Genomic DNA, 72,089 nt, shown 5'->3' on the forward strand with positions numbered 1-72,089 from the left:
CTCCACCATAATGCTAGCCTAATATCACCTAAGCCAGTCTTGAGATCACAAAACCAAACCAAGGTTCGATGCATCAAAATTCCTTCACCATCCTTGGAGGAATTTTCTTGTCTCCACCTACCTGCTGAGGGGTTCCTGAGAAAACCATCTCCACCCCCAACGCTTGGTAATCTTCTTGAGACCACCTCACCCGGAACTAAAACCTTCTGATAATACAAATATTAAAATTAATGAATCACATCACACCATGGATATCCATGAAATATCAAGGAAAGGTTGAAACCACTATTAAACTAGGTAAAACCCATGCCAATGACAACAAATGAACAAATACGTGTACCATGAATTCACATCTCAGTTAGGAAATCTCACACGCAACCTGTTGCCTAAAAAATCCTCTTGCTAAAGTTGTTGATCTAACCTTGCTTTCCCTTGCCCTCTGCTTGTCCTTTTCCTTGCTTGGCTTTCATTTCATTGCTTGCTTTCTTCTCTCTCTGACCCAAACCAAAACTGAAAAAAAGAAATGAATTATTTCTTTGATGCCTCTTTATCGTTGATTTTCCTTTAATTTTCTTCTAATTTCCTCGACATGAAAATTTGTGTCTCTTCATCTCCCTTTTCTCCTATTTTTCTTTATTTTCATAGTTAAACACCAATTAATTCCTCTTTGTATTTTCCAATACCTTTGCCAATGTTTTTGGAAAATTCCTTAGCCATAATAAACTAGAAGTGATGTCCACTATAGTTCTTTCCCAATATTCAGTTTGGAATACGTGTCCCATGACCTTAGTCTTATTCTTTTTGTCCTTAGTATCCATTATTATATGAAACTTGAACTCGCGGCTATTACAAAGATACATACTAAGGTAAATGAAATAGTTGATTAACATTAGCATAAATAAAATGACATACATTGAAAATATATAAAGAGTAGTCTTAAAACATTCAAAATATATGCATGAACTGTGTCGAATCTGAGAGCTTTGAATTATGAAGCTAAAGTTTCAGGATACACCATTATAACGATGCAACACTTGTTCCAATAGTGGAACATTAAGTCACTACTTTCTTATGAAAATATTGTTCTTCTTTCTTATGCCTAGCTTGACAAGGCAAGGTGAAACTTCCTTTGCTTGAGCTATGAGGGTCTACATATAAAACATGAGTTGACCGTTCACCTCCCTTGTGACCCTTGAGCTCCCCTCATGACTCTTGATCTTCCATATGACTTTTCAAACTCCTAAGAGGCCCTTATACTTGTACATGACTTTTCACCTTTGGGTGACCTTTGGAATTTTCTCTTCCAAAAGGCTTGAAGATATCGAGTTTGTTATCTGATCTCGATCGTCCACATTTTGTTGCTATCTAGTGTCCCTTCATCTTCTTTCCCATTGATTATCTTGTTTTTGCATCTTCATAAGCGTATTATTACAATGTATCTTTGTCATTATTATTTATCATCATCTTGTCATGCCAAGATACAGTACCTACAGATGAAATTCACTCATGAGAAGACTACATCAGTCCAAAAATATCCTAGTCTAGTTGTCTTCTTGTAAATCACTAATCAGGAATGAGATTGAGTATTGGGCAAAGGAAAGGGCTCAAAGATTGAGTAGTGCATAGTTCTAGGAGGAAAGAGTGAGAGACTAATGATTGTGGCTACACAATGCACAGTTGTTGGAGGCCTGAGAAGAAATACTGCACAATTGGGGGAGATAATGAGACAGTGAAGCAGGCTTGCCCACTGTATCTACACAATGTGTAGTTTGAGAGAGAGATTGAGCCACTATATTATGAAATTCTTAAGCTCAGAAAGATACACAGAGAAACTGCTGACTGAAACTACACAGTGCGTAGAAAGAGGATTACTGGGAGGCAATATTGTGTAGCTCTGGGGACTAGGAGGTAGTTCTTGAGCACTTTGATTGCAGAGTGCATAGTCCTTGGAGACAATGACTATGCATTGACTAGTTCTAGGAGGCAGGGATGTTGACTAAGGCTTGAAACTACACCATGTGCAGTTCAAGGAGGCTAAGTGAAGCAAGGTTTCTCGAGCAAGGGACTCTTCGGAATTTGACTAAGTGTGGGATTAGTGAGAATAAGGTGGAACCAAGATAAGACTTGAACATGATAACGAACTCAGATTGATGAAACAAAAATGAACAGTTAATACCAAAAATCAACATGAAACCATTCATACGATAAATAAACAACACTTACCCAAAAGTGCAACACTTAAGATACACATTGAGATATATGTGATGACACCAACAAAATAGTGCATAAAAATTTGGTAATGTGTCTAGAACGTGTCTCTATAATAGATAGAACAAATTAGTATCAAATTGACATCTTAAAAGTGCATCATCACTCTGTTTTACAATGTGAAACACTTCCCTTACCAAAGACGACACTTAGGTTTTCTTCACAAAGCAACTAGAAAACTTAGAGAATATGCATGGAATGCATCTTTCCACTAGAAATGATAGCTCACCTGGTTAAAGTAGGCTCCATAGTTTAGATATAGGCCAAACTTTAGGTTTTGTAGAATCAACAACAATTGGCAAGGCTAATTTGTAGGTGACTTAGCCAACACATTGAATCACCGAATAAGGCCCATAAAATTTTGGAGCTAATTTAAAAAATCCCTTTTCTTTGAGAGATGTTTTCTTATAAGGCTAGAGTTGAAGAAACACTAGGTCACCCACTTGAAAATACCTTTCAAAGTGATGTTGGTTATGTTGTAACATTCTTGTTTTTGATAAGTCACTTATTAGATGAAAAAATAAAAATGCCACAGAAAAATGATAAGTTAGGATATGGACCAAAAACAAAATAGAAAATAAAAATGTTAGGAGTGATTATTATTTTAGGTCCATATCAAATAAAATGATAGGGTAGTTTCTCTAAAAAGGAAGGCAAAATGAAAATGTTAGATAAGAAATAAAACAAAAATATTTGATTTGGGAATAAAATTAAGGTTGCTAGCTCAAAATGCACCTTTAAAAATGTTGTTTAGATTAATCAACACTTAAATTATTTAATAAGGATTTAATTATTGTAATAATATTTGATGACCTTGCAAAATAAGTCATATCATATACTTTTTTCATATCAGCGGAAATGAAAAAAGTCATATTGGGCATCGATAATCACCGGACACTTTTCAGCAGAGATCATTCACTTTGCCCAGATCAATGGCGGTGGAAGATTTTCGGCCCCCCTTCGGTCGTTTCCCGTTAACGCGGGGGGTGGGGTGTCCGGAAAGTAGTTTTAATGGCTTCCCCTTTTTGTGATGTGGTGACCCCACAGTGTTTTGGACCCCCAAGGCTTGAAACCATAAATCATCATGCCTGCCACCCCCCCTTGAAATCCGTTCGTGGTTTTACTCCATCAAACCATTGACTTCTTCCCGCGCCATATAAATCCATTATCTTCCATCCATTCACGAACCTCCACGTCACTAATCTATTTTCTCTCACCCATTCACCACCCGCCACGTTATAATGTCGTTGCCCATACGCTCCAAAGCCATTGCTATGCCTAATTAACCATTTAATCACCCGTTAAACATTAATTCGCATCCCTCTACAAATTAATTTCCTACAGCTAGATTTAAACAATCAATTAAGCCCAATTGCACCTATAAATACCCCATGGCTCCAATCTTTGCCACTTTTCGCTTCCATTCATATACCAAAAGTGTTATTTGTCACTCTGTGTGTATTTTCACCACTGTCATCCATCTTTTCATTAAAACAGTTTCTGAATTTCCCCTACAGCAGGATGGCTCCTAAAGAAAAAATACAGAAGACTACTGAAGAAAGGAATCCCTCCACAATATAGCTTGATTTGGATCATATGCCCCTTGTAGACTCCCTTTTCAAGATCAATGACTATGAATGTGAATTTGATTTTTATGAATTGCATTCATGGTTAAAACTGAAATATGTTGATAAAGAGGACCCCATTCGCTTTTGGGAGACACTTTTTCCATTATATTATTTTCCCAAGACTCATCACTTCGCTGATTTTTTTACTTGGTGTCAAGGCAGGTATGATCCTGTGCAAAGAACAGTGATGACTCAGGATGGAAAAATCTTGATCACCATTACTGCTCAGAGCATAAATCAAATGTTAATGATACCTCCATCTGACTCCCTTAGCCATTTTTCACCAACAACTCTCATCGACCTTTACAATAAACTCACTTTCCCATAGAGAGCCCTTATCTTTGAACTTTTCCTACCAGAAGATGTTGAATTACCTAAGAGCAATCCACCATATTCATCTCCCATGTTCCCTGAGGCCATTAGGCATACTATCTCTCTGCTATCATACCTCATAGTCTATGAAAATTACCAATGTTGATGAATCCATCCTTGGATTATTTTCCCTTTTTAGCAAATAATATCAACCTACTTTCATGTATAATTATAGCCACTTTCTAGCTGATAATATACATGAACAGTTTATGAATTTGACAACTCAAGGAGTTTTCATGTACAGTTCAGTCATAATCCATTTATTTTTGTTTCAACAAGGAGACCTATTTCCCATTCAACTTAACAGACAACATGAGCAAGGAGTGAATCAATTAGTCATTCATTGGACAAAGTTACTAAGAGCAGGATCATCCAAATTTACATTCTCTCAGTTTATTGATTCTTTTGTACATCCAATTCTCTAATTACTGAACAGCGAGGCAGAGCCCAGAATTGGAGAAGAGATTAAGAAAACATTACACCTATTAGATCCATTCATAAGTGTGTTCCATCATTTCTGAATGACCCAATTCAAACAGGGGTGTAGAGTAGAGCTTTCAGCACTAAACAAAAAATATGAGGATCCAAGAACTAACTGCACAATGCACATAAGCCACGAACTTCCTTCGAAATTGGTTTTCACAGTGTGCCTGGACCGATGTTTGAAAAGTCAACAATACTAAACAAAAATAGTAGTGAATTAGAAAATAAAGTCGTAGTCTAATGAGATTGTTTTTCCCCTAGTTATGGAAATTCCAGCCCTATTTTGAAAATATTTGCAGAGATTTTTGTAAATTTAAGTAAAAGCTATTAAATTTCATAATTTTAGGTGCCCAAATGTTTTTGATGGTGGTAAATCTATTTCCACTATAAAAAACATGATTAAACACTTCATCTACAATTTTTTTTTATTTTATTTTTCCTTGGCCATTGGAGTAATTCCTTAAACGACTCCGAAAATAAAAGGATAAACAATTGTATGTAGCAAGCTGAATAAAGAAGTACACCTTTAGTGTAATAAAAAAAATTCCATTCCAAATTTGATATTTTCTTTTAGAAAATGTCATATAATAGGTTTGTTAGTAAATTAGGTAAATAAAGTTTTCATTTTGGTTGGTATTATTAATTTTTTTGACTATAATAAAATATTTTAGAATATTTATAGTATTTGTAATTGAATATATTTATAAAGTGGTTATGCTTTTTTATCTTTAAAAAATATAATTTTAAATAATGTTATATAAATAGTTTTATGGTTTTTTTGGGCATATAGTATTGATAAGTCATGGTATTGTAACAAAACCCAAATGCTACCTCCTATCTCATGTAAAACAATGTTTTCTATTTGATTCCAATACAAAATGTACACAATATGACATAATCCTTTGACTTTATCCATTACCAGAATGAGCTATTAGCTATTTGATCTAGATTCAAAGTTCACACAAAATAAACTACATATATTAGTAGAGCTAACCACTGCAAGATAGAAAAATAGACATGGTTTTCAATCCATATGTATGTTCAACTCATATATTAATTATTTTTTCATTAATAATAATAATGGAGTGAAATTATTTTACTCGAAAAATTTAGAGTGAAGATAGCAAGAAGAGCTTCAGACAATTTAGCTCTTCTAATATCAACATTCGAAAAGAGTCCCGATGATGGATCCTTGTTGGGTTTTGAAATGTTGATGGAATATGGGTATTACTGTGGGTTCTCTGGTTACTAACTCAGGAAATAAAAACCACAGATGTCTAAAATCCAGAATCATTTCCCTGTACGGAGGGGATACATGGAGTGAAATTATTTTACTCGAAGAGTGAATATAGCAAGAAGAGCTTCAGATAATTTAGCTCTTCTAATATCAACATTCAAAAATAGTCCTGATGATGGATTCCTGTTGGGATTTGAAACGTTGATGGAATATGGGTATTACTATGGATTCTCTAGTTACTAACTCAGAAAATAAAAACCATAGATGTCTAAAATCCAGAATAATTATACAAATATAAAATAAATGTATTATTTAGTTAATTATTTTTATTATTTAGAACATATGTTAATAAAAACTAGTCACTACAACCTAAACACTACACTCTATTCTAAATGTTTGTATGCAATTTATAGGTATATTATAGATTTGATTTGTTTCTCTTTATTTTGTTTTCCTTTTTGAGAAATATGTTTGAGCATTGATAGTTTTTATTTTAAATTATGAAAATATTTTTCCCGAGGAAAAATCATAATTTTCCATTAATTTGAAAAATTGCATGCAGTAGATGCCCATGGCATATGCATATCTCTTGGCCAAACTCTTCAAGTAGTAATAAAAAATAGGGTATGGTCGAGACCATTCAAAAACAGATAGTGCAGTACATATATTACCATGTAGGGTATACTTGATAAGTCTAGTAACAAAAATAAATATATATGCATAAATATCGGCGATATCGAAGCTATAATCTGCTGATAATAAACAAAATAAACTAGGGCCTGTCTGCCATAGGATATGCCCTATCAATTTAGGGTCGATGATAATATTGATATTTCTCTTCACCATATTATTCCTCTATCAACCACAAGCCTCTAGGATGTGCCTTAGATTCCTTGGATAATTTGTCAACAATCGAGTTATGTTCCAAGTAAATATGTTGACATGTAACAGAGTTAAATTGTGCTTTGAAGACTTGTATTTCATCCAATATGTTTTTGAGTGAAAGTGCATGACATGTATTAGTGTTATTGAACCAATTTATGATGATTTTGGAATCACCAAAAATCTATAATTTATTGCATGAATGAGCCAATGCAAAATGCAAAAGATTCCTGAGGGTGATCAGTTCAACATAATTGTTGGTTCCCTCTCCCAACCCCATTTGAATTTTGTAATGATGGCGATCAGTTAGATGGAGTAAAATTCCACCTCAACATCCCTATGCTTGGGCTGCACCATCGAAATAAGCCCATGGAATAGTGTAATCAATCGATTCAGGGGATATTATCTGAGTTGTAGTAGAGTGATCCTCTTTTGGAATCTCATGATAGGCAACAATGATTTTTGCAGTTGCATGAGGCCATATAGCCTCTTTTCCCTTGAATATAATCCCATTTCTTATCATCCAAATTGACCAACAGACGAGGAGAGGTAGACAGTGAGATTTTGTGTCATTGGTCACAGATCTCCAGTGATCCCAAGCTTTAGATACCATTTGACCCTGCCATCTAATAGGTATGGTGAGCATATTTAAGACTTGTATCCACAATTGAGCATTCATCGAGCAGTGTAAGAACAAATGATCGTTGGTTTCCTCATCCTGTTTACATAGCACACACTAATTCGGGCCGTAGTAGGAACAATGCATAATATTATCTCTTGTTGGGGTCTTGTTTCGGAGCACATTCTAGATTAATAATTTTGTTCTCGGCAGTGCTTTAAGTTTCCAGAGCTTTCCCCACCAGTCTAGGAGTGCTAATGGTCTATGCGTAGAGTGCATGATGGGATAACCATATTTTGGGGAGTATAATCCATGATCAGTCGGTGTTCAGATGAGATAAATGATGCCTTCTTTGATACACACATGGGATTCAGTCAGGGCATTGAAATACCCTTCCTAGTGTTGTTGCCAATGTTTGGGCATATCTAATTGCAGTGCTGATAACCAAGCTTGTTCAAATATGGATCTGTTCTCCAAATCTACCACATGTGCAATTACTTTGATATTCCACTTATTGTGAAACAAGATGAGGTCAGGGGGTAAACGATACATATTCCCACCTCCCGTCCAGGGTTCCATGCCTATACAGACCAAAGTACCATCATTGATTTGCCAAGCTAGCCTAACTCTGATAGTAGGCAAGGTGTGTGAAATTGCTCTCCAGACCATTGATATCCCCGTTCAAGGCCAGGAGGGTAGTCGAATCTAGTCCATGAGATGATGTGGCTACATATACTGATGATAAGGGACTTCAGTCCAAAGGTTTTTTGATGTGAGCATGATCCATCCCATCTTGGTAGCAAGAGCATATGCAAAGATAGATAAGTCCTTTAGTCCCCATCCACCCCATTTCTTGGGTAGAGTAATGTGCTTCCAACCCACCCAAGAAAATAGTTTGCCCTCGTTATACCCGTTGCAAAGGAATCTACAACAAATCTTCTGTATTTGGGAAAGGATTCCCTTAGGAATTCAAGCGAGCATCATCCAGTAGACATGTGTGGCCTCAAAAACAAATTCTATGAGGACTAATCAACCAGCTTTGGATAGGAATCTGTGGTTCCAATTTTGTAAACATTTTTCAATTTTAACCACAAGCGAGATCCAATCAACTATCCTGTAGCAATGAGGTTTTATCTAGAAACCCAGATACTTAAGGCCCTCATCAAGTTGGTGGCTCTCAAAAGGAAATTTCTATTGAGTGTACCTTACTTCTTGAGGAGATGCATTAGAGAGAGTAATGGTAGAGTTTGAGTGGTTTGCTTCCATACCAGTAGTCGAGGCAAAGAGAGTGAGTATTTCATAGAAGGTAGAGGTGTCCCTGATGCTTCCATTGACAAAGATGAGCACATCATCTATGAATAGCAGATAAGTGAGGAAGCATTGGTCATAAATTTTGAGCCCTTGTAGCCACCCATCCCATTTGGCAGATGCAATGAGTCTGTTGAGCCCTTCCATGATAATCAAAAGGAGGAGCAGAGAGAGTGGGAAACCTTGACGAAGTCCTCTCTCAATATGAAAGAAATGCGATGTAGAGCCATTTATGTTTACATTGAAGGTGGCTGATGTGATGCAACACATAATCCAATCGATGAAAGGGGGAGGGAAACCCAGGTGTGTAAGGATCATCTTAATGTATATCCAACTCACTCGATTAAAAGCTTTAGTAAGGTCAATCTTGAGGATGGCCCTTTTTAGTTTTTTAGTTTTCAGGGAGTGAAGGGCTTCTTGTGCAGAGCCAATAGCTTTTTGGATTTGTCTATCCTAGAGGAAAGTGAATTGCTCAGGGGAAATGTGACATGATAGGATGGGCTTGAGACGATTGGCTATAATCTTGGCAATGATCTTATAAAGGCAGTTACAGAGAAAAATAGGATGAAATTCATTAAAGGATGAAGGAGAGTCAGATTTGGGGATCAAAGAAACGAAGGTAGTATTGATGGCATCATACATATGCCCAATAGTATTGCATTCCTCCACCACTCTGAGCAGGTCCCGTCCAATGATCTCATAAAAGGCAAGGTATAATTCAATAGTCCAGCCATCTGATGCTGGACTTTTATATTTTTTTAACAATTTCAAAGTACTTTCCAGTTCCACCTGAGAGATAGGGGAATTGAGCTCCTTGGCCTCTACCAGGTCCACAAATCTAGGGAAGTGACCTATAATTTAAGCAATTTTAGTGAGAGAGGCACCAGGAGGGGGCTTGTAAAGATTTCAGAAGTGAGAATTTCCAACATGGGATAGCTGGTTATAAGATGTTACCAAACCCCCATCCTCCATGGGAATATTCCAAATAGTATTGTTGACTTTTCTTCCCTTAGCAAAATTTTGAAAGAAGTTTGTGTTCTTATCTCCTGCTTTTAACCAAACAACCCAACTCTGGAGGTGCCAAGTTTCTTCTCTCTCCCTCAGGATCTTTGACCTCTGTTCTTCCAAATTAATGAGGTGGGATTTTACCTCTACCAAAGTGAAACCCCGACCCTGTTCATCCAGTAGAGTTGGGAAAGTCTATTAGTTCTGAGGGTCTGTTCGTCCCGATCTCTTTTTTCTTTAGCCCAAACAATGGAAAGTCTCTTAATCTCAATGAGATTGGCATGGAAGCCTTCTGCCAAGGATTTACCTGAGGATGTCAGGTTTGTTAACTAGAACTAAGAGACCAACTGAATATATGAGGGGTCTGATAGCTAGGTAGAGTTAAATTTATAAGGAGCCCTTGGTTTCTGAGAGTGTCTAGTGATATCCAAGAAAATGGGGGAGTGGTCCAATAAACCTCCTGAACCAACCCATTGTTTGTACAAGGATAGTCTATGCAACAGGGTGTCCTTGATGAGGAAGCGATCCAGACACTTGGCCGGGTAGCCTCCCTAATTCTGTGATTTTGCCAGGTGGGTAGTGGCTTTACCATAGGGATGTCCATCAAATTATGTTGCGTAAGAAGTTTCTCCATAGCATCTGAAAGAGAATCCACTTGAGCATTTGTCCCCCATGATTCCCCAAATCCAGTGGAGAAGTTTAGGTCGCCACCCAGAATGATGTTATCAGAATTTGTGATGGAAAGATTAAGGATATGGTTCGAGAAAGCCTCTCTATTTGGACAAGCACCATATAACATTGACAATTCAGAGATCCATGCCTGAGTCCGACGAGAAAAATATCCATACAAATGAATCCAAAACCACCCTAGGAGGCCTTGAGGTGAATGGAGTGGGGGTTAAAACCTAGGGTCAGTCCACCTGATCAACCCATGACATCAAGTGACTAGAAGGTCCATCCCAGTTTTAGGGATCGGAGCACGCGAGAAATATGATCAGCCAACCCTAATTTTTCTTGTAGGAAAATAATGTCTACAGTCTCAGATTCAAAAAATCGTCTGAGGACTAGTTTTTTGGGAGAGCTATCACAGTCCCAACAATTAAAAGAGAGCCACTTCATGGGGAAGATTTTGGAAAGGTGTTCAGAGCTCTAAGTACCCGATCAAGAGATGATTGTCTTCCTGAAGCCACTTCAGCCCTGACTAATAGGATGGCCTTTGATAAATGGGATTTACGCCCTTTAGTGGATTTTGGGATGCATGGAGGAGGGATCAGTCCCAACCCGGAGGAATCAGAGTAGGAAGATGAAAGGGGGAAATGGGGGCGGAGATTGTAAGGTTGCGGGGGACCAGGGAAGGATGGAGAAGAATCAACAGTAGTGGATTGATCCGCCAGAGGGAAGGAGGGAGGAGTAGTCGAGAGGACTGGAAGGTGTGTGACGAGGGGCCAGGAGATGGAGGAAGAAGCAAAATCCTAAACCGATGCAGCTATACTATGCAAATGAAATGCAGAACAAGAAGGAGAAGATGCAAATACAAAGTTAAGGTGAGGAGGAGTACACGAGGTTCTAGAAGCCTTAGCAGCAGCCCTTGACCAGGTCATCGATGGGGAGGGTGGATGACGAGTGTTATAGACATTTTTGGGCACTGCAACCCCAATCATATATGTCCATAAACCAAGGGCTTCTGAGTCCCTAAAAGTGTTGTTTCATGCCCTAAAGGAACAAGGTCAGTTGATTACATCATCTCCTAGAAGTTCTCCATAGAAAACTGCTCAGAACTGGTCAAAACTAGACCATACAGATTGCTCAGTGCTAAGGGTGTGATGCATCTCACCTACCCAGTGTAAAAGGTGTGATGCATACTGGAAAGCCCTTCTGTAGGGTGCGATGGGCGAGAATGGACAAATGGCAGAGACAGTTTGTGAGGTGGATGATCATGGAATCTTCCAGAAACTTCTCCTGTGACACTTGCCTCTCTAAATTTGCCCAGGGATGAGTAAGAGACCATCAATCTCCAAGTGGAAGCAAGAACTATCAGAGAGAAGACACTAATAAAAATCCCAGAAGATGACTCACCTCCCTGCAATCATCTATATATGGATCCCTCATCCCAGAGATCCAAAGTCTGGAATTTTGTATCTGGTAAGGAAGTGTTGTTGGTTTCCTGGTGGAATATCATAGTGTTGGGTGATCTAAGCTTTTCATGAGGTGAAGAAGGGCTTTCATGCTGGGAGGATGACGCTGGGTCAGATCAATGGATTGTAATCCTCTCTTCTAATCTTTACATCAATAAAGCTATTCAAGTTTTCCTCCACATTCTCGTATGTCTGATAGTATATGCATTTGTGTGGTCAATATATATGGTCCTATATTGTTTATGATTGTAGATCTCTGCACTTTGAAGGTATTATGCTGATTTGACTTTACAGGTACTCTTTGAAGTTGAGTGGTCAACGGAGAAGCGGCAAAGACTTGTCGGTGAGGAGAAGGAACAAGCAAAGAACCGAGCAAAAGATCGAGGTTGGTATTCTTTGATCCTCTCCTATCTACTTCTCATAAAGGAAAATGAAAGTAAATTTAATCTGTTTGTTTCTAAGATAGCTACCCGTCTTAGTGTGACTAGAAGCGCTGCATAGACACTAGATTTCCCGATCACAAAATGGCGACTCCACTGGGGAGCGAATAACTTGTTTGCTTGTTTATACTTGTTTGCTTTATAAACTTACAGAAAAAGCCTGAAGTTAACCTAGCTAGCCTTCGAACTACATTTTCTATGCAAGTGCAAAGTAAATCAATGCTGCTTCAGTCTATCTCTGGGTTTTGTTTATAGACTGAACAATCGATTTTTAAACATCCTAATTGCCCTAGTGGTGGCTCTAGTAACCTCATTGGATCAGCTCCTGTGATTTCTATTTACTAACTATCATTAGCTCGGCCTAAATCCCTGAACTAAGATGAAAACTGTGACCAAGAACCAAGTTGAAGTCTCATCCCTGTACCATCTCACTTTGATGCATCACACCTCCCATGTGCTGTAGGTGCGCTGCATGGTACTTTCCCTGTGTTGCAGGTGCGCTGATCAGATAAGACCTCTTCTACTTCCAGATTTTGGTTTCTTTGTTCACTCTCTTCAGCTTTATTTAGGAGTTTTGCTGTCTGTGATTAGTATACCACTGTGGAAACTCCCTTCCTTTGCATGATTCCACCTCCATAGTACAAATAATTATGAATGTTTTTATGTATTGTGCGCCATTTACAGTTCTCTTTTACAAAAAGTAGTGTAATCAAACTGTCGTCTTTTGATTTGGAAGTGTCACAAGTGTCGTTTTCAGTCAAAGAAAAGAATCCTATCGTTCTTTATGGTCGATTATACAGTTACTCTTGTATTGGATTTGAATTAGTAGTTTTTCAAGTGTCGAAAGCAGTTTTCAATTCAAAGTTGCAAAGTGTCATCATTATCTTCCTTTCGTTTTTGAAGAGAAATTTGTTAGTACTGTCGCTTTGAAAAGATAATTCAGATTTTTACTTAGCATTCTTTATGTCATTCACACATTAAGAAAGCGGAAAACAAATACATGCATCTGCATTTGCATTTAGACTGCTTGTTGGTTTGATTTAGGACAGTGCATCTAGTGTGTGCTCTTTTCTCTATGTTGAAAGAATATCATCTCTCTTTCTTTAGTAGCTAGGATTTTCATTGTAAAAAGAATATTAAACGATTGTTTATCATCTTAGATTGCATTTTAGGAATTGTATATCTACATCATGCGGTAAACCTGAAAGGAAAATTTCTTAAGAAAGATCAACTGTAAAATAAATTCAATGAACATAAAAACGCTTTGGAACCTAACGCACAACATTTAGAAGTCTAGGCTAGAGACGTATTACGGCGTCATAAAGCCTGATAACTATCGATTTCATTGTTGGTTGGGTGAGTCCTCCTCTTTGAGACGACAAGTGCCAGTATAGACTTGTGCTCCCACATACCATCAAGTATATATTGGGAGACCAAAATAGGCTATATCCTTTATCCATAGGAATTCGTGTCTACCGCCCTATCGATCGCAATGCACTTAACACAGCATTCAGGAAGATTGACTATCGTACCGTAAAAAGTATTCTGCAGTTTTGCGATTGGTTTGGTAATCCCTCTGTCTAGATTTCAAGAGTAGTCTCTTTTGTTCCTTTTCAGACTCCTTAAAGGAAAAGGTCCATCTAAGCACTTGTCACTTCAGGCTCATTAAAAATCGAAGGCGACTAGAGTCATCTTTTGTTTTTTCTCAACTCTTAAAAATTCAAAAATCAAGTTGTGTTAAAGCATCTAAAATTTATTTTAATCCGAATAATGTCACTGTTCCCTCGTTGGTCTTAGGTTGAGAAAATGGAGTCCACCAACCAAGGATTTCCCCTTGGAGGAAATCCTGGTCCTTTCTCCTCTTGGGGAGATGTTGGTGCACCTCATATGGCCACATTGTCACTTCCAGGATTGACGATTGGCTTGCCAATATGGCTCTTCTCGACCTCCATCATTCAGAATACCATGATTCCTGAATAATCAAGTCAGCAACTAGACGATACTAGAGTTACCCCTCAACCTTCTACTTCGTCTGTTTCTCCCTCTCCTCCTTCCTCTTCGCTTGATGAAGCTAGTAAAGAAAAAAATCAAGTAACTAAGAAGGAGAAGAAGGGGAAGGAGAAGAAGGAGCCAAAGGCAAAAAGGGGTAACCATGCATCATCTAGTGAAAATCCACACACGACACCGTCCAGACCTAAATCTCCATGTGTCATTTGCAAAGGGGACCACTATCATCGAGATTGTCCTTGTATCCCCCGGATCTTAAGGGACTAGTCTCCTCGTTTGCACAATCCGGTGTCATCAACCTCTGACGATCATGTTGAAAGCACACCATCAACTAGTGAAAATGAAGTCTCTGGACAGAAAGGAAGATGTAAATTTCCTTGCAAACTGTGCGAAGGCAATCATGTCGTCCACCGTTGTCCCTTCCTAGACGAAGCTAAAAGAGTCTTGGATAACCGTCCTGCTTCACCGCTGCGGCTTCCTCCTGGATACAAGAAACTCTTGCCGAGTCCATCGCTAGTTGAAAATCCGACTGACACAACTTTGTGGTCGGTCGAAGCATCTATCATTGAATATAAACCCGCTGAATCCATACCAGACGAAATTCAAAAGGTTGAGGCGGCAGTCGACCCGGTCTTGTCTTCGGAAGGTCCATCTTCAGATGATATAATCATCGAAGAGAATGAGAACGACACCGTTCAAATTCTTTTCGTAAACATAGACTCTGATGAACATGGGGGCAATCTACCCGTTCCTTTACTACAGGAAGGAAGTTCATCAGAGTCATACCCGGCCATTTATTCGGTCCCACCTCTGAGCAACCTAGTCGTTTCCTTCGATTGGAATCTACTAGGCAAACCCCGTTTACCGGCTAGTGTACCATTCTGAATCATTGTTCAAACCTACAAAATGGTCATGGTCGGTACCTTCATAGATGAGGGTGCTTCTATGAGTATCCTTTCCTCAAATTCTTGGAAAGCGCTTGGTTCACCATCACTTTTGCCTGAGATGTGGAATCTAACAAGCTTTGATAAAGGAACCAGTCGACCATTAGGGATCCTTCAAAGTTTGCCTATAAATTTGAGAGAAAACCATTTATATGAATTTAATGGTAGTCCAATGACCTTTAGATTATAATCTGCTCCTTGGGCACGACTATATTTATAGCATGGGAGCCATTGTCTCCTCACTCTTTCGAGTAATGTGTTTTCTGCATGAAGGCCGAGTGGTCCAGCTCGTAGACCAACTTTTGTTCCTCTGCTCACACATAGCTAATAGTCAAATTCCATCCCTAAATGGTATTTTTATGCAAGGAATGTCTCATCAATCTCCAGTCCATCCACCTGAAGAACGTGAGTAATTCGGGGGTCAGGACTGAAACCCAGGGGGCATGCACCCTGGTCTGCTTCGGCAGGAAAACTCTGGGTATAGAGTAGGTTTCCGCAAAGGAATGTGACTGGTCCAACGCCCATCCATATAGGAAGAGGGTATTAGACTGGAATAAGATACCTCCGTCAGAAGGTAGGCCTTTCCTGATAGAACAAATGTTTTGTCTGCAAATTGAAGGGTAACCTGGAAACTCTACTTCACTATACCTGGGGGCATGCAAACCTTTTTGCGTGCAAGTGAAGAACGACCATTTATTTTCTTAGTTTGTAGATTCTCAAACCCTTTAAACTCGTAGGATTGGTCGTTCCTAATTTGCATAATGAAAGGATACGGAGCAAAGCTTCGAAAGGTGCAAGCTCCATAAAAATGGAATCTACCGATGAGATGTCCTTATCATACGACTGGCACGAGCAGTTTTTATGTGAAGTTCAAGCTCATTAAAAATTAAACCTAAGAAATGAGCAAATGTTTCCCCCCAGAGTTTAAGCTCATTAAAAAATGAACCAATTTCCAGTAAATAACCATTGTGAATGCATTATCATCAGCTCTTGAGCCTTGGTCATGTTCTCATCATCACCTCCACTTTGTTTTAGCCGATCATTCGCTTCCATTTGATTGTTTACCCCTTTTTAGGAACAACTGCGAAGAGTGATTCTGTTAGCCATCCTTGTGATACTATAGTGATTGGAAAATTCCAAACCTTACCTGGAATCAATTGCAATCTGAAATTATCACTCGTTCCTCAAAAAATGAATCTTCTTTAAGCTCTTTTCGTCTGACTCGTAAAATATGAAACGATTGCTGAGAAGTTGACCTCTCCAGCTCATTAAAGCTACCGGGAGTGCTATCCCTCCTCTAGATTTTAATCTTTTTGGACCTGAGGAATTATTACACAAAAAGATCGAGCGCTTGTCTTGTTCAGCTCATTAAAACTATCGAAAATTCATCCCTTTCGTATTATTTTATACTTTTTCGGACTTAAGGGATTACATGACGAAAAAGGATCACTAGAGTTTCCTTTCCGTCCCTTTCCAGACTCTCTAAAATTGAAAAGGACCGAGTTGTCTTTGTCGTTAAACTCGTTAAAACCAATAGCAACGAACTTGTCCATGCAGACAAGAATGAGTTTCATTGTCGCTAGGCTCGTTAAAACATAGCGATGGGTTTGCCCGAAGGGCAAATTATAGAACAAGCACATGTTATCCTCCTCAAGCTTGATAAAAATAAATAGGTACTGGTCAGCAATGACTGGGGAAAATTTGGGAAGAAAACTTGAAGAAACTTTATTGGTAGCGAGTCACTCTTGAACATGACACTTTCACTCCATCACCATGATTGAGTTGGGTTGGGTTATTCCATTCACTGGTCATATTACCATTGGTCCACCATACCATCCATCTTTGGGGTTAACGCTACTAATCCATTTCAGTGTCACTGATATGTTCAAGAGAAGTCGATCAGAGAATTCACCAACCCATCTTGTGTCTCATCGACTGCAATACCTTTATGCTTCATTCTTTCATGACCGCCACCCTGAACCCTGTATCATCAGATCGTTTTCACATCCAGAAGTCATTTTCTCCATTCCGTGTCATAGATGTGGGATTCATTAAGACCCTCCTACGATGGGTCACTTCTTGTCGAGATCAGCTCAATATCCAAGAAGTCGACCTAGGAACAACCCTTTCAGTACTTTGAAGCTTACATGCCTCAATGGCAAGTTTCTCACTTTCGGCGATAGGTTTACTTCAATGGCCTTCGACCGAGAGATTTTGCGTGGTGTTCGACGCCAAGTCCCATTTTCACACCACGCAAATTGTACTATCGTACCTTGAGGGTCATCATCATTATCAGTGATTCCTCTCGCACTTGTTAATAACTTACATCATTGGCTGGTAATCAAATGATGTCTTTCCATGTTCGACTCCAGAACATTTTTCACATGGATCGACTTGTACTTTGGGAGAAGATTGGACAAGTTTGAAGACCCCAGATCTAGTTTCATCCATCCGGGCTGTGATATATTCAGGAAAATAAAGACATCAAATGTACATCATTGCTGCACAGATGATCATCCGAATCAAAGGATGATGGCTCTATCAGAATCATTAGTCTACCACACAGACGGTTGTCTGTCCTATGTACATGGAAATGAATTTATAAAGCTAAGCATGGGAATGCCCACCTCAGCTAGATCATGAAAATATTATGAAGATAATGTATTGCATTGTATCTTATTACAGGTCGCCTTCCAGTTCGAAAAACCTCGGATCCTAATTAAAGAATTTCACCCTACTTCAAAAGATTAACGACCTCATGCTTTAGGGGGCAAATGTTATAGACATTTTTGGGAACTGCAACCCCAATCATATATGTCCATAAACCAAGGGCTTCTAAGTCTCTAAAAGTGTTGTTTCATGCCCTAAGGGAACAAGGTCAGATGATTACATCATCTCCCAGAAGTTCTCCACAGAAAACTTCTCAAAACTGGTCAAAACTAGACCATACAGGTTTCTCAATGCTAAGGGTGTGATGCATCTCACCTGCCCAGTGTAAAAGGTGCGATGCATACTGGAAAGCCCTTCTGTAGGGTGCGATGGGTGAGAATGGACAAATGGCAGAGACAGTTTGCGAGGTGGATGATCATGGAATCTTCCAGAAACTTCTCTTGTGACACTTGCCTCTCTAAATTCACTCGGGGATGAGTAAGAGATCATCAATCTCCAAGTGGAATCAAGAACTATCAGAGACAAGACAATAATCAAAGTCCCAGAAGCTGACTCACCTCCCTGCAATCATCTATATATGGATCCCTCATCCCAGAGATCCAGAGGCTAGAATTTTGTATCTGGTAAGGAAGTGTTGTTGGTTTCCTGGTGGAATATCATAGTGTTGGGTGATCTAAGCTTTTCATGAGGTGACTAAGGGCTTTCATGCTGGGAGGATGATGCTGGGTTAGATCAATGGGTTGTAATCCTCTCTTCTAATCTTTACATCAATAAAGCTATTCAAGTTTTCCTCCACATTCTCGTATGTCTGATAGTATATGCATTTGTGTGGTCAATATATATATGGTCCTATATTGTTTATGATTGTAGATCTCTGCACTTTGAAGGTATTATACTGCTTTGAATTTACAGGTACTCTTTGAAGCAGAGTGGTCAAGGGAGAAGTGGCAAAGAACAGTCGGTGAGGAGAAGGAATGAGCAAAGAACCGAGCGAAAGATCGAGGTTGGTATTCTTTGATCCTCTCCTATCTACTTCTCATAAAGGAAAACGAATGTAGCTTTAATCTATTTGTTTCTAAGATAGCTACCAGTCTTAGTGGGACTAGCAGCTCTGCATAGACACTAGATTTCCCGATAACAAGGAACACTTGAAGTAGGTAGATGAGATGCGGCTCCCTTCCTAGTCATCAGTGTGGAAGCCGAAGGAGTCTGCCCTAGTGCAGCTACAAGTGCCCTAACTACCTAACCCTATGATTCCTTAATAGAATCTGAGTCCTTATGAACCAAGGGGAATTCCTTGAATAGGTTCCCTACCTTGTGACACCTTCGACATCTAAATGGTACACCTTAATAGTCAAGGATTTGGATCCTAGTGAAATTCTTCCATTGCAAGGTGATTTTTTCTTGTAAACCCTTTCTTGTGTCAAGGTGGACCAAAATGCGTGCCAAAGACTGGTTGCCTGATTTGATATAAGTCTTGTCGTAGTCCAAGTAGGTTCCAAGCGCATTTCCAATATGAACAAAAACGTCCTCGGACTAGTACTGCAGAGGGACCCTAGGCAACCTAACCCATAATGGTCCTACACCAATATGTTCTCTATTAGGGTCAAAAAGCGGGCTCCAATGCTTAAGCATGACTAGAGCCATCTCAATGTGCCAGTATTTGGCAAGTGCCTATTTGGTATAATCCTCCTACAAAAAATGGAGCGCAAACCATCCTCGAGCCAGAGTTTGCACCTCCAAAAGGTCCTTGAAGATATTGCCCCAAATCTCCTTGACTCAAAGTCTAAGCCACTTAGGTGTATAGGCTCAGCCTAAAATCCTACCCTCCAGTACTTTACGAGCCGTGTTGACAACTTCACCCATGTTCAACCCTTCCCCAAATTTGAGGGTCAGTTCCTTACCAGAGGCATTCACACACTTGATTTTTCTCTTACCCAATCTAGGCATAGTCGAATGGTCCTGCAAAGGGTCTAGAGTGCCCTGTTTCTCCTGCTGATGATGTTGCATAGTGTGCCAAAATTTAATGACCGGGGTCTCAAAGCAGCTGGATGGGGTAGAGGAGGTGGTTGACACCGCTGCAGAGGTGTAAGGTGTGATTAGATCAGACAGGGTGTGCCCAAGCTCAAAGATGTTACCAGCCATGGAGGGGAGACCGAAAATCAGCGGGTGTGATAGTTCCCTAGAAAGCAAGGGTTCAAAAGGAGGGGAGGATGAGAGGCATGCAATAAGGAGGTGGAGGGTCACTAGAAAGAGCAGAGGGCAGTTAAGCTCCGGGGAATCAATGGAGAGGGTGGCAAAGGGGAGGCCAGATGATGATGGCCCAGGGAGAGTAATGACAGAAGGAGAAATGGAAAGGAGTGGTTCAGATGGATCCAGGAGATCAGCAGAAGAAAAATTCGGTGTAGGTTTAGGGCTTCACCAAGTAGGGACATAGGGGTTAGGGTCGGCAGAATATTCCACCTCTAACTTCATGTCCAACATATTGTAGCAGTCCTAATGAGAGTGAAGGACAATGGTGACAACAATGAGCATGGAGGGTAGCTATCAGTTAACGAAGAGTGATAACGTGCTCATGTAGAGGTCAAATGGTTACCTGCAAATCGGAATTCCTATCTGTAACCCCTGCTCAGAGCGACCACTTGTGTTAGGGTTTCCATCCTCACCCAATTATGAAAATATTTGTAATAAATAAGACAAATTTATACTATAAAGAACTTAAGATATTCTATAAACAATAAGCTTACTTATAAAATGTAGATTTGATATGTTATGATATTCATAATAAGTACAAATTAAATATTGAAAATCTTCTTTGCTTATAAAAAAAATATATATCAAGTAAAATTTATGAGATAAAAATATTTTAAAAATAACAATTATATATATGGTCTTAAACCCCAATGTATTATTGAAATATAAAATTTTTATAACTACTATATAAATCTAAAAATTATATTTATTTATTATTGCCATTATTTTAAAATGTTAATAAATACTTTCTCGATGGGGTGATAAATCGTAATGCCCTAGGAATTGTGGAGGGGTTCATAAATCCACAAGTCTTTTTGACAGTTAGTTGAGCCAATAGGCTCATTCTATAGCCCAATGTGAAGGCGATGTGTAATTATGTGTGTGTTCACTTCAAGTTGACATGTTCCTTAAAATAAAAATAAAATATTCTCTAAATAGAAAAGAAATTTCGCCTACAATAAAAAAGAAAAAATAATATGCTATTCATTTTTAATTAGTTGTCTCAAAAATACAATTTCGACAATGAAGAAATACACGTTTTTTGTGCTCTAAAATAAGTTTGCACTTGAATAAATTTCATCCCTCTCGTCTCATGTTAGATCGATTCGTGCTTAATGTGGATCTATGTTGGTATATTAATATGAGGCAATTGGGTTGCGTGCATGCCTTTAAGCTCAAAGCCATTGAGGAGTGTCAATTGATGGTTCTTAGGCATGTCATGTTTCTCATTGGAATTTTGTACCAGTGTAGAGGTTGTTGGCATGCCCATCGATGATTGAAGGATTTGTGCATAATGGAAGGGAGGCTACATGGTAGGCTAGTGATGTGAGAGGGAACCTTGTAAGTTATTTTGCCATCAAATCCATAGAGAGCAAGAACACTACTTTGAGGTTATCTAGAAATTTGACATTGAGTTGCACATTGGGTAATTCATCAAGGAGAGGAGAAACTACATCCGTGTAGGCAATGCAGTAGTATAATAATATTTTGTAATTAAATCATGCGGGTGAACATCCATGGGAAATTTATTCAATATACATGTAAATCTTTCATTAAAATATTTTATTTTTCTTTCTCCACAATTTAATATTTCCAAGTTCTTTTAACAAAATGGCAGGAGTTTTATCATTAGAAAGTTTCTCTAAGAATAAGTGTTTAAAATCCCTTGAGTTATGGATTGAATTAGGAGGAAGGTTATGGTATCCAATCGAAGCTCTACCATATAGAGTATATGGAAACAATCTACATGGAAAATCATCAAATAATACTTCTAACATCTGAAGATGTAAGTAAAAATCATCAATGTGGTCCTCGACCTTGAATTTCTTATTAGGATCATACTTTGAGAGTAGCTTTTTTGAGCCTTTAGGGATGCGATGAATATTTTCATAAAGAGAAAGTGGCCCTCAAGTCATACAATCCAATTGTTTGTTGACCATGCCTTCTCCTTCTTCCTGATCTTCACTCTCTGATTTTGAAGAGTCTTCTCGTTCACTATTTTAGTTCTCACTGTAATTAGAATGTTGTTCTCTCAACTGTTCTTTGTAAAAAAATGGAAAATCCTCCTCGTCTCCATCAAAATTCTCCTCAATAGGTGGAACGTCCCTTTTTGATGTGTTATTTCAGTAGAATAGACTAACTCTTCAAGGGTTGTAACAACCAAATCTTCCAGTGAAGAAACCAATACGCCACTGCTAGTTGTTTCTTTCTTTATTGGCATATGACAAAGAATAACAATGACATGAAGCAAACCCAAAGCTCTTACAAATTGAAAAATATTAGGTTAGATTATCTAGAGTTAATCATAAGTGACCTCAAAATCTCATCTTAGACCGAGAATAAAGGAATCTCCTATTTGAGGAGTGTGAAATGGAGTTGAACTCAAAGCATTACTTCCTTGCGTGGAAGATTGTTTGTTAGTATGTGGTGAATTTTCAGCCATAAAATGGATATCATCCTTCTAGGGTTAGAAAGTATTGATGGTTTAGATTCCGCGAACAACAAGGGGGACTCCCTGATATCAAATCCAAATTAGACCTCATTCCATGCGGAGTAGAAGCCCCAACCAGAAAGTATGGATAATTGCCATTATCTTAAAGATTTTCCTTGGATGAAATTAAATGACACAAGAGAAACACATGCAGTTCCGAGATAAGCAAATATGTTAGCCCTGTGATATATTCAATTGTAAAGTATATGATGGTTCTTTCATGAAATGGAAAATAAAGTGAGTCTTTGAAAGAAAAGTAATAGTAATATCCTATCAAATACACATACATAAATATAACATAATCGTTAGTAACCTAGCGAAATAGTTCACCCATATTCTACAATCATGAAAGCATAAACAACACACATTCAACAAGATTGTAACCACCTCCTCCCATAAGTACCCACTTTCACAAGCCTTCTAGGGTAAGCATGAGATGAGTGTTAATAGGACATGATCCCACATCTGAGTTCTAGTGTTGGAAGTGGGGTCTACAACTGAAACCTTTCTTACCTTCATCAAGGACTACAAATAACTCAAGATCCAAATAGGCACCCTAGGTGATCAATACCTTAGCTAAAACCATTTTTCTATAACCTAGACCTATGACTGCACACTTGCACTGCATCCATGTAGTTACTAAGCTATCATCGCACTCACAATCTTTCCTCCATTTGGATATGGCCCAAAAGCTCCAGTTTTGTGCCTGCGATTATGGGATATCTAGAGCACTGCCCAAAAATTCTTGTAACTTCCTAGAAGAATAATTAAGACGCTAATAATGCTAATGCCCATAAAAGTTTGGAACTATTTCAAAAATCCCCTTTCTTTGAGAGATGTTTTCTTATAAGGCTATAGTTGAAGAAACACTAGGTCACCCACTTGAAAATTCCTTTTAGAGTGATGTTATTCAACCTATTTCCTCATCTCATTTTTAGATTGATGGATATTATCCTTCAAAAGAGCAAGAGTGGCAATGTGATTTTAAAGCAGTTAATCAACTACCTACACTTTGGAAGACCTTGGTAGATAAGAAGTTGGTGAAGGTGAGAGTTGGCCATACACCACCTCATAGAGTGTTAGCTTGGTTGCTTTATGATAATTAGTATTATACCACCATTCTTCTAAAGGTATCCACAACACCCATTTATGTATTTTGTCTAAGGAAAATCAGCTCGGGTAGGTGTTCAAACATTTGTTGATTGCTTCAGATTTACCATCCACCTTGCAATGATATGCTCTATTCATTTGGAGTTGTGTTCCATGTAGCTTGAATAGTTCTTGCCAAAATTTTCCAGCAGCCGTGGGATCTCGATTTGACACAATAGAAGTAGGCATGTCATGCAGTTTGAAAATTTGATCCATGAATACTTGAACCACCAAGGTTGGAAATAATGTGTGTAGTAGAGCACAACAATGGGTGTATTTGGTGAGGAAATCAAATACCACTACGATAACTTACTTGTTTCTTGATTTAAGGAGACCTATAATGAAGTCCATGGAGACATTTGCCCATATAAAATTAGGTAGCTGAGAGGGTTATAAAGTTCCTAGTGTCTTGATTGTTTCCACTTTGTTGCACTAGTGGACATCACTTTCAACTACAAATGTATGAATTTCTTGTTTCTTTGAACCAGAATGAATTGTAATGGGTGATGAGTGAAACTCCGCTAATATATTCTGTTTGAGTGTGGAGTGAGGGGAGATACCCCACAATCCTTATATCGAAGAATATATTCCTACCAAGTAAAACCTTCTTGGTGGTTAGGATCCCCTTGTAAGATTTTTATTATTTTTGAAAGAGACGGATGAGTAAACCATTCATTTCATTCATCCTAAATCCAAGAAGGTGTGGGAAAATATAGGGAAAAGAGGATTCCATCCTCCCCAAATTTTCTAGACAAGGCATCAGCCACAACAATGTCTTGATCCTTCTTATAGACCATCTCATAGTCATAGCCTAGAATTTTCCTAAGCCATTTATTTTGTTGTAGAGAGGATAAGTGTTGCTCCAAGAAATACTTCAAACTATGATGGTTAAGTGTGATCTAGAAACGTCACTCAAGCAAGTATGACACCAAAGTTAGAATTATGGCTAATGTGTTGTACTTGATGGAAACCTGCTTGATATAGATGTATTTGATATCAACACGGTGATAATATGATGATTATGGAACCAATGAAGCTATCGGGAATATTGATATAGATGCTACAGTGGATATGGATAAAGGAATGGCAGTACAATTACACATGCATGATAAAAATATAGTTTGAGGAAGTATACACAGGTCCTATAAATAAGGGTCGTGTACATATGGGAGTCCTAATAGCATTAGGCTTACACCTTCATGTCAGGTCTGGGATGTTAGTCTATCTTTTTGCAAGTCATAATCATGAAAAGAGGGCATTGTGTTCATTTTAAGGTTGGTCAAACCTAGGGAAATGTGTCATTTAAATCCTTTTGCCTAACCATAAGTTTATGAAAAGTTTTACTTTATGATGTGACCTATAGAAAAAAATGTGTAGTGCTACGAAATGTTTTCGTAGCGTGACACTACAAAATTTTTTTGTAGCACGATGCCATGAAATGTTTTTATAGCACTCAAAAAGTAATTAAAACTCGATTTCTAACACGTTAAGTCATCTTTTTTGAGCATCCAAGTGGTGTTTTATAAAATAATGATCCTCCCTTTCCTGAAGTGAGCTTTTCCAACAGTTTTGAGCCCATTTGAGCCACTTTAAATTAAACCCTAGTTTACTTTATTTTGCACAAAAAATGTTTTTCCAGCAAACCCAAATTTACTATTTTACAGTGCAGAAAGAGGGTTACTTGTTTCGAAGTCCCCTGTTGAGTTATTGCAAGGTTAGTGAAGGCTTGCTCGTTTTGGAGCTTGGAAAAATGGGTTGTTCTGGCCATCTGAAGAGGTTTGAACCTAATGGAATGTACTTCAAAGTGTACCCTGAGATGTTGGATATTTTTAGAAGTGTAGGTTGGGAACCGATCTTGATTTAATGGATACAACCTTATCTGGTGCCATGAATTCATCTTATATTTTGATGGTAATACAACTAGAATTACGACATTACAATTCCCTGTCATAGAGGAGTCAATTTATAAATAACCGAGTTTTCCAACAGAAAGTGAAAGGTGGTTCAAGAAGCAGAGGTTGTTGAATGTGTATTTGAATTTATTCTTGAAGGAATACTGTCAAAATCAAGATTAGGATGCAGGGGTCCTCCAAAGAAAGTTGAAACCTCAATGGGCTACTGCACTTTGGATTGTCCAACTTTTCTTCAGTTTTGAGGGTAGGTATTCCAAAGCTTACCTATACCACATTAGGTTCCTTCGTCACTTAGCAAGTTTTAGGAAAATGAATTTTCCATACTTCCTACATCAAAATTTGTTGAAAATGTACACTAAGGTAAAGAAGATACCTGAATTACAAGATCATGATATTTGTCATCAAAGTATTATTAATATTAGATATACCCATGAGTTGAATAAGCAAATGGAACAATTAAGGAAAATTAGACAAAGGAACCCAAAAAATCTTGTACCTAGAAGATGAAAAAGAGGCCAAAAAGAGTTTCTCCTCAAGTTGTAGCTCATGAGAGCAAAGGAGAATCTAGCCAACTGTAGGTTGAAAGACACGAAGATGTCCCTATGAAAATGCTAGAAGTTGAGGTTGAGGTTTATTAAGGAAGGAATAGAAGCCAAACAAGCCAACATAGAAATTTCGTAGAGGAGGAGGAAATAAAATAGGAAATCTCAAAGACCAAAAAAGGTAAAATTAAAGAAGAAGATAATGAAGTCAAGACAGTTAGGGTTTTGAGAAAGAGGCCTCACACTAGGTCTATTAAAAAGATTAGGTTGAACTTCAAAGAGATAATGAATCCTAAGTACAAAGAATAATCATATTCCTTGATGAAGAAGAAAAAATAGAGCAGGATTCATAAGGCAAGTAAAGATAGAGAAAAATAGAGTGTGTTGAGAAGAGCAAAAGAAAAACCCTAAAAAATGATAAAAGCTCATAAAAGATAACCAGTAGGGTGAAAAGGAGTCAATATATGTTGGACATCATTGCTCAAGTTGCATAGGACATAGGGAAGTGATCATTTGACTCTAGAAGGCAGAGTATAGTATAAACCCTAATTTTGTTATAAAAATCCCTTATTTTGTTGCACCAAACCCTAATATATATTTAACATTTTGGTTTACAATGGTTAAATTATCAAGCATTAATGATTTTGAGTATATTGTGGTAAGATATTAGACATGTTTGTGGCCTGAGGAGTATGAATCAGCATGAGGAAAGCAAGAAGTAAATAGGGTATTCACTTACACAGTTTTGGCATCATTTCCAAGTTCATGCATCAGTTAGCTATAAGGAGGGAATATGAGTTTAGCTTCAGAGATCAGCCTTGTAAAGTAGTAGACTATTCCATATCCTATCTTGTAGCAGCTAGTTTGTTATTCTTCCAGGATACTAGAAGTAAGAGCGTATAGTAGCCTTGTACTCTATTTTGACTAGGGATTATGTACAAGATTACTGATCAGAATGGATCATAGGATATGGTTTTTGTATTTTTTGTCAATTAAACTTTCAAATATTATGTAAATATTTTGTAATGATTGATACCATACTTCAAGGAGTCGAACTGTATTGTATTTTCTATATATTGCATCAAGAATATGAAGAAAGGGTTGGATTTTCTAAAACATATAGTCATTGTCTGTGTGTTTTTAATGCTTCAATTATTTCATTTTCCAAGATCAGTAGATTCTAAACAATGATATAAAGATTCATGAGATAGTGGATTTTAGTATGTATCTCTGTGTTTTTAAATTCTCCTTCAATAATCTCGTAACTACATTTCCACTGAATGTTTGGAAAAGTTAAATTAGTTCAGAATTTATTCTATTCTTAATACTCTAAGTTAGGTTTTAAAAGTTTCTCATTTTGATTTTCTAAATCCACCATAGGATTCTATGTGCATGCCTTATTGTGGTGGACTATTTTTCTTCTTGTTCATCCATCTACAACAAATGGCAAAGGTCTAGGATATGTTGTCCACCTCGCCTTTATCAATCTGGATTAAACAACCAATTATCTTGGTAAAGCTATCTAAACCCTAGCTATTGACTCCATCACCCAATGAGCTACTTATTTTAGGCCTAACCAAACCCTACATCAACACAACCTATCTAAATATCTAGCCACAATGTAAAGGTTAGAGAGATGATTTTCTGGATTGAAGGGGCTAAGCTTCAATCTACAAATTGGAGTGAAAATTTACCCTGGAAACTTCTCTCCTGCAACCGAGAGAAACTTTCTAATTGTTAACAAGTCGTATGAGAAAAAGTCACATACATAATCCAAACGATGGAAATATGGATATCCAGGGTCATTACCATGGTAATTTTAGTGACAAGGTTTATTTAATCCCGTCAAAGATCACTAACGACATTACAAAGGATTTACCTAAGGTATTGGCTAAGAAAATATATATATAAAGAAATGGAGATCAAGGTGTTGGGTGTGCAAGTAATTGATTTTTTCATGTGTGATCTAATCCAAAACAAGGACACATCAAGAAGCAAGGTGTTGTATTATTTTCGTCTCAAAAATGTATGAAAAGAAAACACTTAAGACTATGGATGACAAACATTCTCAACAATATAAATGGTTTCTAAACATTGTAGATCTATAGCAATTGATAGAAACAAAACCTGCCAAAGTCCTGGTCTATGCCACAGTCATAGTTAAACAACCAAAAGAAACAGTAATAACTCCAATCATCCAATGGAAACTAGATATACAAAGAATAGATTTTATTATAACACCTATGAAGGGAACAAATAGATGTTACCAGTCCCCCTCTATGGGGAAGGATTCTTGTCTATCCTCAAACTTCTTCAGCTTGTGTAGAGTCTCTTTCCTTTATAATGTATAAACCCAAAAAATAAAAGGTTTGAGCTCAATGGGAACTCAAATGGAATAAAAGTGGTGTGCGACAATGAAAATAATCAGAGTTACATTAGTGAGTGCAACAATGAAAATAATAAAAAGTGAATAATGAATGGAAAACCCTTCTATTTATAACAAAATATTGAGTTATCCTGGAATAATGAGCAATAATAAAATATTGTTAACTCCATTCTTGGAATAACCACTTGTAATATTTTATTATATGTTGTTAGGAGGGAAAAAATATTTAAAATTTTATTTAGAAATAACAAATAAATAAATAATTTATTTATCATATCAAGAAATTGGTTAAGGAATAATAAACAAATAATGATCTATTTAATTATTCCTAAGGGATTTAGTCAAACTTAAAAAAGGAATAATTAATTAATCACTAGAGGAAAATAAGATAATTAATAATTTATCTGTTGAATTTTCATATTTGGGTCAAATATGACAAGGAATAATAATTGAACAATGGTTTAATTAATTATTCCTAGAAGAAAATTAAATAAATAGTTATTTATTTAATTATTATTCATGCGTTTAATTATAAATTACTTAACGAAGGTGTTTTATTAAGTAATTTCTCACAGTGAAAGCAATTTTACTATGATAAAATTGGCTTTACATGGTGTACTTCGATATATCTAGTAAATTAGTCTAGATGATCAATTTTGTGGTGATAACACAAGGAGATGACTGAGATATGAAGATATGTTGAAATATGATTTATTGATTTACTTATTGAAAATGTCTAAGTAGCTAACAATGACAGATCTGTGGTTATAATGATGTTGTGGTATGAATTTGTGACAATGAAGTTTGCAAAATGTGAAGTGTATTTGTAGCGAAAGGTTTCATATCTGTATGGATGTTTGTTTCAGGGTAGTTGTATATATAGACATATTTGGTTTGGAAGTATCACATATAAATTCTGTGAAAATTTACTCAATGTCTTTAAATACATACGGGGGTCTTGTGCATGATAACACGTACATACACTAATCTGTCTTATCGAAGTCGAGTATATATACTAGGGTTTGTAGTGTTGCTTGATGATAACATTTGACGAGTTTTTTTCTATTTCATGTTGTCTGTCGATGATGTCTTGATCACACTGATCTTTGTATGGTAGTGTTGATTAGGTTGATTAAATTTTGGGTTGGTATATTAATCAGTTATGATGTTGCATTATGATTGGGTTTTTAGTGAGTCAATATTAATGTATTTGTTGAGATTCAATATTGAATGACTTCCACAGTGATTCATTTTGATAGAGATTTCAGTATTCAGTGATTTGAGATCCATATGTAGGTATTCTATAGAGGTAGTGCGTGTATACACCTATTTTCTTCAAAAAAATCATGTATAAATTCTGAAGTAAATCTGACCATGGTTTGTAGTGACAAAACCTTGTCTCTATGATGACTAACAATGTATGGATTGATATATTGATGAGTGATTGTGAATGAGTATGACATGTTTATGGTGATTCAACATTGATTTGGTATTATGTTACCACTCTATAATTTTCCAAGGTTGCAGAAGAAAATCGCAAAGGTAACTATAAAACTACTTTGGAAGTTGGGATCTAGCCTGCCAACTTCAAAGAGGGATCTCTTTGTAAGATTTAACTTTGCTATATTGAATATTAGGCTAGTTATGAAGTTTAAGGTTTGATTTGTATTTCAATGGTTGGTTGATAACTAGATTACCATTGGGCTATGGAGTTTGTTACATAAAGTAGGATCAACTTCAGTGTCTATAGATAGATCTCACAGGGTAGGGTAGGCAAGCTGAATGGATTCCTTTAGTTTATGAGATGGGGAAGGAAGAACAAATTAAGATTCAATTTAGGTATAGAGCATTGTTACCTGAATTTTATATTTAAAGATTAGAAGAAAACATTGAAATTATTTGTAGCTAGAAGAAGAGTGTAGATTTAAAAAAAAAATGTCCTTTACTTATCTATTGAATAATTCATATTTGTTAGAAAATTATATATTATGGAGCAATGGAACACATAAAATATTGCAGAAATATAAACACAGAAAACGCATATAACAAGAGAGACATAGATATATGTGGTTCACCTAGTTTGGGATACATCCACGGAGAAACAACCAATCCTTCTTTTTATATTATCCAGCAAACTGAAGAGATACAACCTACAATAGATCCACTGTAACTCCCTCTTCGCTCTCAATCTCATCTCTCCTCCTCACTCAGAATATAGATCTACATAGGCACAATACAATTCCCTCATATATAGTGAGGGGTTCCATTCTAGGGAAAAAAACCTTAAATTAAACATAACTTCTACCGCCAGATCATCCACCAAATGAATGGCCCATATTGACTAGAAATTACTAGACTTTTACAAGGCAATTTTACATCTGTTTTTAGCTTCGGGGGCACTGCCTCCGAACCCCCGTCGGGGGACCGCTGGCCCCCAGACCCCCCAGCCAGGGGGGATTAGCCCCCCCCTGGACCCTCGCAGGGGCGACAAGTTCCCCCGTACCCACTCGTGTGGAGGTGTACAATCTTCTTGGGGTATACATGCGGATGAAACCTTTGAATACAGAAGATAATCAGGTTCCACACCCAACAATATTAACAAACAAATATGTGCAATAAACATAGAAATATAAAAACATAAGATGATAGAGGCACTTCACCAACAACTTGACACAAGAATCATATGAAAGAGATTTTTGTATTATTGGTAAATCTGTTGATGCTTCATCAATATACAATAGTGCTCTCCTATCAAAAAACCAACATCTATTACCTCAAATGATGAAGTATTTATAACTTATTTACAAAAAAAAATCTTGATTTAAAATATCAATATTTAATACAAATGTCTAAAAGAAATATCTTGAAACAAAATTCAATGTTTTATCACAAATAGACTAAACTGTTTAAAAATATCAGTCGCCTATGTTCTGGCACTGATTTTGGGTGTTCTGGTAGTGACTAGGCCTAAACATATTGTTGTCTTGTTGGTAGATGTGTCTTTTTGTCCTACTGTTTCACTACGTTCTGTTCTAAAACTGTTGTGCTGAATATGCAGTGTTATTTATCTCGCTACTGTAATGTGCTGAAAAATGTCCTCAATGTCCTTTGAGAAGTGGTGAAATAAGTGATCTGGCATTCTTTGGCATGGGAGACAGGTAAGGATGAAGAGGGTTACAATGGATTGATGGCATGGAGGTCAAGTAGGGGCCTAATCCTAGCCTCAGTGATGATTTTTATCAATTCGAACTCAAAATAGGTTGTTACAAGATTTCCTAAAGGATGTACTAGTTCTCCTACATGATCCCCTATTTTACTACAGGGACATGCCGGAAGGTTAGGAAGTGGTCTAGAAGGTGGATTAAAGCTTGGGTAAGGTGGATAATGGAAGAATAAGGTATGGAGGTGGTGGACACTACCCAGAACTCAAGTAAGGGCTTCAAGATGGTTGGATTGGCTCAATGGAAATGGAAATTTTTTCTTATAAAACAAGAATTCAGATTGAAATTTTGGTGGATTTTGGTGACATGGGTGGATGAGGTGAATGAGATGAGGTCTCCTTGTAATGTAGAATATCTTGCACAAACACACATTCTTGTCTGTATCTATACACAAATTCATCTATGCATAGGGAAGATTTATTAAATGGAAGAAAACATAACTGTTACGATCTAATGGCTAGGTGAATGAATGGAAGTGCTTGAAATCAATACAAAATTGCTTTGAAACTAGTACGAAATATAAAAGATTAGAAATTAAAATTGCAACTTATCCTAAGAAACTTAAAGACAATTAACCCATGCTAGAAAAATAGCGGATATTACTAGTCTAAAATCCAGAGATTCGAGAACTAGTGAGCTAGTAAGTCTATAAAATGCCTAACCTAATCAAGTGAAAATGAGATGGGGTAATTTTTGTTATTAAATAGAATATTTTTGTGATCTAATGCAAGTTGAACCAACTCAATTGAAGCTTGTTAGCATGCTATAAAAAATAATAGAAATTTATTGTTCTTTTCCACAAAGGAGCTTCAGAAATCTAGATTTGGGAATAAGAAAACTAATCCAAGTAGCTCAATGATTACTATGATCTTCAAAACCCTTTCCAAGGATGAAAGAATGCTTTTGATCCTACAAAATAACTTACATTAACCATTTAACCCAATACTACAACAAGAAATCATTAATACTAAATGCAGAAATAGAAAGAAACAAGAACAAGAGATGCATGTGAATAAGAAGTGACAAGAAGAAAATAAAATGATACAAAAGGGATCTGAGGCTCCTGGGATGGCCAAGCCCAAGGAAAATCAGAGACCTATGGAGGAGAACAAGATTTAGAAGCTGAACATGACACCAATCTTCATTATTTTCATCAATATAATTGCATCCCTTCAAGAAAATACAGTGGAGCTGAAAAAATACGAGTTCTCTCCATAAGAAGACTAATAAAATCTCCCCCCTAGACACAAATTCGACTTGGTAATTATAAAAAATTATTAGGAATCATTCCCCATGAAAGAAGGAAGCTTTCCCCACCAAAATCCCTTGATTAGTGGATCTGGTTCCCAATACTAGGAATCTGCATTAAATGGCAGGGAACACATTCCTAGATTTTCTCAATCATTGGAGTTCCACAATCTATGCCATAATTCCATAATATCTTATTGATTTATTATTAAATTATGATACTCCTGTAGTAGGTAGAAAGTCCCTAAATTATCTCCTCCTCCAAATCTTCATAATCTGCCCAATATTCTCATAATATTCCACAAAAATAAATAATATTAGGCACAAATATGCAGTTATTCATAAACCTTCTTAATGAACATATTAAAGTTAAAAATACATTATATAATGCAAAAATAGAGGTTTAATGTGCTGAAGGATGGTTCGATGGGCCTTAATTTATGTTTAATTTAGAGGCACAAGCCTTAATTTACGTCTAATTTAGAGGCCCATCATACCCTCCTGGTGAAAGTGTTGCTCATCCTCTAAGAAACTTAGGGACCTCATTGTGCCTCATTCATGGCCCTGGTGGCCTCTCTCTTGTACATTCCTTAGTCCTTTCTCTTAATAATATTGGTTGAAAGTTCTGTAAGGACAAACCCAAAAATCTATTTGTGCATATAAAAATCATTGTTTCTTGAGACCATTAGCTTACCTTCTTCCCCTTATTCAAGATGGGTTCTTGAATATTTTTTAGTTTGGCAAGGTATTTTGCATCTTCATCGACCTTCTGCTACCTTGTTCCACCATTTGGACACCTTTGAAATGTTCAAAATTCCTTTAGATGAGAACTAGGGCATCCTGTAGTAATTGCTATCAAAACTACAGGAAACCCTGTTAAAACTAGAGGAAACTCACTTTGAGCATAAATGATAGTTTGTGCCTAGAGTAGGCCCTCAAATTGAATTCCATGCCTTTCTCCCATTTCTATAACATATTTTAGGCCTTGGACAAAATCTAGAAAGAGATTAGAGACCTCTTCGAAAGTCACTCTTTATCACTGTAGTTTGAGTTCTATTTTGATGGTGAATGCCTTCTTTGCTTTTGTTGCCTTCTTCTTCTATTTTGTGGCCTAGGTGATTGCCTAATGTCCCTGGAGTTCTCTATTTTGATTAGGTCCCTCTTCGGCATTGCAATTTTGGGTTTTAGCACAATTTGTTCCTTTCTTCCTTCTTGCAACAGCATTCTGCCTTCCTATAGCAGTCATTCCATCTTCTTTCAGGGTCTTCTAACTATATGGGAGTGATGAGAAACTATGTAGAGGGCTTGGAAGATGATGCTAGAGCTCAGAGGGAGTAGTGTAGGTTTGTGAAAATTGAGAGGATGCTCTGCTTGTTTTTTTTTCGAGAAAATTTGAGGGTGAGATAAAGTGTAGGGTTTGTTCTTAGAATTATGAAATGGGGTGGGTTAATGATGGATAGATAGTGAATATGAAGTGGATAGAGGGCTTGGAGTGTTGTGGTGACTTGGCCTATGCAGAAATTTCTTCTTTTAACTATTGTCCCCATTCCTTGAAATCATCACCCTTCCTAATTTGACTTTTTCACATTGCATGAGTGAATGAGTGAATTGAAATTAACTAGTTGAAGGTGGTGAAGGCTGTTGACTCATCCTTACCTTATAAAGCCTCAGCTCTCATGCATTGACAACAAATTTCTAACTATAATATGCTCAAGAGAAGAGGTCAAGTATGTTGCATACCTCTACCTACATGATGGTTGTTGGAGAGACACGCATGTTGCTACTGATTTGATGTTGTTGTGTTGCACATGACTTAGGTACATCTTCTTGACTGCCTTTTACTTTTTTTGTTGATCTTATTTTGTTGATGGGTTGTCTTCTTGTTGATTTGTAGGTGTTGGCTTCCACTGTTGCTGCTGAGCTTTGTAGGAGTTTCCTTTTGCTTGTAGTCATGCTTCTTCTCTCTCAATCATTGTGCTGAAGATTAGGTCTAGAGTTTCCGTTTGTTTTTTTTCAGAATAGGCTGCTACAGGATTTCCTACAAAAAAACTACAAGATGTCTTGTAGCTACCTATTTCCTAAATTATTTTGCATCCTTCCTTTGTTGTGCGGGTGAACAGGTATTGGAATGAGTGGAAGGTGTTGTCATGGAGTGTTAGGTGAGGTAGACAGATGGTATGCCCTTTTTATGTTCTTTTCTCCCTTTTTCTTCAATTTTCTTTTTAAAGACAACCAAGACAACCTCTTGTAGCAGACTTGTTTTGTCCATATCTCCCAAATGGTAGAATGGATTGATTTGAAAATTTCTGAGCATGTTTCCATCATCATTATGTACCTGCCCATAAACAAATCTTGGCCAATGGATGCACAAATCATGAGAAAAAATAAAAATGGATGAAGGTGATGGAGGCCAATTTCTTAGAAACCGTGCACTAGAATTTGTTGAAATTTCTTGGGCATGTTACCATCATCCATATGCATCTCCTTAGGAAACAACATTTTAAATGGATGCATGAATATCGAGCAAATTCAAAAATAGATTTAGGTGAAGGAGGTCGATTTCTCAAAAATTGTACACTAGAATTTGTTGAAATCACTTGAGCATGTTACCATCATCCATATGCATCTCCCCCTGAAAGAGACTAGAAAATGGATGCATGGTTTGCAAGATACGGCGAAAATAGTTTTCTGATCTATGTATTTCTCTTTCTTGTAGTAAAATAGAGCATTCCTGTAGTTTTTTACAACAACAAGCAAATTGAATGTGAAAAGCTTGAGAATGATGATTGGATGTTGGAAATAAATGAGGGTGATGGATTGGCATGGCCTTTGACTTGTTGCAGAATTTGAGAAAATGAGGAGAAAGTCAAAATTTGACTTCTTTTGACTAGGCTTGACCAATTTTTTCTTTTGGTACCAACTTGTTTTTGTTGCTTTCAGATTTTGGAGAGCACCTACATTCATCAAAGAGATACATGGAGCAAAGGTTTTTTATTTTTTCCTTTTTTTCTTCTTTTAGACCTACTAGCCGCCTCAATGAGGTTTTCAACTAGTAGGTCTGCCTAGGCGCCTCAAAGGAGGTTTTCACCTAGGATCTTTTCTTTTTCTCTATTTTTCTCTTTTTTCCAACCCATTGACCGCCTCATGGAGGTTTTCAATCAATGAGCCAATCTCAGGCGCCTCAAAGGAGGTTTTCACCTGAGATTTTTTATTTTTATTTTTTATTTTTTTCTACCCTACTCTACTTGAAAAACAAAATAACTTTCAAGTATAATAATAACTCCAATGGAGCCATGTGCACATCAAGATGATAGACAACCTAATGTGTAGGTTTGAAATGTATGCTTTGACATGTACCTTAATTTGAGATATCAAATGATTTGACTTTAATGATATCGAGCACAGTTGAAGAAAAGAGTGTTGCTACAATTTAATGACTGTCTTTAACCAAAACTCAATATAACTTTCATGCCCTTGGTTTGATTTCTTATCTTGATCATTCTTTATGTCTTCTTCTACCATGACCTTTAAATCTTCCTCTTTTTGCTGATTGTTCTCTTGAATACATGGAGGATTTGAAGGTAACTGGTGGGCTCTATTATTGCAGCAATGATGCTGCAACTCCTGGGACACCCTTCTTTAATTTTATCAACCCAGTAGTTCGTAACAAACTTGGAAGCGATGGTGCTATATGCACAAGTACTGGCTCTTACCACAGGCTGTCACTTGATCAGCTGGCACAAGTCCACTAGGAGATTAAGCCAACTTCTCTGAGCTCTCAGAAGAAGCTTTTAACTATGATGGACGAAAGATAACTCAAAAGAGGCTAATTTATCTGCAGAAAGGAGCAGAAAGCTGAAAGGAAATGCAAACCTCAGCAAACCCTAGTTTTACTGACTAGCCCTACTGATGCAAGAAAATAGATGAAAGCGGTGGAAATGGATGCCATTGACTCTTGGAATGTGAAATGAAAGTGACTAAGCTACTTCTGACATAAAATCTGGAAAAAATCATCTTTTTGTATTTTTGAGTAAGTTGTCAGAATTATTATGCATGTGCTTTAACTGTTTTTTATTGTGCAGGGGTTTATTGGCGAAAGGAAATGGAGTGGGCACTTGCAAGAGGTTGGAAAGGTGAGAAGAGGGCCTAAGGGGTCCCTATCACCCTTCCAAAGAGTTTCACAGTGATCAAATCTCGAGAAACTGCTCACGTGATCTTCTACAGGAAGTCTGCAGGGGTTCTTCAGGATGTTCTACATGAAGATCCGAAAGAGGATTTTTGAAGGTTTGGAGGAGGAAAAATGGTGGGAAAAAGGAAATGATGGTTGGATGAGGGTGTTAGAGGGTCTAGGAATCTATTAATGAAGACCAAACATGAAGGTGATGGATGGATTGGTTCAAAGGATAAGAAAGCGATTTTGCACAAGAACGTAGAAATTAGGGTTATTTGGGAAAGTGTGGCAAATGGAGGGAATAAATCTTGAGTGAGGGGTTGGAATAGGTTGCATGATGGAGTAAGGGTAGGTAGGGATGTATCATAGATGCTCTGCACACTATTTCTCAAAACTAATCAAACAAAGACTATGCAAACCAAAGATCGAGCTATCTTGACCTAATTTGACTTAGAAACCCAACAATCATGATGAACAGAACTTTATTGGTAGGAAATCATGTAAGATAATGAAAACTAAGCAAGAACAAATCTACACATGTAATCAAAAATGGTATCAAATTTTACAATTGAGAATCTAACACTAGCAATTGCATGAAGAAGAAACAACAACGTTTTTGTGGCAGTAAGGACACCTTGGTCTCAGCTCATGGTCACGAGGAGGGAGAGGTGAGATCAAGGGTTGCTTGATGGAATTTTTCAAAGATCTTTTCTATTACCAATCTATCAAATCAACCTGAACATGAAAATCTATTTCAATCATCAAAAATGACCTAAGTAACAAAGCAAGATTTTAATCTAAATAGCAGAAATTATTTTATGAATGCAGCAAAGACACATAAAAGTACACAAAGGAGGTACTGAGCACTTGGGTTGGGCCCAACCCCAAGAGCTACAACCTCCTAAGAAAGATTAGAGCTGGTGCAAATCTGGATTCATCTCTATTGATCAAGAAATAATAGTTACATCCCAAAACCTGTCTACAAGAAAAAGCTCGAAAATGTGCTGAAATGCAGAGCTAACCTACTGACTAAAATTGAACTAACATCTGACTACAATCTGACTAAAAACTTACTAAAAAATGACTAAAAAATGACTAAATGGAATGAGGCCCTAAGCCTTCTTATTTATACAAATTGAGGACACCAATAGTCCTCCTAAACTTTAGGGACTCGGCTGCCAAAACTTGCAGTTGACAACAGTCCTACTTGAATTGCTTGGCTACCCCTTGTGCTCTGAGTTTTTGATGGAGATGTTAGGCTCGAATCTACCTTAGGCTGAAGGAAACAAAAATTCAAGGTAACATCAAACCAAGCTTAGCCTTGTAGCTAGCCCTATGAGGACAGGAGAGGGATCTCTCCGGGTCTATCTCGGCAAAAGATATCCAATAGAGCCTAAGATGACCCAAATGCAAAACTGATAATGATTTTAGGCTAGTAAACAGATATGAAGGAGTTAATTCAATAAATGACTGAGTTTCTAGGCTGTATGGGACAAGGATAGCATGAGCAGAGATTTAACCAAAGGCACAGGATATTTCATAAGGCGAGATAGGCATGAGGGTTTAGCAATCAAATTGAATTTAAATGGGGTGAAAAGACTGTTTAAGAAAGCTGAAAAGGGCATTAATGTATGAATCCTTTCCAGGAAGAAGAAAACACATAAAGTCTAAACACTTCCTCAAGGCAGAGAAATGACTAAATTCTACCTTTCTCACTTAAAAGTATTCAGCTGGAAACGATCATGAATGAATGGCGAAACATAAAAAATACATATGAGACATAAAAGAAGAAACACATGCTAAATTCATACCACAAGAATCTTATAAATCAGAGCTGCACCATTTAATTAATCCTCTATCAAAATTGTACAGTGATAGTGCTGGGTTTTTTCCTCCCACACGTTTTCCTCAAAATTCTCCCCCAACCCCTTACACATAATTTTTCATAGAATAAATAGACTCAGGAATGGGAAAACAGATCGATGAGAATAGGGACAGTTTCACCTAAAATCATGAGAATAGGAAAAGTCTGCTCTAAAAAGGAGCAGCGTTACATTTTGTTTGTTGATGACCAATTAAAAGATAGAATCTGGAGCGTAGACCATTTGAATTGCAACTGCACTCAAAAATAGACCATCAGTTCCTATCTTTCTGTTGTGGTGACTTTTCACGTTACGCTGGCCTTTTGAACAAAAACTAATTTTTCAATAAATATGGTTTTCCACTAAAATTTTGCCTATAATGAACGCACCCAGCTACAATTTGCTAAGCTCAACACGTGTCTTCAGTTTGAAGAAATTACTTGTAACACCATTGTTTGATTACCAACGCATTTTTTTTTTCAATCACCTGATTAGTCACTGATACAAACAATGAAGGGGCCTCCTGCTCAAATACTTTGTCTTGGTGTTTTCTCACAGCTTCAAAAGAGTATATGTACCATTCAGAACTTACAATCCGTGTAGACATAATGGCAAGTGCAATATTGATGCTCTGAAAGTGGTAGGGATGGGCTTTCTTCTCCATTTTCAGAACAAAGGAATATGATTTCCCAAGTTTGTTCAGTGCAATAGCCTCGTTCTCCAAATGCTTTTCTTATACAATATGAAAGGAAACCTTGAAATAATCTATAGCTTACCAGATTATGTCCATATCGCTACACATTACCTTCTCGAGGAGCTCTTCCACTTGAATGCGCGCCTGGATTGTTTCAAACAACGTTTGGTATTTGAAAACCTCTGTTTTCAAATATACTACATGTTTCACCACTTCCTTACCCATGGAAGCAACACCTACAAGGGTTTCAGCTCATTCAAGGAGTCCATAACAGTCACGCATTGCGTTCAAACATTTCTTGTAACCATCCCTGTCAGATAATTCTGTATTCGTCAGGGATTCGACGCCCCTATGAACTGTGCATGGATTTTATAAAGCATAGCACCCATTCTTCTCCTCCCTACCCACTCTGTTTTAGAGCTTGCCACGGTCTCGCAGAGAACTCTGAGGAGGGGTTCAAAACTTGTGCAGCAATCACCGTAAAGCTGATCAGAAGACCACTAAACGATTTTGGAAATTGTGTCTTCAATCTGAGTTAACCACTGTTGTTCTTTCACTGCCAGGCGTCCATCATCTAAAGCATTGAAATAAAACTCTAGGCATCTGGTCATCCCGGATCTTGCAACACATAATGCAGAACCTGGTCCTTGTTTCTGTTTCCCTGCAATTTTTTCCTTGATGATATATCCATTCGGTTTTCCCCTCATAACCAATTTAAGGCAACCAAGTTTTTATAACGTGAAGCTTTGTCCTCCTCAGTGCCACTGACACCAAGGACTTTTTCATAGAATTCGTGAGCTTTCTGTAGCTTGTGGCGTGCCACAGAAGGCCCAAGGTCGCCTTTTGATACTTCCATGTACAGGTTGTTTCCATCACGAAAGCAACTGGTATCTACGTGCATTTTTTCTCCATTACCTGAAGTAATGAGTCATTGATACGAGAAATTCAATGCCTCTTTCCAGACAACACCAAACCGAAGTCAACAGTAGTGGAAAACGCATTCACACATTTATTTGGATCAAAAAATTTGAAGTTGTTTGAAAAATTGAGCAGTGGAGATAAAATTTTTGGCTGGGGGCTCTGTGCGCCACACGCACTCCCAGTGCACCGTGCCTAGTGAGTGTGCCGAGCCTTCTTCCTATGCACCGCGCCGCTCTATTTCAACACAATTTCGACCTTGCTCACCCCGAACACACTTGGGGACATGATTTTTACATGAAGATTTCCAATTTTAAATTTTCCAAACTCATTTTTGTAATGCTTGAAAATGCCTTTAGTTACAAACTCTGTTCTTTGCTGCAAGCTTTGTTTTGCTTCCTACGATTCACCCCAGCTCGAAACTCCCGACAAAACAACAGTTGTGCATCATGAGGATTTTGGTACAAGGAATTCATATCCTGTGAAGTATCTTTAGTATTCTCCCAATCAAATGAAAATCGAAACTTTTCACTTGGCTTGATAACACGTTTCTTAGGCTTCTTTGTTCCCAGATACTGCTCTTAATAGCTTCAAGTGCTTTCTCCCTCTCTCTTTCGCTTTATACGCGGCACTTTTCACATTTTAATACAACTCTGTTTTGCTTATTTCCACTTGATTTTTTGAACTGACGATGACCCTCTTTGTCAATTTTGCAGGGGTGTTTGGCATGCGATCTTGGCAGAAGATGACCAGGGCTATGCCTGAAACATTGCATGTTTGAGCTTTAAAAAATTACATATTCACTACAAAAACAAATTTGACGATTTCTTCTTCAAAACTCTGTTTTGAAGAAGAATCATTCTCGAGCCTTATTGATAATGGATATTCTGAAATGAAGACTTATTGGAGACATCCTCATGGCCTGTGGGCGTTATTTGACATTGTTGAAGACCAAATCAACTAACCCTAGTCTTACTGACTGAAATGCCTCTGGCTGACCATGAGACCAAACAAGACTGTACATGACTTTAAAACTGACTTTGATGAACAGACCAGAGCCAACAGGGCAAGGCATGAGGGGTAATAAATGACAAGACCCTTCCGTCAGATTATGGCATGCCCCTAGTGGAATGCAGATGAATGACAGAATGAGACACCTAAAATGAAATGCAATAAGAGAACTGATCTCTGACGGAGGGATGTAAAGACCGACTCTAACATTGGCTCCAATGGGGATGGTAGCTTCTTGGAGGTGCCAAGAATGGCAGATCTCTATGAGAGCTAGTCAGTGCCTTCGTCCATTGGGCTATGGAGTCATTATTTCGACAAACAGCACTAGACTTTGACTAAAACTAACTCAACTTTAAACTGAAATAACTGCTGAAATGACTGAAAAAGCTTGCCTTTAACAAACTAACTCAAAATGACTAAGACCTGGACTTAAAACTTAAAGCTTGGTGGCAGTAGATGACCACCTGTGTTTCTTACAAAACAATATATAATCAAACTATATCAAAATGCCAATGTAACCAATCAAGCAGATGCCTTCTTGATTGATTTTGCTGATCAGATCTCTGGGTCAACAGTAGATACTTGTAACTGGGCATCCAAAAAGCTAATTGATCATGATCTCCTTCATCACCGAATATTGCAATAATCACCTTCACTACTGACTGCAATAGATTTTCAAGTGGATCATGAAAAACATGAAGTCTTTCCTCCTGCTGAAAGAGCAAGGTATCTTTCTCCTTTGATTCTGATCTTTCTTCCCACTGTACTTCAATAAGAGTATGTTCCTGGTCCTCAAAAAATTATGAACAAGTGGATGAGCAAATTTCCTCTTCAAAGAACATTTCAAAACATGAAACATAGGAAGAAAAATCTGAAATGGCATCCTGCATGGTCTGATCGGCTATAGTATGAATATATTTCTGATCATCTTGACATGATATGACAGCCAGATTCTCATTACAGTCATCAGTCATGAGAAAAGCAACTTCAGATGATTCTTGAAATCCAACACTAACATTTCTATCATCTACCATAAATTCATCCAGAGAAACTGTTTCACTTACTTGAACAAAGATCTCACCTTGTGGTTCACAGAGGAAATGAACTACCTACTCATGAAGATCTAGTGCTGGTGAGACAAGGGCAGTTAGGTCTGTAACTCTTTTTTTTCATTTGAGGCAGCCTCAACAATGCAATTCTCTTCTATGAGATCTGGAACAACATGTTTTTCCTCATCACAATCTGTCTCTCGATCTTATTTATCATCAACATTTTCTGAGATTGGAACATCATTTTCCTGCGTCTCCTCTTTTATTTCAACCATATCTAAAATAAAACTTCTTCTTTCATCATTTTCAGCCATATGGAAATCTTCAACCTGCTGATTTTGATCCTCCTGCAAAGTTTCCTCTAAGACTTCTGTGTGCTACTGAAACGGATTTTCATACAAGGCTTCCATGATCTCATCATCCATGAAATTATCATCCTCATAATATTTCTCAAGGCTTTCAATTGAATTATAAGCATGCTTGCAACAGTCCTGAACTAAATTTAATGATTGATAAGATTCTTTATACCTTTCAATGAACATGGCATGAAAGTCCTTTAAATAGTAAATACAAGCAGGCGGAAAATTTTCATACCAAGATTGGGCTTCACCTTCCAGAGTGGCCAGGAATATCTTCATCAAGCAATCTTCAGGAAAATTAACCTTCAACTTGCGAATATGCATGTGAAATCTGATCAGATGTAAAGCAGCATCCTTCCTACCATCATCTTTAAACGTAGGCAAATTCTTTGACCAATCTACCTTCGGGATTTTATTTGGAAAATTTGGAATGTGATCTCGTCTCATGGGAGTGTATCTTCTTGCAACCCGTTCCATCTTGAAAATCTCAATGTTACTGATCTCTCTGCAGTGGAGTCACCATGAAGCGCCGATTGTCGGATTCTTCAGTAAATGGAATCACCAAGTGAATGATTTCAGCCTTTCTAGTGTCTGATCGTTGTCCACCATTCAACAATCAGATCGGAACTTGAGATATGTACTGGGGCAAGACGAACTACAAGTAACTTCTTCCCCAGTGGAGTCGCCAATATGTTAGGCTCGAATTTGCCTTAGGCTGAAGGAAAGCAGGATTCAAGATAACATCAAACCAAGCTCAGCCTCGTAGCTAGCCCTACGAGGACATGAGAGGGCTCTCTCCAGGTCTATCTCGGCAAAAGATATCCAATAGATCCTAAGATGACCCAAATGCAAAACTAATAATGATTTTAGGCTAGTAAACAGATATGAAGGAGTTAATTCAATAAATGACTGAGTTTCTGGGCTGTATGGGACAAGGACAGCATGAGTAGAGATTTAACCAAAGGCACAGGATATTTCATAAGGCAAGATAGGCATGAGGGTTTAGCAATCAAATTAAATTTAAATGGGGTGAAAAGACTGTTTAAGAAAGCTGAAAAGGGCATTAATGTATGAATCCTTTCCAGGAAGAAGAAAACACATAAAGTCTTAACACTTCCTCAAGGCAGAGCAATGACTGAATTCTACCTTTCTCACTTAAAAGTATTCAGCTGGAAACAATCATGAATGAATGGCAAACATAACAAAGACATATGAGACATAAAAGAAGAAACACATGCTAAATTCATACTGCAAGAATATTATAAATTAGAGATGCACCATTTAATTAATCCTCTGTCAAAACTGTACAGTGATAGTGCTGGGTTTTTTCCTCCCACACTTTTTCCTCAGAATTCTCCCCCAACCCCTTACACATAATTTTTCATACAATAAATAGACTCAGGAATGGGAAAACAGATCGATGAGAAAAGGGGCAGTTTCACCTAAAATCATGAGAATAGGAAAAGTCTGCTTTGAAAAGGAGCAGCGTTACATTTTGTTTGTTGATGACCAATTAAAAGACAGAATCTGGAGCATAGACCATTTGAATTGCAACTACAGTAAAAAATAGACCATCAGTTCCTATCTTTCTGCTGCGGTGACTTTTCACCTTACACTGGCCTTCTGAACAAAAACTAATTTTTCAATAAAAATGGTTTTCCACTAAAATTTTTCCTTTAATGAACGCACCCAGCTGCAATTTGCTAAGCTCAACACGTGTCTTCAGTTTGCAGAATTTACTTGTAACACCATTGTTTGATTACTAGCGTATTTTTTTTTCAATCACCTGATTAGTCACTGATACAAACAATGAAGGGGCCTCCTGCTCAAATACTTCGTCTTGGTGTTTTCTCATAGCTTCAAAAGAATATATGTACCACTCAGAACTTACAATCCGTGCAGACATAATGGCAAGTGCAATCTTGATGCTCTGAAAGTGGTAGGGATGGGCTTTCTTCTCCATTTTCAGAACAGAGGAATATGATTTCCCAAGTCCGTTCAGTGCAATAGCCTCGTTCTCCAAATGCTTTTCTTCTGCAATACGAAAGGAAACCTTGAAATAATCTATAGCTTCCCAGATTATGTCCATATCGCTACACATTACCTTCTCCAGGAGCTCTTCCACTTGAATGCGCGCCTGGATTGTTTCACACAGCGTTTGGTATTTGAAAACCTCTGTTTTCAAATCTGCTACATGTTTCACCACTTCCTTACCCATGGAAGCAGCACCTACAAGGGTTTCAGCTCGTTCAAGGAGTCCATAACAGTCACGCATTGCGTTCAAACATTTCTTGTAACCATCCCTGTCAGATAATTCTGTATTCGTCAGGGATTTGACGCCGCTATGAACTGTGCATGGATTTTATAAAGCATAGCACCCATTCTTCTCCTCCCCGCCCACTCTGTTTTAGAGCTTGCCACGGTCTCGCAGAGAACTCTGAGGAGGGCTTCAAAACTTGTGCAACGATCACTATAAAGCTGATCAGAAGACCACTGAACGATTTTGGAAATTGTGTCTTCAATCTGAGTTAACCACTACTATTCTTTCACTGCCAGGCATCCATCATCTAAAGCATTGAAATAAAACTCTAGGCATCTGGTCATCCCGGATCTTGCAACACATAATGCAGAACCTGGTCCTTGTTTTTGTTTCCCTTCAATCTTTTCCTTGATATATCCATTCGGTTTTCCCCTCGTAACCAATTTAAGGCAACCAAGTTTTTATAACGTGAAGCTTTTTCCTCCGCAGTGCCACTGACACTGAGGACATTTTCATAGAATTCCCAGTGGAGTCGCCACTATGTTAGGCTCGAATCTACCTTAGGCTAAAGGAAAGCAGGATTCAACGTAACATCAAACCAAGCTCAGCCTTGTAGCTAGCCCTACAAGGATAGGAGAGGGCTCTCTCTGGGTCTATCTTGACAAAAGATATCCAATAGAGCCTAAGATGACCCAAATGAAAAACTGATAATGATTTTAGGCTAGTAAACGGATATGAAGGAGTTAATTCAATAAATGACTAAGTTTCTAGGCTGTATGGGACAAGGAGAGCACGAGCAGAGATTTAACCAAAGGCACAAGATATTTCATAAGGCGAGATAGGCATGAGGGTTTAGCAATCAAATTGAATTTAAATGGGGTGAAAAGACTGCTTAAGAAAGATGAAAAGGGCATTAATGTATGAATCCTTTCCAGGAAGAAGAACACAAATAAAGTCTAAACACTTCCTCAAGGTAGAGCAATGACTGAATTCTACCTTTCTCACTTAAAAGTATTCAGCTGGAAACGATCATGAATGAATGGCAAAACATAACAAAGACATATGAGACATAAAAGAAGAAACACATGCTAAATTCATACCACAAGAATCTTATAAATCAGAGCTGCACCATTTAATTAATCCTCTGTCAAAACTGTACAGTGATAGTGCTAGGTTTTTTCCTCCCACACTTTTTCCTTAGAATTCTCCCCCAACCCCTTACACATAATTTTTCATACAATAAATAGACTCAGGAATGGGAAAAAAAATCGATGAGAATAGGGGCAGTTTCACCTAAAATCATGAGAATAGGAAAAGTCTGCTCTAAAAAGAAGCAGCATTACATTTTGTTTGTTGATGACCAATTAAAAGACAGAATCTGGAGTGTAGACCATATGAATTTTAACTGCAGTCAAAAATAGACCGTCAGTTCCTATCTTTCTGCTACAGTGAATTTTCACCTTACGCTGGCCTTTTGAACAAAAACTAATTTTTGAATAAAAATGGTTTTCCACTAAAATTTTGCCTTTAATGAATGCACCCAGCTGCAATTTGCTAAGCTCAACACGTGTCTTCAGTTTGTATAAATTACTTGTAACACCATTGTTTGATTACCAGCGCATTTTTTTTTCAATCACCTGATTAGTCACTGATACAAACAATGAAGGGGCCTCCTGCTCAAATACTTCGTCTTGGTGTTTTCTCACAGCGTCAAAAGAGTATATGTACCACTCAGAACTTACAATCCATTCAGACATAATGGCAAGTGGAATCTTGATGCTCTGAAAGTGGTAGGGATGGGCTTTCTTCTCCATTTTCAGAACAGAGGAATATGATTTCCTAAGTCCGTTCAATGCAATAGCCTCGTTCTCCAAATGCTTTTCTTCTGCAATATGAAAGGAAACCTTGAAATAATCTATAGCTTCCTAGATTATGTCCATATCGCTACACATTACATTCTCCAGGATCTCTTCCACTTGAATGCACGCCTAGATTGTTTCACACAGCGTTTGGTATTTGAAAACCTCTGTTTTCAAATCTACTACATGTTTCACCACTTCCTTACCCATGGAAGCAGCACCTACAAGGGTTTCAGCTCATTCAAGGAGTCCATAACTGTCATGCATTACGTTCAAACATTTCTTGTAACCATCCCTGTCAGATAATTCTGTATTCGTCAGTGATTCGATGCCCCTATGAACTGTGCATGGATTTTATAAAGCATAGCGCCAATTATTCTCCTCCCTGCCCACTCTGTTTTAGAGCTTGCCACGGTCTCGCAGAGAACTCTGAGGAGGGGTTCAAAACTTGTGCAGCGATCACTGTAAAGCTGATCAGAAGACCACTGAACGATTTTGGAAATTGTGTCTTCAATCTGAGTTAACCACTGTTGTTCTTTCACTACCGTCTGTCCATCATCTAAAGTATTGAAATAAAACTCTAGGCATCTGGTCATCTCGGATCTTGCAACACATAATGCAGAACCTGGTCCTTGTTTCTGTTTCCCTGCAATTTTTTCCTTGATGATATATCCATTCGGTTTTCCCATCATAACCAATTTAAGGAAACCAAGTTTTTATAACGTGAATCTTTGTCCTCCTCAGTGCCACTGACACCGAGGACTTTTTCGTAGAAGTCGTGAGCTTTCTGTAGCTCATGGCGTGCCATAGAAGGCCCAAGGTCGCCTTTTGATACTTCCATGTATAGGTTGTTTCCATCACGAAAGCAACTGGTATCTACGTGCATTTTTTCTCCATTACCTGAAGTAATGAGTCATTGATACGAGAAATTCAATGCCTCTTTCCAGACAACACCAAACCGAAGTCAACAGCAGTGGCAAACGCATTCACAGGTGATTTCTCCTCTTGCTATTCTTTTTCCTTGCTTCCTATAGAAATCCCTGTGTCAACTGTTTTTGTGTGTTTTGCTGAGATCTCACGGTGTGTCTTTTCCTTCTTCTTTTTTGTGCCCGCTTTGGCTGTGGCAACCTTCATTTGGGATTTTTCAGCCTTCTCTGTCCTACTCTGCATCCTCTTTTCCCTTGGTTTTTTTGTTGTTGTTTCTTCCTCTGTTTTAGGCTCAGCAATCTGGCCCATTTCCCATTTTTCTTTCTGTTATTTCTGTGCTTGCCCTTTGCTTGAATGTCCTGTGCTCCCTCATCAATGTTCTTCTCAATTTATTCAATTGGCATGGTGTTGAGTTTGTGTTTTAACAAGAGAAGAAAATGCTCAGGTGGGAAAAAAACATAGTCAATCCTTGAAATAGAGGATAGTTGAATTCGGTTTTTTTTATGAACCCAGGGAGGAGTTTCTCTTGTGTTCCTCACAATACCAAATAGCAACAACTCCCTTGTTTTTGTCACCCAGAATTCGACTGTCGGTTTATTGAAAGGAGAATGTTGTTTTTGCAGAACTGAGCATAAGGGCACAAATTCTCTTCTCAACACATAGATATGTAAATTCAGGTTTTCATGCACACAGGGTGGCCTCTACTGTAGCATATATCTTCTTTACAGGAGAATTTTAAAGATGATGAGGAGATTTCGGAGTGCATAGAAAGAACTTGGGAAAATACAGTGAAATATGCAGGAAATCTTTCATAGTTTTTTGAATACACAGGTAGACTTTTCCTCTCCTTTTTCAATTTAATGTCATGTTCAATTCACCATTTTGCACCAAAAAATCATGCATAAAGAATTATTTGAACCTACCTCATTTGGAGCTCCAAATTCAACCAAAATCCCAGGTTTTCCTACTCCGTAAAGCTGTTCTGCCTTTCATGTAGAAGCCTTCCTGTAGACGGCTCTCGTTTCCTGTAGAACGAAACTGGGCTTCCTGTAGAATGCCAATAGGTGGGATATTTAAAAAATAGGCAGAAATCTCAAAAAATCATGCAGAAATCTTGCAGAGGACCATTGGTTAGCTGCTCTGGAAGTGGTGGACATGTACTCCAGGTTTTTCTACTGAGCTATGTTTTTAACTGCTGGCGTGATTCGTGGTGAGGAGATGAGGTGGCCAGGTGTACATGGCCACATGCAGACGGCAGTGCTATTATGCAACTTCATGTTTTCTACCTGTTAATCACTTGACATAATGTGCACTGGAGTTCAGAACATCTGTCACTACCTATTTTTTTAAATTTCACATGAGTTGACTATACACATACACTGGGTGATCTCCATATGAGTGCAATCGAGCTAGCTGAGGGTGTCAACTTAACTGGCTAGCTTTCTGGCTTAATCCAACCATTTCATTCATTCATGCACTTTCGAATCATACAAAAGCAAACAGAGGAACTGGTTTAGACACTTACCCGTAAGTCGACGTGTTGCTTGGTTCTTTTTGGTGTTGCATGCTCATATTCCATTGCTGCATGCCTGGATCCCTTATGCTATATGCTTTTTGTTGTCTGATGTGTGGCTATTTTTCTTGTGCAGGTTTTCTTTGGCTAGATCTAAGCTACAGAAGTCTGTTTCATCCTTCATATTTGCACCCTCATGTTGTTGATGTTGGATTTCTGCAGGACAACGACTTGTTTTCTCCATAGCTCCCAAATGATAGATCGGATTGACCTGAAACTTTCTGAGCATGATTCTATCATTTGTATGCACCTCCCATAGCCAAATTGTGATCAATGGATGCACAAATTTTGAGAAAAAATGAAAATTTCTGAAGGTGACAAAGGTCAATTTCTTAGAAACCGTGCACTAGAATTGGTTGAAACTGCTTAGGTAGGTTACTATCCCCCACATGCATCTCCCCATGAAACAAGTTTTGAAATGGATGCACGAATATGGAGAAAATGCAAAAATAGTTGAAGGTGATGGAGGCTGATTTCTTGGAAACCGTGCACTAGAATTGGCTGAAATTGCTTGGGCACATTGCCATCATCCCTATACAACTCCCCATCAAATAGTTTTTTAAATGGATGCATGGTTTTCAAGTTAGGGAAAAAACAAATTTCTGTTCTATGTATTTTTTTTTCGAAGCATTCTGTAGGTTTTTTGCACAGTAATAAAAATGGGCTTGGGGTGTGATGCGAGCATGGAAATGATGGAAGATGGGTTTGAGGACTGTAGGAGGATTTATAAATCCTTCATGAAGCTTCCATGTTCGCCAAACGGCTTTTCAAAATTCATTTCTATCTTTCTGTAATTTCTACAAGAACTTCCTGTAGAAAACACAGTTTTCAGAAAGGAAGCACAATGAGGTGGAAAAAATGATGGAGAAGGGTGGGGGATGGAAACAACGATGTTTACAAGCCTCATGGATAGATTCCCAACATTCAGGTCCTCTTCAGAGATTGATCTTGGCTCGCTTGTAGGCTCTATACTATCTTCCTATAGAAGACACAAAACTTCCTTAGTCTTTGTTTTGTGCAATCCTCCTAACCTGCAATGTCCTTCCTGCAACCTACAATTATTCAATAGAAATTAGGTCTATTTTTCTTTTTCTCTTTGTTTTTTATTTTTATTTTTTTGAAAACAACTAGGGCGCCTCATGGAGGTTTTCACCCTAATCGCCTGCCCTGGGCGCCTCCAAGGGAGGTTTTCACCCAGGGATCTTATTCTTTTCTCTTTTCTCTTCTTTCCAACCCATTAACTGTCTCATGGAGGTTTTCAATCAATGAGCCAATCTAAGGCGCCTCCAAGGAGGTTTTCACCTTAGATTTTTATTTTCCTCTTATTTTCATTTTTTCATTTTTCTTCTTTCTACCCTACCCTACTTGAAAAACAAAATCATTTTCAAGTATAAGAATACTTCCAATGGAGCCATGTGCACATCGAGATTAGAGACAAAATGATATGTAGGCTTGAAATGCATGATTTGACAGGTATCCAAATTTCAAAGACCAAATGATTTGACTTTGAAGGGATCAAACATCGCTGAGGAAGAGAGTACTGCTGCAACTTAGTGAATGTCTGGAACCATTTCTCAATATAGCTTTGATATCCTTGGTCCTTTTGCTCATTTGGATCATTCTCCATATCTTCTTCCATCGTGACCTTCACATCTTCCTCTTTTTGCTAATTTTTCTCTTGAATACATGGAGGATTTGATGGTAACCATGAAGGAGCTCTCTCGATCTCTGATTCTGATGTCTTCTCTTCAACAAGTGCAGCCCATGGTTCTTTGATCTCCTCTTTTGAATATTCTTTTGCTGGATGTGGTCCTTCAATGTTGTCAATATAATCTCTTTTTTGCAACACTCTTCTTGATCTATGGTGAATATCATTGAGCTCAAAAGGAGTTGTTTGGACATATTGTACCTCAGCTTTGCAATTGGGTTGAGCTACTCCAATGTGCGGGTTCGAAAATGGTGGTACGGGTAATTGACTGGGGGTGTATATTTGAGATGGATGTGGATGGGGTTGTGGTTGGGTAGGTGATGGAGGCAAAGGAGCGGGAGGAGAGTTGTACTGGGGCCTCCACCCTTGATGAGGTGCATTCCACTGAGGTTGTGGCTGAGCATAAGAGTGAAACAAATGAGTTGTTGGTTGGGCATAATATGGAGATGTGCAAGACCAAGGAGGAGGTGTGGACTAGGAAGGATGAGTAGGGGGACCCCAAGAAGGCATGGAAGTGGCTTTATAGGAGTTGTAATAGGTCTGGGATGTCCCTTGCATTCCCTGCTGGTAAGGTATGGGTCAATGTGGCCTCTTTTGGTTCATATAATAGAGTGGTTCAGTGGCTCCTTTGGCCCTTTGATATGCAGCTTTAATTCCAGGCAAGGAAGGGCACTGATTCGTAGGATGGTCTTTTTCACAGACAAAACACACTTCTATGGAGTGCAATGGACATTCGTTCCTAGGATGATTTCTAGTGCATCTGGGACAAAAGATGGCTAAAGCCCTCTTGGCTTCCTCTTACTTCCTTTGGATCCGCAAGGTATCCAGTCGCATGGCAAGAAACTGCCTCACCTCGCTCTTGAAATCTTCCATCTGATTTGAAAATTCATTTTTGGATAAGGTACTGCTCCCAACATTTTTGTTTGTAGCCATTTGCTCCAGAAGAATGTTTTTTTCTTCTTCTCCCCTAGAGGTTCTTCAAATATTTCTTGTTGTCCACCTAAGGGTTCTTTTTAATCATAGCCATCGAAGAAGAGAGAAGGTTGGCTCTGTGAAGTAGTGGGGGTGTTGTGCAAACATTTTTCTGACTTATCTCTACTCCTACAAGGCATGAATGGAAATCTTTTTGGTTGATTTTTTTTTGCTTGTACCTACAAAAACTAAAATAGATTGAACTGCAACTAACTATCTTGCTGAAATGAAAAAGTTGAATTGAAATGAAAGTAGGAAAGGACTAATCTATTTTGCTGAAATGAAATTACAGGAATGAAATGCTAGGCTAGGCTTGCAGAATTGAAATTACGGAATTGAAATGCTAATCTATGAAAGCAGGAAATTCTAATCTACTTTTGCGGAAATGAAATTGCAGAATGGAAATGAAACAATCTACTCTACTCTTACTGAAATAAACTACTTAGAAGAAGGTTGTAGTAGAAAATAGAAGAAAAGCAGCAATCACCAATACTCTGACACTTCCCCAGCAACGACGCCAAAAAATATGGCGGGCTCCAGTATTGCAGCAATGATGCTGCAACTCTTGGGACTCCCTTCTTTAATTTTATCAACCCGGTAGTTCGTAACAAACTTGGAAGCAACGATGCTATATGCACAAGTACTAGCTCTTGCCGCAGGCTGTCACTTGATCAGCTGGCACAAGTCCGCTAGGAGCTTAAGCCAACTTCTATGAGCTCTCAGAAGAAGCTTTTAACTGTGATGGACGAAAGCTAACTCAAAAGAGGCTAATCTACTTGCAGAAAGGAGCAGAACGCTGAAAGGAAATGCAAACCCTAGCAAACCCTAGTTTTACCGACTAGCCCTACTGATGCAAGAAAATAGATGAAAGCGGTGGAAATGGATGCCATTTACTCTTGGAAATGTGAAATGCATGTGACTAAGCTACTTCTGAAGTAAAATCTGGAAAAAATCATCTTTTTATATTTTTGAGTAAGTTGTCAGAATTATTATGCATGTGCTTTCACTGTTTTTGACTGTGTAGGAGTTTATTGGCAAAAGGAAATGGAGTGGGCACATGAAAGAGGTTGGAAAGGTGAGAAGAGGGCCTAAGGGGTCCCTAGCACCCTTCCAAAGAGTTTCACAGTGATCAAATCTCGAGAAATTTCTCACGTGATCTTCTACAGGAAGTCTGCAGGGGTTCTACAGGATGTTCTACAGGAAGATCTGAAAGAGGATTTTTGAAGGTTTGGAGGAGGAAAAATGGTGGGAAAAATGAACTGAAGGTTGGATGAGGGTGTTAAAGGGTTTAGGACTCCGTTAATGAAGATCAAACATGAAGGTGATGGCTAGATTGGCTCAAAGGATAAGAAAGCGATTTTGCACAAGAACGTAGAAATTAGGGTTAGTTGGGAAAGTGTGGCAAATGGAGGGAAGAAATATTGAGTGAGGGGTTGGAATAGGTTACATGATGGAGGAAGGGTAGGTAGGGATGTATCATAGATTCTTTGCACACTATTTCTCAAAACTAATCAAACAAAGACTATGCAAACCAAAGATTGAGCTATCTTGACCTAATTTGACGTAGAAACCCAACAATCATGATGAACATAACTTTATTGGTAGGAAATCATGTAAGATAACTATGAAAACTAAGCAATAATAGATCTACACATGTAATCACAATTGGTATCAACTTTTACAATTGAGAATCTAACACTAGCAATTGCATGAAGAAGCAAGAATAATGTTTTTGTGGCAACAAGGACACCTTGGTCTCAGCTCATGGTCCCGAGGAGGGAGAGGTGAGATCAAGGGTTGCTTGATGGCCTTTTTCGAAGATATTTTCTATTACCAACCTATCAAGTCAACTTAAACATGAAACGCTATTTCAATCATCAAAAATGACCTAAGTAACAAAGAAAGATTTTAATCTAAATAGCAGAAATTATTCTATGAATGCAACAAAGACACATAAAAGTACACAAAGGAGGTACTGGGCACTTGGGTTGGGCCCAACCCCAAGAGCTACAGCCTCCTAAGAAATATTAGAGCTGGTGCAAAGCTGGATTCATCTTTATTGATCAATAAATAATAGTTACATCCCAAAAACTGTCTACAAGAAAAAGCTCGAAAATGTGCTGAAATGTAGAGCTAACCTATTGAATAAAATCGAACTAACATCTGACTACAATCTGACTAAAAACTGACTAAAAAATGACTAACTGGAATGAGGCCCTAAGCCTTCTTATTTATACAAATTGAGGACCCCAACAGTCCTCCTAAACTTTAGGGACTCGGCTGCCAAAACTTGCAGTTAATAGTAGTCCTACTTAACTTGCTTGGCTGCCGCTTGTGCTCCGAGTTTTTGATGGAGAATTCAAGGTAAGGGCTTATAAATGAAGGGGACACCTTCCTACAAATCCTCTCCATGAATTTGGCTGCCAAGTGCTCATTTAAACCTTTGATTTTGTCTCAAAATTGACCAAAAATCTTCATAAAGCACACATTAGACTTGTTGGCATAATGACTAACCCAATTCACTCTATTAGCATAAATATAATCAAAAACATGCAATAAACTAATGAGAATGGTGGATTAAGTCGAATTACAAGGCTAAATGAGCCCATATAATTACCCATTTCTGGGGCTCATCATTAACCATGAGGGAGCTTTCTCAATCTCTAATTTTGATGTCTGCTCTTCATCAAGTGCATCCCATGGTTCTTTGATCGTCTCTTTTGAATCTTCTTTTTTGCATGTTGTCCTTCAATGGAATCAAGAGAATCGCTTTTTTGTATTGTTCTTCATGAGATGAGATGAATAGCTTTGAGATCAAGAGGAGATATTTGGAAGTGTTGTACCTCAACATTGTAAGTGGAATGAGCTACATTAATGTGTGGGTTTGGAATGGTGGTATAGGTAGTTGAGTGGGAGTGTATATTTGAGATGGATGTGGTTGGGGTTGTGAATGAGTTGAATGGTAGGGATAACATGGAGTTGGGTATGGAGGATATTGAGGAAAATATTGAGGATAATGTGGATAGCTCCCATAAGCTCCTTTCTAACCTTGTTGCCAAAATTGGTTTTGGGGTTGAGATGGCCAATGTTTTTCCAAGGAAAGGGTGTGCTCCAATTACTTTAAGGTGGATATGAATAACCTTGAAATTGTGAATTAGGATCTTGCACCATACTAGGTTAACTGGGATTCAATGGTCCTCTTGAAGCTACATAACATAGTTGCTTTGGTGATTGAGTTTCTCCATTGTCCTCTTGGTAAACTTCCTTCAACCTTGGTAATGATGGACAGTATTTAACATTATGTGATTCTGTATGGACAACAAAAATATCAACATATTCATTTTCTTCATCTTGCATTCTTAACATTTCTATTGTTCACTTAGATTTCTAATAATTTCCATTTTAAAGTTATCAAGCAAATTTCCAAGTTTAGCTTGACTTACTGATCTTGATGTTGATTGACTTACTCTTGCCCTTCCTCTTGATATATGTTTTCATGTTTCACAAATTTCTTCAAATGATAATTGGTATACATCACCTCTACTCATGAGATCAAGGAGATCAATCCACTCGTCCCTAATTATTCTAAGAAAGAGGGTTTTTAGTGTGTCGGATCCTAAATAATGTAGTTTTCCCTCTTAACATTATACGTGAACCTCTCCATTAGATACTTAAGGATCTCATATTCCTTTTGATTCATTCTAAATATTTGTTCTTTAATACCATGATCTTTATATTTTTGTAGAAATATCTTTTGCATCTCACTCCATGATCTTATTGAATTAGTCCCTAAACTCATGAACCATTTAAGATCTCTATCCTTCAGTGTTGCTAGAAACAATCTCAATTTTTGAGTGTTCAATAAGTAGCCATAATATCTACAAAGGATTTCAAATTCAAAGAGAAAGGTTTCTGGATCCTCTGAACATAGACCATGACATTTTGGAAGAAAAGATGGAGGGATGTTCTTCATGTTCACACTAACATTAGTATCTTGAATGGGAAATCCAAGAGGATCTTCCTCATTTTCATTATCTCCATACGTTTCTTCTACATTCTTTGCCATCTCTTCTTCTTCTACCTGCAAAAGTGGATGTTGATGTGGCTCTTATTGCACCATGTGATCAAAAGGGGGGTTGGGTTGGTGTTGGAGAATGTTTTTTTTTTATGATTGGATGGAAACACTAATGCAATGCACTTTTCTATTTTTCAAATGAAATATGCTTCATGCAAATATTTTTTGTTTTTCTCAAAAGGTAAAAAGAAATTAATCAACTAGGGAAAAAAATGCATACTTTGGCACACCCCCTCGACAACGGCGCCAAAAAATGATGAGCCTCGGTATTGCAACAAGAATGCTACAACTCCCAAGGCTACCAACTTTAATTATCAACCCGTGGTTCGTACAAACTTAAGAGGTATCAGCACTATAGGTACAACATAAAATGTGTCCTTCCATTGTTGTCATGATGTAATGGAGTGCATGTACTGTAATTGAATCCTAAACTAATTGTAGAAAATGAAATGCTCGAAATGGAAACCTTAACCTATTGCAAGAAATAAAGTACAAGGAAATAAACCTATTATAATTGCATAAAGATAAGGAAATAAATGTAAACAAAACCTATATTAACCCTATTTATCACATGTGATGATTTAAACTAACTAAGCATGAAGTCTGATCTATGGAGTATTAACTACTATGTGCATGCGTGAATATAAAAGAACTCTTTTTTTTAATCTTTTTGTTTTATAAATGAAAATGCTAATCTTTCCTTGTCCTTTGGAAGGGGAGATAGGTATGGAGGAAGAGGTTTACAATGATATTGATGGCATGGAGGTAAGTAGGGGCCTTATCCTAGCTGCAATGATGATTTTTATCAATTCGGGCTCAAAATAGGCTACTATAGTATTTCCTACAGGATGTCTACAAGATGTACTAGTTCTCCTACAAGATCACCTGTTTTACTATAGGAACATGAAGAAAGCTTAGGAAGTGGTCTAGAAGTTGGAATGAATCTCAGGAAAGGTAGATAATGGAAGAATAAGGCATGGAGGTGTGTAGGTGTTAACCCTGTATAGAAATTACCTGCATACAAATTCTAAAAACAGAAAATAAATAAAGGCGAGAACATAACACATAAAACAAATATACATAGAGATTTTCCCCTGGATCCTGAAATCAGGACTACCAGATTTATTTTTCATTATGTTCCTTTAAATGTTACAACACATATATATACATACCGAAGCATCCATAACCCCAATCCATTAACCATGGATTAGAACATAACTGTCGTTCCCTTTACCAGATCTACAAAATACCATGGATCGAAAACCATCGCGCCCAAAACCATGTGCGAAAACCATGCAAAAAACCATAGGTAGGTCCACCCACCTAATATATAACATAACCCAACATTCTCCCACTCGTTGTTTTCTTTCCATAGGGGACCACAGGATAACTTAGTCATTGATCCAACACTGCAGCACCCATTGTTTCTACGCACCAAGAGAACTTCTTAGAGCTCACAGATTTTGTTAATGCATCTGCATTATTCTTCTAAGTGTCCACCTTTACCAGAAACACCTTTTTGTCTTCTATCATATCCCTCACAAAGTGATACGGAACATCAATGTGTTTTGTCTTTGAATGGTAAGCAGGTTTTTTTTCCAACAAAATTTCACTTTGGCTGTCATAGTCTATCCTTATAGCTCCCTGTACTAACCCCATACTTGAACACAATCTTTGCAACCAAACCTATTCCTTTCTTGCATGAGTGGTTGCCATGTATTCTGCATCTATAGTTGATAGTGCCACTACAAATTGTTTCTTACTCATTCAACTGACTGCACCTCTAAATAGGTTAAACACATACTGTTACACAACATTTTGTCACTGTCCCTATACTCCCCATTCCTTGATCTTGGAGGACTTCTACAGTGAACCCCGCATGCTTTTCCTTCATGGAAAAGCTCCCATTGTGTCCCTCTTCATGAGCAGATCATTTCCCTTTTGCACCATTTCCCCTGAAAATTTTGTTTTGCCTAGTTTACAAGACCGACACTAATGGAATTTGTCTCGCCCACGCCAATGGGAAGATATTAGCACCACTCCTCGTGCCAACCAGAGAAATTGTGTTGTGTTCCAGTCGAGCTAGTCCTATTATGGTTTTTTTTTTTTTAAATTAGAGCTGAAGCCTACAGCTCTAGAAGCTCTATAATGGAACTCTAGTAAATGGTTTGGCCAGATGGGGTTGAGGATGACAGTTTGGGCTCCTTTCCCCTATAATGATGGAACTACCTCAAGGGATAAGTCCTTCTCCCATGAGAAGAGGATCCATCCCTGATCCATATTTCCTATATCAACTTCCCTTCTTCCCAAGCACAAACTAGTCTTAGTTAATAGTTTTTGGCTGAGTGTGAGTGTTATAGTTGCAGAGTGTTGATGCTATTTTGGAGTAGACAAGCAAGCTATTACTAGTTGTAGCTATCTAGCTGTGTGAAGGAGAAGTTTGTTTTAGTTTGGAATGAAGCCTAAAGGGAAGAGCTTTAAAACTATTGTTGTTTAAAGCCATCGTGGAATGCTAGTAGAAGTGTGTGGGAACCTGGTCTTGTCAGAGGAAGACTGCGATGTCAAGACTAATGGTTGTAATCTCTCTTTGATATTAATATATGCAACTATTGATTGATTTCATACATGTTTTTTGATATTACATATCCATGTCTTAATGTTTCTTGACTTGTTAGGTAGGTTGAATTGCAATTTTTCTATTATTATGTTTGTATGTTGTTGTTGTTTACTTGTTTCAGAAGCTTGAAGAAGGAAGTGAGAGATTGCTGGAGTGAGAAAGTGAGGACATCATCAAGAAAGAGAAGTGACCAAGAGATAGGCCCTCTTGATTGATTCTAACCTAAGGAAATCTTCCATATAATGTATCTATTGTGGCTAGACCCATTATCGAGCTAGAGGAATTCGTTCGTGTCCGCACTTATAATTTTACTTCACCACAAATTAGTGACTCCTCTAGGGATCGAGGATAGTTCTTTTACTATTTCAACCTCGTTAAAAAATGAAACACCTCCCATTTCCAAATCGAGTCTTTGCTTAAGATCTCGTAAAATCCCAGTCGATTCTTTCCAAGATTTTGAAAGTGAACCTTCATTCCATCTACCTAGTTGACTGAAATGAAGCTTGGGGGCATGTACCTCATTTGTGTCATTATGTCCGGGGCATGAAAACTTATAGTAAGCATATTTTTTCATTTCAATCTTGTGTAAACATGAAACCGAATCCAAGCAAAGTTCTCCATGGTTCAAGCTTGTGAAAAATGAACCCATGCCCAATTTACATCTCGTGATTGCTCTTTTCATCGACTTATTTCTGCTAGATGAGCCTTGGTTATTTCATTCCATCGCCACCATCTCTTTAGTGAATCATATGATTTCACTTGGTTTCCTTTATACCACTTGTTCCTCCAGGATGAGTCACATTTTAGCTCTTTTCTTGACTCGTTAAAATCACATGAAAATATTGCCGAGTATTTTTTCTCTTTTTGACTCATAAAAGCAAATAAAATGGGGGGTCCACTTTCAACTCTTTTTCGACCCTTTAAAAGCTAAAAGATGGCCGAGCCCTTGTCATTTCAAACTCGTTAACGGATCCAAAATGTCATGCACCCAGTATAAGTATATCCATTTTTCATGCTGGGAGGCACTATTTATGAAAAAGGTATTCCTTGATTGAAATGGTCAAGCAATTCTCTCAAGTATTGTTTTCTACCCTTTCAAGCTTGAGAGACACAAATGTACGAAAAGGGACCATGTGGATTTTTATTTTACATGTCTGTTTCAAACTCTCTAAACATGAAAAACATACCGATTTAAACCTTTGTCGGACTCTTTAAACTATTAAACGACATCGGATTTGTCACCATGATGAACATGAGCTTCTCCTTCCTAGGGCTCGTTAAACTTACTAGGTCGGATTCGTCCTAAGGATGAACTTACAGTGCAAGCATATGTTATCCCCTTCAAGCTTGTGATCAAAAAATAATTGGGTTACTCGCTAGAAATGGTGGGGAAAAAATTTGGAAATCTATCAGTTGTGTCGATAGCTCACTCTTGAACATGATACTCTTTGCTTCGTGTTCGGTTGGGATATCCTCCTCTATATCATTGACCTTCCTGGGTTTGGGCCGTTTCATTTTCTCCTTCCATTTGATCTCTACCGTGTCATCATGACCACCGATCTCATGGATCCAAAAGCTACCAAACTTCCAGTTATGTCACTAATATGTTCAAGAGTTGTCCTTCTATAGTTACAATTACCTATGATTCTCTATATCATCCAAAATCATTTTTGCATCCTTCCATCTCGTGTTGATGATATGGGATTCATTATGGCGCTCCTTCGACACGGTCAATTTCCATCTACTTCAACTCATTATCCAGAAAGTTGACTGAGAGACTCCCTTCAAGTACCTTAGAGCTTGCATGCCCTAATGGCAAGTTCTTCACACTCGATGGCCAGTTCACATCATTAGCTTTCGATCAAGTGATTTCACAGCTGTTCGACTTCAGTTCCTATATTCACATCCTGTGAATTGTGCTGATAGTACCTTGAGGACCATTGTCATTATTGGTGGTTTCTCTCATGCTTGTCAATAGTTTACATCATTGACTGGTAATCAAGCAACTTTCTAGCATGTTTGACATCAACATCCATTCGCATTCTAGGATATATACTTTGATCGAGTCATGTTGGAGCGCAAGACCTTGGACTCAGATCACAAAAAGTCCAGGTTGTGAAGTGATGTGACATGGTTATGTTGATATGCATGTCTCTTTTAGATGGCTAGCTGCGACAAAACCAAGAGTTATCATATGTGATCCTTCTCATTATTGGATGGCCACGCCCATACCTCGTTTTCATTATGATCCTCCTTGACGAATAGTTGCGCCCATACCATAGATCCATTTACATGATTATTCTTTGGATAGTTGCATCCTTGTCACAATTCATGTATCATTTGATAGAGATCTCAGTTTATGTATATGTATTAGGACTTGCTTGCAGGTTTTGCGATGACAGATCGGTTCCCCGTACTAATTTATAAAGCATTTCATCCCTCACTCTAGCTCAGCCTTCACGCTTTAGGGGGAATATGTTACACAAAATTTTGTCACTGTCCCTGTACTCCCCATTCCTTGATCCTGGAGGACCTCTATAGTGAACCCTGCATGCTTTGGAGAAACTCCCATTGTGTCCCTCTTCATGAGCAGATCATTTCCCTTTCGCACCATTGCCCCTGAAACTTCTGTTTTTCCCAGTTTACAAGACCAGCACTAACGGCCTTTATCTCCCCCGCGCTAATGTGCAGAGATTAGCACTACTCCTCGTGTTGACTGGAGCTATTATGTTGTGTTCCAGCTGTGTTGGTCATGTTATGCAAAGTTTTTTAAATTACAGTCGAAGCTTCCAGCTCTAGAAGATCCGTAACAAAATTTTGGTAAGTGGTTTGGATGGATGGGGTCGAGGATGAAAGTTTGGGCTCCTTTACCCTATAATGATGGAACTACCTCAAGGGATAAGTCCTTCTCCCATCCATATTTCCTATATAAACCTCCCTTCTTCCCAAGCAAAAACCAGTCAGAGTTGATAGTTTTTGGCTAAGTGTGAGTGTTATAGTTGCAAAGTGTTGATGCTATTTTGGAGTAGACAAGCAAGCTATTACTAGTTCTAGCTATCTAGTTGTGTGAGGGATACGTGTGTTTTGGTTTGGAGTGAAGCCTAAAGGAGAGAGCTTTAAAAATATTGTTGTTTGAAGCCATCGTGGATTGCTAGCAGAAGTGTGTGGGAACCTGTTCTTGTCAGAGGAAGACTGTGATGCCAAGACAAATGGTTGTAATCTCTCTTTGATATTAATATATGCAACTATCGATTGATTTCCTACATGTTTTGTAATGTTACATATCCATGTCTTAATGTTTCTTGACTTGTTAAGTAGGTTGATTTGCAATTTGTTTATTGTTTTGTTTGTATGTTTTTGTTGTTTACTTCTTTTAGGATCTTGAAGAAGGAAGTGAGAGATTTCTAGAGCGAGCAAGCAAGGACATCATCAAGCAGGATAAGCGACCAAGTGGTATGTCCTCTTGATTGATTCTAACCTAAGGAAATATTCCATAGATGTATCTATTGTGGCTAGACCCATTATCAGGCTAGTGGAATTCGTTCGTGTCTGCACTTATACTTTTACTTCACCACACATACCCACTTGTAGATCTTCTCTGATCTAGATCTCTAGCTCAGTCTGCATCAACAAAGACATGATATCCAAAACTCTATCCAATCCTGGTCTTCCTTGGTAGCACAAACCATAATCACTAGTGCTATGCAAATACCTAAAACCCCGCTTCACAACTATCCAATTCTCCTTCCCTGGTTTTGACATAATCCTGCTCAATACTCCCATTGCATGTTCAATGTCTGGTCTAGTACATACCATCACATAAATCAAGCTACGTATTGCACTTTCATATTTAACATGGGACATGTCCTCTTCCTCTTCTTGTGTCTTGGGACACTATTCAACATATAACTTTACACCTATAGGAATAGGAACCTTCACCGGTTTATTATCCTGCATATTAATGCTCTGCAATATTGTCTCGACATACTTCCTTTGGTTTAACGAGAGCTTCCTCTTTGCCGGATTTCTTTTAATTTCCATGCCCAAAATATAGTTTGCAGCACCAAGATCTTTCATGTCAAATTTGGAGGACAGGGTCTTAAAATCCTAGATAATTTCTTTGCCATTTTCAACCAGCAACATATCATCCACATATAAGACCAGATAAATAACATGGTCACCAATTAATTTAAAATACACAAAGTGATCTTCTTTTCTTTTGGTGAAGCCAAGTCCATGTATAAATGTATCAAGTTTCTGATACCACATCCTTGGTGACTGTTTTAACCCATACAGAAACTTTTTTAACTTGCATACCAGTTATTTCTTACCCTTCACCACAAAGCCTTCAGGTTGCTTCATGTAGATGTCTTCTTCTAGACCCCCGTGAAGAAATGATGTCTTCACATCCATCTGTTCTACCTCAAAATAAAAAGTAGTAGAAATAGATAAAAGTAATCTAATAGAAGCTACTTTGGTAACGGGAGAAAAAATATCACCAAAATCAATTCCCGGCACCTGGGAATAACCTTTTGCTACCAACCAAGCTTTGTATTTCTCCACCTTTCCTTCTGCATTTGTCTTCTTCTTGAACACCCATTTGCTGCCAGCCAACAACTCCACCAAATCCCAAGCCTCATTTTTGTGCAAAGACGCCATTTCATCAACCATGGCCTCTTTCTAGAGTTTTCCATCCTCTAAATCTATTGCTTCTTTCATAATTCCTGGGATCATCATCAATAATAGATAGAGAAAAATTTGAACACAAAGTACATTGACTATACCTTTCTAGATGCCTTCTTTCTCAAACAGATCTTCTCACAACCAAAATTTGTGGCTCTTCATCTTCTGATTCCTCTTCTGTTGTAGAGTCTGATTCTTCCTCCTTTAGCTCAAACTTTATCTTCTTAGGTTCATTTGAAGGGAATTCATGTTTAATAACATCTTTCACCTCTCTAAACACCACATCTCGGCTGTACACAACCTTCCTTGTTACTGGGTTCCAAAGCTTATATCCTTTTAAACCTTCTTTATAGCCAATAAAGATGCACTTTTCAGATTTACTAACCAAATTTGTTCTTTTCTCCTTTGGAACATGTACATATGCATCCATCCAAATACCGTCAGATGTGAAAGAGAGGGTTTCTTACCAATCCATACCTCTAGTGGAGTCTTATCCTCCAACGCTGATGAGGGAGATCTGTTGACCAGGTAACATGCAGTTTTCACCACATCTACCCAGAATTTATGTCCTTACCCGACACCATTAAGCATGCTTCTTGCCCTTTCCATCAATTTCTTGTTCATTATTTCTACAATTCCATTTTTCTAAGGTGTGTATGGAGTAGTATTTTTCCATTCTATACCACACTTCTTATAGAACTCTTTAAATTCCTTCTTGCAAAATTCTCCACCATTATCTGTCCTCAACACCTTTATCTTCTTCTCCATTTGGTTTTCCACGAGAGCTTTAAATTATTTAAACCTATCAAATGCTTCATATTTCTTCTTGAGGAAATATATCCATGTATTCCTTGAGAAGTAATCTATAAATGATACATAGTACACATAATTACCTGGTGATGGAACCCTCACAGGTCCAAACACATCATTGTGCACAAGCTCTAATATTTGTTTTGCCCTTTTACCATTAGAGGGGAAACTCACCCGATTCTGCTTCCCATATACACACTTTTCACAAAAATCGAAATCCAGAGAGCTATTATTCATACCTTTACAATGAAGTATTCAAAGGCCATTCTCTCCAATATGTCCAAGCGTTTGATGCCATAGCATGGTCATTTCTCCAGAGACCACTAGATTTTTTTCTCCACTTTCAGGAACCACAGAACTGTTGCACCCATCAACAACAGTGCTACCTTGCAGCTTGTATAGAGTTCCAATCCGAACTCCCCGCATCAATACCAATGATCTCTGAACCATCTTGCAGGTATCTTTCTCGAACACTATTTTTACACCTACATCTTCCAGTTTTCTTACATAAATCAGATTTATGGCTAATGCAGGAATATGCAGAACATCTAGAAGTGTTCTAATCCTTCCACCTTGCAACTTCAACTTGACTTTTCCACGACCAACAATTCTAGCCTTCCTGTCATCCCCCAATAAGACATCACCACCATCATATTTCTCATAGTCATAGAACCACTCTCTATGGGGAGTGAAGTGAAAGGATGCACTTGAGTCAACCAACCATGCCTCATGATCTACATGTGTACTTGAAGAAGCCAAGTACACATCCCCACCTTCATTTGAGGTGGTTTTCGTCTATGCAGAAGGAGCACCATCAGATCCCTTTCCTTTGTCAGGAGCTTTAGATTTACAGTCCCTTTTGTAGTGCCCTTCCTTTCTGCATTTCCAACACACCTTTACAATTTTTCTTGGAGATTTAGATCTCCCTCTAGATTTAGATCTCCCACCCGATGACCTATTTTTGTTCCTGTTCTGGGACCGTCCTCGTAAAGACAAGGCATCACCATTCTGGCTCTCCATATTTTTCCGTCTCATCTCCTTTGTCAGCAAGGATGAGACTATTTCTTCAAGCTGCAAGGAAGTTGCATTGCTACCTATTGCAATAACTAGACTATCCCATGAATCTGGTAGAGAACATAACAAACTAATTCACTTATCTTCATATAAAATTTTAATATCAATAGATAATAACTGACTTGCCATAGTATTAAATGCATCTGGATGCTCTGTCACCGAGTATCCATCTTTCATCCTCAGGTTATACAGCTTTCTCCGTAGGAACAATTTATTCACTAGAGACTTCGAGTGGTACAAAGTCCCTGACTTGTCCCACAAATCCTTCACCGTAGCTTTCCCTGATACATTCCGTAATACTAAATTTGATACACACAATCATATTGTGCTCTTTGCCTTCCAATCCAACTTCTTCAATTCTTCATCAGACACTCACGTTGGTTTAGTACCCAGATCTACTTCGATCCATTGATCTTTATCCACCAACAAATCCTCCATCTTGAGTTTCGACAACTCAAAACTCTAACCATTAAATTTATCAATCTCTATCTTTCCACTACTCACCATCTTTCTTCACCGCAAAATTTGATCCTGTAGATCTCCCACTAAATAGGGTGTACCACAGGCCTGATCGAAACCCCTCAGCAACAAAGGCATCCCCTCGAAGCCAAAACAGCCCTGATACCAAATGTAGGTTTTAACCCCGTATAGAAATTACCTACATACGAATTCTAAAAATAGAAAATAAACAAAGGCGGGAGCATAACACATAAAAATAATATACACAAATATTTTCCCTTGAACCCCAACTAGAACTACGAGATTGATTTTTCATTATGTTCCTTTCAATGTTACAATACATATATATACATGTTGAAGCATCCATAACCCAATCCAATAACCTTGGATTAGAACATAACTGTAGTTCCCTTGACCGGATCTACAAAATACCATGGACCGACAACCATCGCACCCAAAACCATGTGCAAAAACCATGCACAAAACCATAGGTAGGTCCACCCACCTAATATAGGGTCCAAAAAAAAAAAGAATCATGGGGCGTTGCCCCAGACCCCGTAGAAGGGGGCTACCGCCCCCCTCAAACCTCTTGTGACCTCCCCCATACGAAACGAAGGGGGGGCGTCACCCCCCATGTTACATTAGGGGAGCTAGTCGTGGAAAGAATATAAGACAACCAAACAAGGTCATGGACACCACCTAGAACTCAAGTTAGGGCTTCAAGATGGTTGGATTTGTTTAATGGAAATGGCAACTTTTGCTTATAAAACAAGAATTTAGATTGACATTTTAGTGGATTTTTTCTACATTGGTGGATGAGGCTTCGATGAGGTGAACGAGATGAGGTCTCCTTGCAATGTAGAATATCCCACACAAACAAAAATTCTTGTTTGTATCTATATGCAAATTCATCTATGCATAGGGAAGATTTATTAAATGGAAGAAAACAGAATTGTTACCATCTAATGGCTAGGTGCATGAATGGAAGTGCTTGAAATCAATACAAAAGTGATTTGAAACCAGTACGAAATATAAGAGATCAGAAATGACAATTGCAACTTATCCTAAGAAACTTAAAGACAATTAACCCATGCTAAAAAAAGTAGAGGAAAATTACTAGTCTAAAATCCATAAATTCAAGAACTAGTGAGCTAGTAAATCTATAAAATGCCTAAACTAATCAAGTGAAAATGAGATGGGGTAATTTTTTTTTATTAAATAGAATATTTGTTTGATCTAATTCAGCTAGAACCAACTCAATTGAAGCTCGTTATCATGCTATAAAAAATAGCAGAAATTTATTGTTCTTTGCCACAATGGAGTTCCAGAAATCTAGATTTGAGAATAAGAAAAGTAATCAAAGTAGTTCAATGATTACTATGACCTTCAAAATATTTTTCAAGGATGAAATTATGCTTTTGATCCTAAAAAGAACTTACATTAACCATTTAACCCAATGCTACAACAAAAAATCATTAATACTAAATGCAGAAATAGAAAGAAACAAGAATAAGAGATGCATCTCAATAAGAAGTGACAAGAAGAAAAGAAAATGATACAAAAGGGCTTTGAGGCTCCTAAGATGGCCAAGCCCAAGGAAAATCAGAGACCTATGGAGGAAAACAAGATTTAGAAGCTTAACATGACACCAATCTTCATTATTTTCATCACTACAATTACATCCCTGCAAGAAAATACAATGAAGCTGCAAAAATACGAGTTCTCTCCACAAGAAGACTAATAAAAATCCTCACCCCTAGAGAAAAATTAGACTTGGTACTTATAAAAACTGATTAGGGATCATTCCCCATGAAATGAGGAAGCTTTCCCCACCAAAATCCCTTGATTAGTGGATCTGGTTCCCAATACTAGGAATCTGAATTAAATTGCAGGGAACACATTCCTAGATTTTCTCAATCATTGGAGTTTCACAATCTATGCCATAATTCCATAATATCTTGTTGATTTATTATTTAATATTGATCCTCCTATAGTAGGTAGCAAGTCCCTAAATTATCTCCTCCTCCAAATCTTCATAATCTGCCCAATATTCACATAATATTGCACAAAAATAAATAATATTTGGCAAAAATATGTAATTATTCATAAACCTTCCCAATGAACATATGAAAGTTAAAAATACATTATCTAATGCAAAAAGTGAGGTTTAATGTGCCAAAGTATGGTTAGATGGGCCTTAATTTATGCTTAATTTTGAAGCATGGGCCTTAACTTATGTCTAATTTAGAGGCCCATCATACTCCCTCGCTGAAAGTGTTGCTCATCCTCTGAGAAACTTAGCGACCTCATTGTGCCTCATTCATGGCCCTGGTGGCCTATCTCTTGTGCATTCGTTAGAATTTCTCTTAATAATCTTGGTTGTAAGTTCTTCAAGGAAAAGCCAAAAAATGTATTTGTGCATAGAAAAATCATTGTTTCTTGAGACCATTAACTTGCCTTCTTCCCCTTATTCAAAAAGGGTTCTTCATCATTTTTCAGTTTAGCAAGGTATTCCACATCCTTATCAACCTTCTGCTACCTTGTTCCACCATTTGGACACCTCTGAAACCTTCAAAATGCCTTTAGATGAGAACTAGGACACGTTGTAGTAATTCCTGTCAAAACAAACCTATAGGAAAACTTGTTAAAACTACATGAAACTTGCTTTGAGCATAAATGATATTTTGAGCCTAGGGTAGGCCCTCAACTTGACTTCCATGCCTTTCTCCCATTTCTATAACATCTTTGAGGCCTTGGACAAAAGCTAGAAAGAGATTAGAGACCTCTTGGAAAGCCACGTTTCATCATTGTAGTTTGAGTTTTGTTTTAATTGTTAATGCCTTATTTTTTTGGTTGCCTTCTTCTTCTCTTTTTTGGCCTAGGTGATTGCCTAATGGCCTTGGAGTTCTCTGTTTTCTCTCTTAGGAACTGTCATTTTTGGGTAGGTCGATTGCGGACTTAAAGCAAGAATTCGAAAACCTCTTTCGAAGAGGGGGGGGTAGGTAGTTTATGGTATGAGAGGGGGAGTCTCAAAAACTGAGGGAGTGACACATTGCAAGGGGGAAACTAGTTTGGAACTCCCCCTGCCATTAAAGAGAATTATTACCGGGGGCTTCGAAATGACATTAAAACCGTCAGATCAGAGTTAGGTCGTGATTGGCATGGGGGAGATTTAATGTTTGTGCTATATGCTAAGCATCGATAGAGGTGTGGGTTATACGTTATAATATATAATGTTGTAAGACTTTATTGCGAGCATGTTTAATGAAATGGGAATGCAGCTAGAGTTTGTGTATTAAAACAATGGGTTAAGGCTAGAGTTATGATATAACATGGATTAAAGTTAGAGTTATGATATAACATGGATTAAAGCTAGAGTTTGGGTATTAAATGGATATTTGGGATAAGGCTAGAGTTGGAATATTCGATACAAAATGGAAATATGGCTAGAGTTAGAATGTATAGATAAAAATGGATATGCAGCTAGAGTTGGGTTTTATAGCTAATGAATGGAATAAACTATGAGGGGATGGATGTGTGGTCCCGGCTAGAGTTTAGAATAATATTGCATATTCATAATGAGGGAAAAGTTTTTTCACAAGGGATAAATGCAAAAATAATTTAAAGTGTAGCGAAAATAGTTCCCAGGCCTTTATTTGCTTTTGAAATAGAGACTTCGTTCTAGCCTATCTTTTAATCTAGGAATCGGATTTGAGTGTAGGACATACCATTATAAATTTTCTTTTGAACACTTTCTGATGAAAACACCTGCATCCTTATCTAATCCAAACATTGTTATGCAAAAATATCCTTAAATCGTGATATTTGGTGTCACTTTGGAAATAATTTACAGGATGAAATATTATCTACAACATCTCAAACATAATAATGATCAATTATAATCATTTGTTCTAGCCTATATTTTAATCCAGGAATCAGATTTTAGCCTAGGACATACCACTATAAAGTTGCTTCTGAGCACTTTCTAAAAACACCTGCATCCTTACCTAATCCAAACATTGTTATGCAAAAATATCCTTAAATCGTGATACTTGGTGTCACTTTGGAAATAATTTACAAGATGAAATATTATTTACAACATCTCAAACATAATAATGATCAACTATAATCAAGCAATCCTATAAAAATTATAGGACCCTAACAATGGCTCTAGCTAGGGATGGCACTTCCTGGTGAAGTGTCAAGAACACCATATACTAGTAGCCTGATCCATTGGGCTGATCCCACATCTACAATATGTTCTTTCATAAAAAAAATAGTGACTGAAACTTTTAAACTAAAACCAAAACCATTATGCAAACTAAAATCTGAAATACACACTAAATTGAAAGTTTTACTACTATCTAAAACTGAAACTAATAATAATGCTTGAAAAAGATGTTGAGAGTGTTGAGCTTATTTTCACACAACTAGCTACTCTATACTACTAGAAATCATGTTGAATCAAATAATACAAAAATGCCAATGAAGCCATTCAAGTAGCTGTTGAAATAAGTGGACTACTTGACTTCTTGTTAGTACAATCAAAAGGACAGCTTGATTTTTTGTCCATAAAGTCAAAGCTGTAGAGCACAATGGAAAATTCGATTGGATCTGGTCATGAAAACATGATTGAACAGTTGAGCTGAAAAGAACCTCCATGTAGTTTTCTATAGGATCAGTAAAGGCATGATTAATTAGTTTACCTTGCAGGCCTTCATTGACCAATTGAGCATGGAAGATTTCATTAGTTGTATTCTCAAGGTTAAGCCTTGATTCCAACTGTTAAGTTTCAGCTTTATGTTAAAAAACAAAGCTCTCGTCAATCTAAAAATCAAAAGACAATACAATCTCCTCTTGTTTTGGAGAAGGAAGATTTTCCAAGAATTATTTAAGATCTTTGAAATTATATGACTGAATCTGAAAATCCAAAATTTCAATTCCCTTCTTAAATCTTTCAGCAATTAACTCAAGAAAGTAAATTTTAGCTTTCGGAGAAATTTTCCTCGTTTTCAAACATTGAAACACAGCCCTTGAAAAAACTTCAACAATTTGAATATATGTTAACGTATCCCTGAATTCTTTTTAAAAATCACCATATCTAGGGTTTACTATATACCATATCATGTTGCTTAGCAAGAAATCTAATCAATATGCAGTGGAGTTTCCATGAGTTTTCTATAAATCTAGATTCTTTAACAGTGGAGTCACCATGAAAAATTTGAAGCTCTGGGTGCTTGAAGCATGGAGTCACTAGGTGAATTATTCGACCTTCTTGTGTCTGATCAATGTTCACCATCAGTAATCAGATCTAGAACATGATATAATTTTCTTAGGAACATGAAATTTCATCCCTAATATGGTCGTCAAAATGTTAGCCCTTTGTAATTTTCTGAGGTCGCAGAAGAAAATCGCAAAGGCAACCACAAACCTACTTTGGAAGTTGGAATCTAGCCCTGCTAGCTTCAAAGAGTGCTCTCTCTGTAAGATTTAACTTTGTTGTATTGAATATTAGGCTAGTTGTGAAGTTTAAGGTTTGATTTGTATTTGAATGGTTGGTTGATAACTAGATTACCATTAGGCTATGGAGTCTGTTACATAAATTACAGATTGACTTCAGTGTCTACAGATAGATCTCATAGGGCAGGGTAGCCAAACTGAATAGATTCTTTTAGTTTATGAGATGGGCAAGGAAGAATGTATTAAGATTCATTTTAGATATAGAGCATTGTTACCCGAATTCTATATTTAAAGATTAGAAGAAAACATTGAAATTATTTGTAGCTAAGAGCGGAGTGTGGATTTAA

The 72,089-nt window shown here is 37.7% G+C and overlaps 3 pseudogenes; all 3 read right to left on the reverse strand.

The window, feature by feature from the left end:
• Positions 1–39,670: 39,670 nt before the first annotated feature.
• On the reverse strand, positions 39,671–40,829 carry LOC149210677 (uncharacterized; annotated as a pseudogene).
• Positions 40,830–45,027: 4,198 nt separating this feature from the next.
• Positions 45,028–47,128, reverse strand: LOC149210678 (uncharacterized; annotated as a pseudogene).
• Positions 47,129–47,135: 7 nt separating this feature from the next.
• On the reverse strand, positions 47,136–48,270 carry LOC149210679 (uncharacterized; annotated as a pseudogene).
• Between the last annotated feature and the right edge of the window lie 23,819 nt (positions 48,271–72,089).

The sequence above is a fragment of the Pinus tabuliformis genome, chromosome 1_2 (genome assembly GCF_031772625.1).
Source record: "Pinus tabuliformis cultivar Carrire ecotype Pingquan chromosome 1_2, CPIR1, whole genome shotgun sequence".
Taxonomy (NCBI): Eukaryota; Viridiplantae; Streptophyta; class Pinopsida; order Pinales; family Pinaceae; genus Pinus; species Pinus tabuliformis.